The sequence below is a fragment of the Papio anubis genome, chromosome 6, assembly GCF_008728515.1.
Source record: "Papio anubis isolate 15944 chromosome 6, Panubis1.0, whole genome shotgun sequence".
NCBI lineage: Eukaryota > Metazoa > Chordata > Mammalia > Primates > Cercopithecidae > Papio > Papio anubis.
This window is the reverse complement of record NC_044981.1, coordinates 114600438-114672526: the sequence shown is the minus strand read 5'-3', so window position 1 is coordinate 114672526 and position 72089 is coordinate 114600438.

Below are 72089 nucleotides of genomic sequence, written 5' to 3'. Positions count from 1 at the left end.
GTTGCTTCTGCCCCATTTTTTCTTCTCTTTCTGGATTGCCAGTATGATATGCTTTTTACCTTCTCACTCTGTTATCTATGTTACTTGTTTTTTAGATTTCTCATCTCTTTGTCTCCATTTTATTCTGGAGAATTTCTACAGTTCTAGTTTCAAATTCATTAATTATCTCCAAGTTATGTATAAAAACTCTCATTAACTGAATTTTTAATCCCAAAGACACTTTATACAGTGTCTCGAAGTTCTATTTGTTTGTTTCTTTTTCAAATATTTGCTCTTTTTTTAAAAAAAAAAAAGTCTCTTGTTCTTTTTATTCATGTCGTCAAACTTGCTGGGAGTTTTTTTACCTATTAAACATAATTATTTTATATTCTGTTCTTGACAATTCTAATATCTGAAAACTTGCAGATCTTATTTTACCCTCTTTTCTTTCCTAATACTTGTGCTCTTGCTGCTGTTTTGTGATTGTTTTTTCATTCAGTCTCACAAGGGGAGTGTAATTGCTGGTTCACCCTACACTATGCAGGTAGACAATTCAGATGCCTCCTATTGCAAGATCTCATATGAGAGATCTTGGATGAACTCTGGCTTTCTTTGTGTTCTGCTCTGTACGTTTCATTAGTTTGTGAAAATGGATGCTAAGTTACATTCTGATGGTAAATGCCATTGAAACCAAGGTCATCTTCAGTGCTTGGCTTACCTTTCTAGATTCTTGCTTTAACTTGGTTTTGACCTTTCAGTCATAAACTATTTTTAGCATTTTATTTTGAATTTTTAGTTATTTTCAACAGGGGGGTTAGTCAAGATATCTGGCCCACCATACTGTTGGAAAGAAACTTTTACAAGTCGCCTGTATATATTTTAGTCAATCTTATATATTTATGGTTTATACATTATTTCATTTAAAAAGAATTTAAAATGTACAGCTAAAATGCCACCTTACCTAACATGTTCATGTCACGTTGAAAAAATAGTAGCAATACCAGGGCCAAGTCTCACTTCTCCCAACCCCTGCTTTAGTGTCTTCTACAACAAAGGAGTTGGCAATAAGAAGGGGTTAGGAGGGAGGTGTTAATCCAGGGCCTGCGATTTAATGCCATTGTAAGTGGAGTTTGTGAACATAATGCTCCTGGGCATGTGGCATACCTTCTGTCCCTGTGCAACTTCTACTGCCTTGAAACTCTCAGACCCAATTTTCATTCTAGGTGTTTTCTTAAGACAAACCCTCAGTCTGGGAAATTCACCAAAACTCAGTTTCACATACAGACATACACTTGATTTCCACCAATGATAATATTTGGTTAGACTCACTTTTTTGTTAAATATATATATCTCTAGCATGAGACAATGTAAATCATAATTAAATAATATTTTCTGATGATTCTGTGTGCACCATTGTCTTTAACAAACGTGTATTACCCATTGAATGGTTGTATCAGAGTTTGACCAGCATTTTGTTTTTAGTACATTCATGTTGCTTCCAACTCTTTTCTCTCACAAACTGAGGCTCTGTGAATGCCTCTATACTTCATCTTTACTTAATGTCTTTAATTATTTGCTCAGAATAAATTCTCAGAATTTAAATTGTAAGTTCATAGGGCATGCGTGCTTTTGAGGCTTGATAGTTCCTACCCACGTGGCTCCCTGAGGAGTTGTGTGAGCTTACCTTCGACGGTGGCCCACAGAAATGTAGTGATGGAGGCTGGCTTTTTAAAGGTGACATATGGGCCGGGCGCGGTGGCTCAAGCCTGTAATCCCAGCACTTTGGGAGGCCGAGACGGGCGGATCACGAGGTCAGGAGATCGAGACCATCCTGGCTAACACAATGAAACCCCGTCTCTACTAAAAAAAATACAAAAAAACTAGCCGGGCGAGGTGGCGGGCGCCTGTAGTCCCAGCTACTCGGGAGGATGAGGCAGGAGAATGGCGGGAACCCGGGAGGCGGAGCTTGCAGTGAGCTGAGATCCGGCCACTGCACTCCAGCCTGGGTGACAGAGCGAGACTCGGCCTCAAAAAAAAAAAAAACAAAAACAAAAACAAAAAAAAAAACAAAATAAATAAAGGTGACATACTCAGAGCTGATCCTTTGATTAATTTCTAATAAAAAATTTTTCATGAGATTTTTTTTTTGTCTGGCTCTTTCCTTGGTTTAAATTTATGAAAGGTATGCTATAGCACTCTCAGTATTATGCCTGCTTAAAGATCTTACAAAATATCCAGGCTTCCCTGTTCCTTCCACTTTATAAAAATTTAGTATCTGAGTTACTGCAGTTTCTCAAATTACAGACACATCTTTGCTTTGACAAAACCCTAACCATCACACGCTGACTAGCAGTCTTTGGTAGTTTCATCATTAATTTGAACTAAATAGCCGTGTCACAGTAAATAAACAGACTATTTTCCTATTGTTATCTCCTCGACTGATCGTTTGTCCACAGATCCACTGGTGGTAATTCATAGTGAGACCTCTGTCACTAATGTGCTGTAGCAAGACTATAGCTTTTCTGACACTAATTCTGCTTGGATCTGGTCACATGAGAATCCAGGGATATGATTTCTAGCAGATAACATTGAAATATTGATCTTATAAAGTAAACTGGAGGCTGGCCACACAGCATGGTTTTAAATTTGTTTCCCCTTAATAGGAGACAGGATTTTTGTTCATTAGATCTCTTGCTGTCCTAGGGTTAGACCTCACTGCCTAGCTCTTCCTGCTGTTGTGATTATGCTGTGTAAAATGACATTTCTACATAAAGAGCTTTTGGCTGGGGGGAACATACCAGCTAGTATAGATTTGAAATGGCTATTTCTTTCTCACCATGAATGGAAAGACATTTTAAGCATATGTAGCTCCTTCACAAGCTAACATCTGTCAGTTGCACCATGCACAACTTCATCAGCTGGGAATTAAAACCCATTCATAATACTCCTGTTTGCAAACTTCTGTCTTTGAGGCTATTGAGGTTGTATATTCTACTGCAAAAGAAGAAAGGGCTAGTATGCTGAAGAGAGCCTCAAATTTTGAAGTTAATAGTTGAAAATTGCATGTGGGTGGCAATTGCATGAAAGCTAGTTTTCTGAGTAGAAGTTGGGAAACTTGGATGTGCAGCCCCTTGAATCATTCCTGATCTTATCAAAGCTTATCTTTTCTTAAACATTGTATGGATTTTTCCAGTGGTTTATGTTTATTTGGTTACAATGAGGACCTTTCAAAAAGATTTTATGTTGACTTTCCTTGTGGATTTCAGCCTAACAATATCGAAAATATTAAATTTAGAGGAGATCAATCTCATAAAAACTGAGTCAGAAAAAGGAGGCCAATGATTACTCTTAATTTGGTATGAAATTGTAACCAGACTCATAAATACCTGTGTGACCTATAAAAAAGCAGCATAAAAAGGAACAAAATAATGGCATTTGCAGCAACCTGGAGTTGGAGACCATTGTTCTTTTTTTTTTTTTTTTTTTTTTCCCCCTGAGATGGAGTCTCGCTTTGTCGCCCAGGCTGGAGTGTAGTGGCATGATCTTGGCTCATTGCAACCTCTGCCTCCTGGATTCAAGTGATTCTTCTGCCTCAGCCTCCCAAGTAGCTGGGACTACAGGCAAGCACTGCCACAGCTGGCTAATTTTTGTATTTTTAGTAAAGACAGGGTTTCACCATATTGGCCAGGCTGGTCTCGAACTCCTGACCTCGTGATCCACCTGCCTCGGCCTCCCAAAGTGCTGGGATTACAGGCGTGAGCCACTGCACTAGGCCAGAGACCATTGTTCTAAGCGAAGTAACTCAGGAATGGAAACCCAAAAATCATGTTCTCACTTATAAGTGGAGCCAAGCTATAAGGACACAAAGGCATAAGAACGATATAATAAACTTTGGGGGCTTGGGAGGAAGAGTGGGAAGGGGGTGAGGGATAAAAGAGTACACATGGGGTACAGTGTACACTGGGTGACAGGTGAACCAAAATGTCAGAACTCACCACTAAAGAACTTGTCAATGCAAACAAACACCAACTGTTCCCCGAAACTCTTGAAATTTTTTAAAAGAAGAAGCAAAGAGAGAGTCTACCCACTGATAACAAGAGTTTAGATAAAGTGCTTCTGCATTTTTTTAATACTTTCAACTTTTAGTTTAGATTCAAGGAGTATGTGTGCAGGATTGTTATCTTGCCATAGTATTTGTGCAATTATATGTTTTTATTGTAGAATTGAAGTCTATACTTTTGTTGTTCTTTGGAAGAAATTGAATAGTTGTAATTTTCAGAGTAAGCTTATAGAATTGATTTAGGTAATACTCAAAAATTTGAAGGATGCAGAAGAATCACCTGTGAGATTTGTTTAAATTGCAGATTTTGGGGTGCCATCTCTCATAATTCTAATCTGATATACCATGAGTGGAGCTAAAGAATCTACCTTTCCAGCAAGCACCCCCCAAAATTCTGAGTTGGGTGGTCCCTGTAACAGAAAAACACTATAAAAATACAATCTTACAAAGATTAAAATTAAGGAAAAGAGAAGCCATTTCGTGGAATATACAAATGAAGAGTCTTGTTTTACTATATAATTTATTTTTATAATTAAGGGATGTTGTCAGAGTGTTGATTCCTTAAGCAGCAAAGCAGATAACACTGTGAAAAGTATGTATGTTCCAGGGCCAGAGTTTCTTTAAAGACCACTCCTGCCTGGGACTCAGTGGTCACTTGACTGTCATCATCCTGTCTTGTAACTCTTTGCCTTCCCCTCTAAATGGGAAAATCAAAAATAGCAAAACCTTTCTACCATCTAGAGACACTGAATATAAGGCAAAACAATCATGAAGTTGCTTTGTAAATCTAAATTGGTGTCATTAGATTCAACACTCGGAGAATGCTTAGTTCTCTCCAAATCGTCAAATTTAATACACCATAATCACAAGTGTGCAAGCTTTAAAGTCAGACCCTAAACTAGATAATTGTAGCCTCTTAGAAGTCTTGAAGGGTAATGCTAGTTCACAGTCACGTTACATGTAAAGTAACCCTGAAATATATCATCTGAAAGCCTGTTAGAAAAAGAAATGTCACAGCTTCACTTGGCAGTTGTGTGCTTTAGGGCTTGAAATCGTGCAGCAGAATTCAGCGTTCCTAATCCAAGCTGTCTAAGCCACATTCTATAGCCTATGCTTGAGAGAAAGACAAAAACTGCTCACCACAACTCACACTATCCTTGCATAGACTGAAAAGTGTTAAACTTTCTCTTGTTCTTGTTGTTGTTTTAATGCCAAATATAAAGCCAGTTCCTCTGGCCTTCTCACATAAGGCCTCAAGAAATATGCCATGTGTATGTATTTTGTTCCTTGCTTTTTTCATTCTAGGCATTAAGATGTAATTTGATGGTGACAGTGGCTGTTACTTGTGAAATATTTCTCTAAACTCTGCTTCGATTGTCAAGTAAATGTTCTTGCACACCTTTTTAAAGCCTACTAAAAATTTGTCAGGAAATTTCCTCATTAGTTTTACAGTGTAACTCTGGCAGACCAATTTCATCTCCCTGGTCCTCAGTGTCCATCAAATAAGGGACTTGAGCTAGATGCTGCTGATTTTGTTCTTTACACGCTCCTGAAATTATTTACTGTAGAAATCGGATGGGCTTAACCCAGAGTAATTCTGTGGCAATGAAGGACTCTTTTTTTTTTTTTTAAATAATCGTCATTGGTTCCTCACCCTTTTTGTTTTTTCTAACATCAGATATTCTCTTCTGATGATGAACTTTTGTCAAGGAAAGGCAAGAGGAGGAGTGGAAGGAAGGAAGAGAGCAAAGGAGAGTGGGAGGGAGGGAGAGTAGAATGGAAAGCAGTGATCCCCAACCTTTTTGGCACGAGGGATCAGTTTTGTGGAAGACAGTTTTTCCATGGACCAAGAGTGAGGGGGATGGTTTCAGGATGACTCAAGCATATTACATTTATTGTGTACTTTATTTCTGTTATTATTACATTGTAACATATAATGAAATAATTATACAACTAACCATAATGTAGGAACCCTGAGCTTGTTTTCCTGCAACTAGACAGTCCCATCTGGGGGTGATGCAAGACAGTGACATATCATCAGGCATTAGATTCTCATAAGGAGCATGCACCCTAGATCCCTCACGTGGACAGTTCACAATAGGGTTCTCACTCCTAGGAGAATCTAATCCCACAGCTGATCTGACAGGAGGCAGAGCTCAGGTAGTAATGCAAGCGATGGGGAACAGCTGTAAATACATATGAAGTTTCATTCACTTGTCCACCACTCACCTCCTGCTGTGTGGCCTGGTTCCTAACAGACCATGGACTGGTACCAGTCCATAGCTGGGGGGGTTGGTAACACCTGTTGGGAAGGAATAGAATGAGAAATAGAGAGGGGAGGAATACAAAGAAGGAAAGAAGGCCTGGCATGGTGAAACAATGCCACAAGCTCAACACTGGGAGGCCAAGACGGATGGATCCGCGAGGATCAAGGGTCAAGACATGCAAGCTAATATAAGGTGAAACCCATCTCCTAATAAAAATACAAAAGTTAAAGCAGGCGTGGTGGCACGATGCCTGTAGTCAGGAATTGCTTGGGAGAGCAGGAACTGGGAGAATCGGTGAACAGGCCGAGTTGCAGTGAAACTGGATGTGCGCCCGCAGCCGCCAGCCTGAGTGACAAAGTGAGACATGGGAGGGAGGGAGGGAAAGGAGAGGGAGGGAGGGGGAGGAGGGAAGGAAGGAAGGAAGGAAGGAAGGAAGGAAGGGAGGAGGGAGGGAGGGAGGGAAAATATAGCAAAGAAATAACAGCAAGGAGTAGATACCTCAGATGCACAGTTAAAAATTAAACTTACCTTGTTTGGGGTGCCAGGTGTACTCTTTGCCTGAGGGGCTAATAAAATATGGTGCATTGAATCCAAGTTTCCCAGGCTCCTCATGGTTTTGGGACCTCACTCAGTCTCCTAGTTTCTCCTGAAATATTTGATGGGTGTTTCTTTGGATATTCCTTTATTCAGCATTCGTTTTCATTTACAGATTCAAATTTCATAGCCTTAATTGCCTGCATTAGTAGGCTGGTAAGATGTTTTTCTTTATCACTGTTCCATCTCTCTCAGTGGAGAAACCTGGGGACTTTATTGGAGGCTATGCCTGTGGAGTTCTTGGTGTAGCCTTTGAAGAATGCATCTTGATTTAAACCTCCTTGATGTTCCCATGGATTTAAAAAGATACTCAGATTGCAATTCCCTGTTGCAGGATATAAAAAAGTAGCTTCTAATTTATGTGCTCTTCCTGACACAGTGGAAGCCCTTGTCAGGGACCGCAGGAGAGCTGAAGATTGCATGGACGGGAATGTCTGCCGATCTCAGCAATATGCCACTTCCTGCTCGGCCTGTAGAGGGTTATTCCAATGCAATGAGGATTTTAGGTTGGGGGTTATATACACACACTTAAAAAGACTGTATTATTATTTAGTCAAGGTATAAATTTTTCCCCTAGTAATCTATTTATTAGAATATTCTCGAACAGGCACAGTGGCTCATGCCTGTAATCCCAGCACTTTGAGAGGCTGAGGCGGGTGGATCACAAGGTCAGGAGACTGAGACCATCCTGGCCAACATGGTGAAACTCCATCTCTACTAAAATACAAAAAATAAGCCAGGAGTGGTGGTGCATGCCTGTAGTCCCAGTGAGCCAAGATCGTGCCACTGCACTCCAGCCTGGTAACAGAGTGAGACTCCATCTCAAAAAAAAAAAAAAAAAAATCTGCAGAATGTGCCAGAAAAGAAAGTTGAAAATTTATGAAAGCAAGAGTTATATATCACCTACAAATACAGAGCCAGCTTCCAGGATGTCACATCAAAACATTACCTCTAAATATTTCATTGTTGTTTAAGAATTTTGCCAGACAATTCCTATTTGCTTTAACAAACATAACTTCCAATTCACCACTGTGGAGAAGTCAGAGCTAGATAGTGTGAAATACTACATTTATTATATAGAATGCCAGTCAAGGCTATGATTCTTTTTCTACATACTTTATGATGTTATTTTGTCTAGTCTTTTATTTCCTTGTCCTCAGCTACATTGATTGCCAAACGGCTTTAATCAGTTATCTCCTTCATTCAAAACTCTGTGTCCAAACAAGTTTGAAAGGAAGCAGAATGTCCACTTTTTTTCTCTTTCAGAATATGGAAGGTACCATTATAGTAAAAAGAAAGTAAACTGTGCTTCTTAAATTGTGCATCATGTGTCTTGATTAAAATATATACAGAGTTCTTTGTAAGTTCCCCACCCACCACCTCAGAGCCCAGTAATGAAAATTTAGCCAGTAACAACATACAGAGCATTTTTAATTAGAGAGCCTCATATATTACAGAAGTAAATTTAGGTTTCCTATACCATTTATATTCTCCTTGTTCTTAGATAAAGCAAGACAGCTAAATATATTTTTTTAGTTCCAATATGTGAAAAGTTTGGGGATAACAATATTAGCCTTAGGGCTATACCTAGTCTTGATTTTAAAAAACTATATCTTGAATACAACTTACATCAAATAAATTCTCCAATTTGGAAAATGTATTAAGAATCTCCCTTTTTAAATTAAATGTGGTAATTACTACTAAGATTAGATCCTTCATATTTTTGTGAGTAGAGTACCTACAATTATAGAAACATTATGATTCTAATTCTAGTTATAATTTAACAGGAAGTCATCATCCAATATTACCAATTTAATGTCTTTTATGCATAATAGTTTCTGAAACAGTGTCCATCATTTTAGCAATTGTGTTATATTGGTACCACATTTCTAATTCACTAAGCAAATAACCTATATGGCTTCTTTTTTCACATTTTTAAATGAAGTACTTAGGTTAGATGCTCTCTGATGTCCATTTCAGCCCTAAAATTTTATGATCTTGTGTTCTGTGAGATAAGCCATCTTGTCTTTTGTATGATCCCACCTGCTAACTCATATGTGGTCCTCTCCCTCGTTTCCAATAGAAAACATCAAAGTTATTTTATAAATGGGATAGTTTTTTAAATCTAGTGAAATGAAGATAAGAAGGAATCAACTGAAATTTAAGCAGAAGAGAATAACATTTAAAATAAACTTGTAACTTAGAAGAAATTGGAATCATCTCTGATATTTTGCTCCTAGAATTATGTAGTTGTGGTTATTTCTAGAACACAAGTATCCATATTATATTATATCTCATGGTCTGACCCAAGCAGTCATGTGGAATATAATGATTCCAATGAAATGATGCCATGAAATATGTAAGGCAGCTGTTCTTTAACACTTTCATTGATATAAATATTATGCTCCTCCATTTGGGCATTCTTTCTAAGACACCATGAGCATTTCTAAGGGGACAGAATCAAGTTATAAGAAATAGAATACATAGTTCTTCTTCTATGGTGATATAGAAGATATAGTTTATATAGTGATGTAGAAGATATAGTGATATAGTGATATAGTTTGGCTCTGTGTCCCCACCCAAATCTCATCTCAAATTGGAATCCCCACATGTCAAGGGAGGGAACTGGGAGGAGGTGATAGGATCATGGGGGTGGTTTCCCTCATGCTGTTCTTATGATATTAAGGGAGTTCTCATGAGATCTGATGATTTAAACATGGCAGTTTCCCCTGCTCTCTCTCTCTCTCCTGCTGCCATGTATAACGTACCTTGCTTCCCTTTCACCCTCTGTCATGATTATAAGTTTCCTGAGACCTCCCCAGCCATGAAAAACTGTGAGTCAATTAAACCTCTTTCCTTTTAAAATTTCCCAGCCTCAGGTCGTTCTTTATAGCAGTGTGAAAATGGACAAGTACATAAAGATTGGTACTGGGAGGAGGGCACTGCTCTAAAGATAACCTGAAAATGTGGATGCAACTTTGGAACTGGGTAATGGGCAGAGGTTGGAACAGTTTGGTGGGCTCAGAAGAAGACAAGAAGATGTGGGAAAGTTTGGAACTTCCTAGAGCCTTTTTGAATGGTTTTGATCAAAATGCTGATAGTAATATGGACAATGAAGTCCAGGCTGAGGTTATCTCAGATGGAAATGAGGAACTTACTGGGAACTAACCTCTGTGCAGTTTTGGTACTTGGTGCCCTGTGTCCAAGCCACTACAGCTCCAGCTGTGGCTAAAAGGGGCCAAGGTACAACTTGGCCTATTGCTTCAGAGGGTGCAAGCCTCAAGCCTTGGTGGCTTCCACTTGGTGTTGGACCTGTGGGTGTGCAGAAGATAAGAGTTGAGGTTTGGAAACCTCCACCTAGATGTCAGAAGATGTATGAAAATGCCTGACTGTCCAGGCAGAAGTCTGCTGCAGGGATGGAGCCCTCATGAAGAACCTCTACTAGGACAATGCAGAGGGGAAATGTGGGGTTGGAACCCCCACACAGAGTCCCCACTGGGGCACTGTCTAGTGGAGCTGTGACAGGAGGGCCACCATCCTCCAGAACCCAGAATGGTAGATCCACCAACAGCTTGCACTGTGTGCCCGGAAAAGCTGCAGGCACTCAATACCACCCTATGAAAGTAGCCGCAGTGTCTGTACCCTGCAGAGCCACAGGGGCAGAGCTTCCCAAGGCCTTGGGAGCCCACCCTTTGCATCAGCATGCCCTGGATGTGAGACATGGAGTCAAAGGAGATTGTTTTGGAGCTTTAAGGGTTTTTTTAAATATTTATTAATTTTTCTTTTAAGTCAGAAGTGGGATTTAAAGAAGCTTTAAGATTTAATGAGTGCCCTGCCAAGTTTTGAACTTGCACAGGGCTTGTGGCTCCTTTATTTTGGCCAATTTCTCACATTTGGAATGGGAATATTTACCCAATGCCTATGGCCCCATTGTATCTTGGATGTAACTAACTTGTTTTTGATTTTACCAGGCTCATAGGCAGAAGGGATTTGCCTTGTCTTAGATGAGATTTTGGACTTGCACTTTTGAGTTAATGCTGGAATGAGTTGAGACTTCGGGGGACTGTTTGGAAGGAATGATTGGTTTTTAAATATAAAAAAGACATGATATTTGAGAGGGGCCAGGGGTGGAATGGCATGGTATGGCTCTGTGTCCCCAACCAAATCTCATCTGAAGTTGTAATCCCCATGTGTTGAGGGAGGCATCTGGTAGGAAGTGATTGGATCATGGGGGCGGTTGCCCCCACTGCTGTTCTTGTGATAGTGAGGGAAGTCTCATAAGATCTGATGGTTTAAAAGTGGCAATTTCCCCTGTACTATCTCTCTCTCTCCTGCCACCATGTAAGACATGCCTTGCCTTCCGATTCACCTTCCACCATGATTATAAGTTTCCTGAGGCCTTCCTAGCCATGTGGAACTGTGAGTCAGGTAAACCTCTTCCTTTGTAAATTACCCAGTCTCAAGTCATTCTTCATAGCAGTGTGAAAATTGACTAATACAAATAGCTAACCTAAAAATGTGCCAGGCACTACTCTGAAATTCTGATAATGGTTCTTACCTCAGTACTCATGTCATTCCCATGGAAAGGAAAGGAAAGTGGAAAAGTGTGATGCAGGTAAAAGCATCTGCACCCTCTGACATTGTGATAGGAAGATCTTTCTTTAGAGACAGATTTTTACTTAGTTCATTCATTCGTTTTATTTATAGCACTAACTGGTGGAGCTGCCCTCTGATTCCTCACTGGTCACTTCCTAACTCACCACCCCCATACTAGTCCTCCCAGGAAAATTAAGCTGCACAAAGCCAGTGCCTGGGGTTCTTACTGCATCACCTTTCCCTCTGTGCAGATTGTCTGTGACATTCTCATGTGCATTTTGCATAATTACCCTTTGCAGTTTCCTAGCCAGAGGTCCCATATGAAGTGAAAGTAGAAACTCATTTTCTCCTTGGATTTCTGTGCTCCAGGGGAACTTCACCTTGAGCCATTTTTAAATTAGACAACCTTATTCTAGGAGTTTACAAAATTCTCCTTTTTGGTGTGACTGACATTATTCAGGGCCCCCAGAGTGGACTGCAGAGCTTGACACATAGACTTCAGCAAAGATTCCCTGCTGACTCCATTGACCCATTCAAGACGTAGTGATTTCCTTGCCAGCCAGGTTCTTTCTAAGTGAACAGTCACTCGTACCCAAGAGGAGGTTTGCATGGGAAGCACTGTCCCCCAGGGATTAGTATCAGGCTATCAAAGCACAGTATTTTTTGCAACCTAGATGAGTTGAATCAAGACCAAAAGAAAAGCCTTTTTCCTAATTCTTTAGATTATTTATGACCTCCTTCCTCATCACCACCCCCAAATTCTTATCCTTTAATTCTGAAACTGACTTAAATAACAGATTCTCTGTCGTAGGCATTTCCATAAGGTTAAGATGAAGTAACCTGTTTAACAAGTATTTCATTAGAGTGAATAAAAAAGGAAGACTGAGAGATTCTAGTAAAAGTTTGTTATATAATTTTAAATGGTTTAGAATAACGTCACAATATCCTGCTTAAAAAAAGATCAGTCCTTTGTGGAAGACGTTATTAGTGAAGTCCTTGAAGCAAGTGGTGGAAAATGACTTTTTCATTACTTCAGAGGCAGTATTAAAGGCCCATGAAATTCAAAGCTCCCTTTTTTATCACAGACATTTTTATGTCAGGATTTAAACATTTCCCTACTCGACATTCCTCTAACAACTGTAGTTTTATATGAAAGAATTGTTATAATTGGCCTGGATCATAGTATGATTATTAAATGATAGGCATCAATTAAACTTATATTTAAATTGAAGATATTCACATCAGATAAGAGGAAAGTGTGATTATCATTAAATGCATAAAATGTATAATCGGCTTTGGGAGTACACTTTAAACCTATTAAGAGGATAAAATGTGATTATTTGTTGGAATATAAACTGTCACAAAAGTTCTTCTGCCTATTTTCCCCTGCTCACTGTCACTAAGCAGAAATAAGATGTTTTATACATGTTTTCCTTAATTTTAATATGATTATGGGAGTGCTTTATATAGATTATCATGTTGAGGCTATTAGCATTTAGCAATAAGAAAAAACACAAAGAGGAGGAATGCTGGAAACAGTAACACAGAATTGCTCCTGTGAACCAGAGTTGCTAACACACTTGTGTTCCCCAGAGTTAACCGTTTCATTTCCAGAATTTTGCCATGTGATATTTTTATAACATTAACATGAATGCAATAATGAAATAACAATGAGCTGATTAAGCACTTAGGAGCTCAGCAATTATGTGCATTCATTGCTTTTAAGTTTAAAGTATTATTTGTTTACCTGCTGGGATCAGAAGAACTCAAAGAAAAAAAAAAGAGATTTACAGATTTTAATACCAATACTTGCTTAAAGCAAACAAATAAAAAATTCACTAAATTCATCAAATGATTACCTCATCACATTCATACATTTTTCACTTGAAAATAGAAAAGTTCTTCATTGATGTTCCATGTCTTTACATCCACACCTGAAACATGAGCAAATGGGTTTTTTTTTTTTTTTTTCTGTTTCTCTAATATATCCTTGGTGGCCATTCCAGGCATTGATAAGTGTTTCTTGGGGTGACCCAACTTAAGCTACTGGGTAGCGAGCCTGAGTCAATGATCAAGGTAGTCTCCCACTTCTTGCCATAGTGACTGCCCAGAGGTGATTGTGTGACATAATTTTATTTAATTAGAATGAAACTCTGAATTCTTGTTCAATGTTAAAGACAGAAATGCGACCCCTACCCCTCTAATCACACCACGTGTGTTCTGGAGAGAGGTGTGTATTTCGGGTTCTAGCTTCAGCAATTTGATGATTCCAAGAGAAGGCCAGCTTGAAGATGAGGCTGATCCATAAAGGATGAAGGAGAAGAGAGAAATGTAGGGGCATGGAAGAACCAGGCCTCTAGCTGAAGTGCACCCACCTCCCCAACTTTTTAGTTTCAGTTACATGAGCCATTTAAGGTCCTTCATGACTTAGCCTGATAGCAGTGGTGTTGTATTACTTACAAACAAAAGCACCCTATCAGATACAGATTTTAGTACTAAGAGGAATGGTGTTCTGCACATAACAGATCCTAAAATGTTGAAATAAACTGCATCTAGGTCAGCAGAGCAATAGGGAAAAATTCTCTATGATCAGAATTTGGTAAATTTTTTTATGAAGTCACAAAATAACTGGCTAATTATGATTTCCTGTTGTACCTTAGAAGGAAGTTCAAGTGCCGACAAGATTGTAGCATTTGGTGATTTCATAAGAAAATAAATATAGCTTTCACTGAAGCCCTTCAACAGAAAGACAAATTTGGCCTGAAACTAAGCAAACAAAGAAAAGAAGAAAGACAATATAAGTTTTCTGAGACAGACACTCTCAACAAATGGTTTTTCTTCCTAAATGGGTAAAAGCTGGGTTTTCTGTAAACAGACAGGTTGAAAAAAAATCATATTCTCTGCCCCAAGGTGAGGTAAATTGTAGCCAAAGCAGGGAGGTAGGAGCCATCACAGGAGATAAATCTGATATCTGAGAAGAACCTAATCCTTCGTTCTCTCCCAGCAACTAAAATTCCTAAAGACTCCCCAAGCCAAAGTTTGGCTATTGTCCCTAGGGCAATCTCCAAGCTCTTAAAATCACATATGTTGACCCCCAGGGTGATGAAGACCCAGAAAAAGAGTTCTGCCCAATGTCCATCTTTGATGTAACCCTACACTACAAAGGATAAAGAAGATCCTCCCAGAGAGTAGGACTAAGGTCTACAAGTCCAGCCAGCTAAGTCATTCACTCCTGCAAAACAAGGATCACTCCATGTTCCTGACCAGCAGGATATGAAATGTGCTATGGCCCAAAGGCCACTCTGTGTTGTTTCTTATTGTTTTTTAAAATGGAAATTTGTATTGTAGCTTGTCATTCTCTCTCCACCATTGTATGTATGTTGGAGAGTGCAAATGATGGGTAATGTACCATTTATTGACTTGTTATTGGCCATAAGGAGTTATATCAGAATTTGATTTTTAAGAAAGAATTTCACTCAGAAATCCTGCACTTGAGATAACTGGAAAATGATTTGGTTGTCTCCCGTTAGACAGTGTTTCTCAACTTGGATTGCACAACTGAACCACCTGGGAAATTTAAAAAATTTCTATGGCCAGGCTGCATCCCAGGTTAATTAAATAAGAATCCCTGGGAGCTGAGCTCAGGCAGCAGGTGATCCCAGCATGCAGCCTAGTGGTGAACCACAGCTTTTATTTAGAGGTTGGGATATGGGGAGCTTGATATAGGGAGGAGGATATGGATGGAAAGTGATTAGCAAAAGATTGCAGTCATCTTTTTTCTTGTTCCCCAAATCATTTCACCTCTTTCCCTTTGGGTACACTCTTCATTGGCTCCATCCTAGCTTCTGTCAGTCATAGGAATACACATATCTTGCCACAGGTATTGATTCAGGAGAGGGTATTTGACCTAATAGATTCCAATTAAAGTAAAACTTTGAATTTTTTTAGCAGTTGGGAAAGAAAATATGAAAAAAGATATATAATGCTGATTGTCACTAGACGCAATATTGAGAGGAGACCAGACCCTGGAGGGCAGCAGAAAAAGGGCGCTAAAGTCATGAATATACCATGTCTGAAACCTACACTATCTCTGAATGGAGCCAGCCGATTCCTTTTCTTGATTAGAACAGTTTGAAGTAGGTTTTCTGTTATATGTATCTGAAAGCATTCTAACTCATAGGGCCTGCAGTGGACATGGTCAAATCTCTGCTCAGATACCTAGATTCATTTGTCTATTTTTGTTCCTCATTCCTTATACCCATTTTGCTTCCAATGGCTCTACCCATGACACTCCTCAGGGACCTGCTTGTTTGCTCAAAGAGCCAGAAGTGCCTTGGATTTACATTCTTCCCAGGGCAGGCCTTAGCTAACCACCTTCTGGTACATGAGTATGAAGCCCTGCTTCCCTGGCAAGCAAGACAAATCCTGAGCCACATTTTACACCATAGAGCTCACCTGTGAGATCTGCACCTTGGGTTGGCGTCTTTCATTCTTTATTCAATGTCAGACTTGCTTCCCAGTTTCTCCTGAGAGCACTTTCTTAACAAATGCCTTGAGTTCAAATCCTCAAACTAAGACACATGCTAATCCCCACTGGATGCTGAGTCCTATTTAAAGCACGTGGGATGGGACTAATGAATGTAACTGACTAGCTCAGCAGCCAATCACCTTTCTGAAAACTTTGATTCATGAATTGTCTCTGTATTAGCCTGTTCTCACGCTGCTAATAAAGACATACCCGAGACTGGGTAATTTATAGAGGAAAGAGGTTTAATTGACTCGCAGTTCCGCAAGGTTGGGGAGGCCTCACAATCATGGCAGAAGGCAAAGGAAGAGCAAGATCACATCTTACATGGTGACAGGCAGAAAGAGCTTGTGTAAGGGAACTCCCCTTTATAAAACCATCAGCTCTCATAAGACTTATTCGCTATCATGAGAACAGCATGGGAAAGACGTGGCTCCATGATTCAATTACCTCCCACCAGGTCCCTCCCATGACACATGGAAAGTACAGGAGCTACAATTCAAGATGAGATTTTGGTGGGGACAGAGCCAAACCATATCAGTCTCTTATCTTATATTTTCCATGCAATACCAAAACATAAGATGAATAGTAGAATCTAATTTTTTAGAGCTAACGTCCAGAAAGATTATCTGGCAAACCAGTCATGTTACATGTAAAGAAACTGAAGTCTAGTGAAACTACATAACTTACTCCAATCTCCTTGGCTGCTTAATGGCAAGGCCAGGGTTTGAAATCAGTGCTTTTTGTGTGCCTTAGGCCACCTATCTAGTGCTGTGCCCAACTGTGGATTCAAAACACCTTAGTCAAATCACACTTTCTCTATTTAGAGACAAGTTATTTGCCTTTGTTGTATACAGAAGCATGTACTAATAGCTGAATTGTTAATGCTAAATATTGTCTATATGAATGTAATAAATGTAAATTAATGTTCTGAAACATATGAACCACGGGATTAGCGAATTTCTGAACCAAAGAATAGCGTAAGACAGGAGAAGAATGTGACTCAAGAAGATAAAGGGCATAAATTGTATTCTTAATTTATTCTGGACACATAGTAGGTAGTCACTGAACGTTTGTTGAACAAAATATAGTGAGTTCCACAAGGGCATATGGAAGGCAGTTTTCTGGTGTCAACAGTAGAGAAGAGGTAAATGCACATGAATTAAACTGAAACAGAGAAAATGGGCCTTGTGTGAAAGAGATGAAAGAGCTGAGCACTTACCCTGGGGTGGGTGTGTGTGTGTGTGTGTGTGTATGTGTGTGTGATTTTATCGCCTTATGTTTTTCTATAACCCTAACAAGGCCTCTAACATGGTCTTATGTAAATGTCTGAGCTAGGTCACAAGTTATTAAGGAAAGGACTACCTAGCTATTCTGAGCTAGCATTTTGATTATAGAGCCTCACGCCATGGAAGTCAGCAGAAAGATGTCAAGTGTGATTATGGAGAGATGGTCAGGGCACTGGTGAATTGTGGAGATAACAATTGGGACCATGGTCCACAACACGCTTGGTCTTCACTACATGGAGATGGTCTCTCCACTGTCATCTCGGAGGCCTTCAATTGTATTTTGTTAATACAGTTACTGATTTTTCATACACAAATCCAGAAGGATTTTTTATTTAAAATAAATATGAACAATGACTAACAATGACTTAGATACTCCAGGAGTTTAGTATATAAATTTAGAATGTACTTTACAGCAATCTCAATGAGTTTTTCAATCTAGTTAATATCTGCATGGATACGGTTTCTGTCCTGTCTCCAGAAAAGATTATCTAAAGTGTATCTTTTAATGGAGGATAACTTGAGGGAAATTCTGTTCTAAAAAGAAAGAGAGGAAAAAAATATTTCCACACATCCTTGGAGTATTAAAGATTAAGCAGATATGAACTGTAAAGAAAATTCCAGCAACGTCAATGTTTAAATACCCTTTTAATCTCTTAAAGCTGGGATACTAAGAAGATAAAATGCCCAGCTGACAAAATTAAATTCTCCTTATAGGCCAGCCTCCATATGAAAAGAAAAAAATATCAAGAGGAATCAGGGGAGTTTGCCATTAAATTAAGCTTTATTAAATCACTTATTATGTTCCAGGTATCCTTTTACCTGCTTTCAACCTTATCTCATTTAATCTTCAAAACTGCCTCTTAAACAGTATCTGATATGTGAAGAAAACAGTTACCTAGTAAGGTAAAATAACTTTCATAAGAGAGCAACAATGGGTTTAAACCCACATTAGTCAAGTCCAAAGGAACAGGAAAAATGAATGAAGTAAGCTTAATGAATTAATAAAGATTTTGTAAACCTTTTTATAAAGTTTATCAATATTTGGAAAAAATTAAATCTAACATTTGGATTTTGTTTTATCCTTAGAAGTGAACATAGTACCTTGAAAACTAAGTGATAACACGAACATTCAAGCTGAAAGTGTCAATGGTTTGCTGTAGGATTAACCACTACGTGGTGTTAGGTGTTCCTAGGCTGATGGATACACCCAAGGATGAAAAATGGTTAAGAGCCTGGACCAAATCCTATTATTCATGGAATTTGTTCTGCAAATTGAAAAAAATATCCCTTTGAAAGTTGACTAAAGTGAAATTCTATGTATGAACTCTACTTTTCCGTCGACTCTCATGTGAAAGCAAATTATATTCAGTTAATTGATAAATGTTTGTTACCTTGTTTATTCAAGGTACAGTTTCCATGAGGTTTTCTAAAAATGAAGACTAAGGAAAAACAATGATGAAACCAATAACCTGAAGAAATGATCTGTCCCAGTTTAATGACAGAATTCGTTTTGGTTTCATTTCCAACTCTTTCGTGTTCTTCTTTCTAATACTGCACACACTCAAACCTGAACACACCATATCCACTCTCACTCTCCACCTCAAACAACTTATATTTATCTAAGTAGGGCCTGTTGACCACTATAGGACAGTATGAGAAATTCAAGATGCTAAGACTACTTGTTAACATTTAGTACTTAACCTGTGCCAGGAAATGACCTAAAGTTTTAAGATGTATCTACTCATTAAATTCTAATGAACAACGCTGGAAGTGGGTAGTTCCATTATCTCTAATCTGTCTATGAAGAAACTAAGCCACTATGGTGTTAAGGTCACACTCTCAGGAGAACAGGGATATTCTTTATAAGACAAGAGGCAATGAAGATAGGTGGGGTAAATTTAGATACAGATAAATTTTTTAGATGAAATGTGGAGCAATTGAAAGAAATTATCTTTATCCTTTCTGCAAAATAGGAGGTAATATAACTAAAACTAAGACTAACGTTACTATCCTTAGGCACTCTGATGTCAAACATTTTGCATATAACTTTTACCTACTCCTTACTACAGCCCTTCCAGAAAGATATTAAGTTGCTTAGTAAAAGTCTACAAATTCAACATTGTTTTCCATCAAATCTTGGCATCTTACTATTCAATTCTCTAGTTGGTAGGAATGATCTTGGGAAATTAAGAAGAGCAGGAAAGGTTTGGAACAGTCACCGTAGGGAATGAAACTCACAGCCAGTTAGAAGTGAGTGAAGAATTGCCTCCAAAAAGTCTAAACACCAGATCTTAGGATTTGAGGTCACAAAGTGTGATATTAACATGGAACCTCTCTGGATGATGGAAGGATTCCCCATAGAAGGCAGTGCTCAAAGCATGAAGTTTAAACTGGGAGATAAACAGAATGTTTCAAGTCACACTTTTGACATTGGTATACACAAATACCTAGAGTAGGAGGCAAAAGTTCTGTATGATACCTGCCATGAGAGAGGAACAGAGAGGATCATACTTCCTTCACTCTAATTCTAAAATCTCATATTTTAATGCCTCAAATTTGGGATGTGTCTTTAAATGGGTGGCATCTTTTTCCACCGATGGGGAGGTAGTCATCATAATGTAGTTGTGACTGGATATTCTAGAATTTGGCCTTGACTCAATCGTCCTCTCTGCATATGAGTTATGCTCACTGTGGATACCGTGAGTTATAGTGCCATTTAAAATATCTTCTAAGTACTCTACAGTTTCTCACTGAAAAAAGTTATTACATACATAAAGGAATGGAAATAGTGCTGCGAGGCATGTATGATTTGTTAATAGAGGAAATATTTATATCAATGAAGTAAATGTGATCACAAGTCCATATGTTTTTGTGAAGCAGCAACCCAAGTGCTTTGCATAACCTGTGCCAACAAGTAGATGCAGCCAGTTATGTCTGTTCCTGAGACAACTGGAAAGGATTGCCTAGCACAGATCAAACAGTGCACCTCAAGGGAGGAGAAATTGCCAAATTCCTGGAAAAAGGTGTATTCCAGTCATCTCTGGCTACACAACAAATCACTCGAAAACAATCCTAATAATTTTATCATCTCTCACATTCTCCATGGGTCAGGAACTAAGAAAGGGCTTGCCTGCAAAGTTCTGGCTTAATGTCTGTCATCCAGTTGCAGTCTGATGTGTCTGGAGATGGGACAGTGGGGAGCTGAAGCAGCTGGAAGCAGGTCAGGCATCTTTCTGTAGCCACAAAGCCTCTTCCTGTGATCTCTCTGCATGGGCAACTTTGGGCTTTGAAATAACTTGGCAGACCCAGATTAGCTGAACTGTTTACATGGAAGCCAAAGATTTCAAGAGCTAGAGCTGGTGACCCATGAGCAACGTGGAAGCCAAATCTTTTATGACCCAGCTTCCAGTGTCGCATAGTCACTTCTACATTCTGTTGGTTTCCAAGAGATTCAGAAGCCGTCCAGATTCTGGAGGAGGGGAATTAACTTCACCTCTTGATTGGAAAGTAGCAGGTTTCTAGAACATATGGTCTAGGAGATGTTGTTGCAGCTGTATTTGTAAAATACAATCTGCCACTAGATAAAGGAAATATCAAAGTGCCAGGAAGGTGGTGTTACCAGTTCATTGATTGTGCAGGATATAACATTAAAGCACTGAAATTCCACTAAACTTCCTGCTGACTGAACAAAGCCATCTAACTTCCAGCCACGTGTGATTCAGTCAGGGAAAAACAAATGAAATTACCAGGTTATGTTAATTAAACCTTGGTGCTCTTGAAATACATTGTCAATGCTAAAGGTATTGAAGAAGTCAAATTCATGATCACCAGTTACACATCTTCCATGTCTAAATAATCCTAGAGCAGCTCACTCAGTAAGTTAGAATAGGAATTCCAAGTGATTAAAAAAAAAAAATACTGTCATACTTTAACTGGCAACATTTTATCTTAAGGGTGCATAAAATAATGGTGTGTCTTACAATTTATGGCATTTCTAGCTTTGATGAAGTGCAGTAGGTGCCATGAAGGTGCGAGGTCAGGAGAAATTTCCTTTTCCTGGGATGGTCACGAAAGGACCCAGAGGAGAAATGGTTCTGGGAAGCTCTAGGCAGGTAGAAAACAGACTGCAGAGAGAAACAGGAAGTCAAGGAGTATGTTTGAAAAGCACTTTAAACGAAGCCCCACCACTTCCCTCCAGGCTTTGCCCAGCATCCGGTATGTGTATTTCCCACTCCAATCAGTCTTTCCACTTTCCCTTGTGAAATTCCCGTCAGTCCTTCATGACTCCTTGCAGGTCCTGTCCACCGCGTATTGAGAAGATTTTTCATGGCTGCCACTGGGGTGGAGGAGGGAGGCAGTGTTAACTCTCAATCCAGACCCCCAGAGAGTATTCTTGGATCTCACGCAGGAGGGCATTCAAAGTGAGTCACAAAGGGCAATGAAAGAGGCAAGTTTATTAAAAACTGCTCTATGGAGTAGAATGCCCTCAGAAAGGAAGAGGAGGAATGCCTGGTAGTGGGAAGAGACAGTTTATTGAAAACTACTGCATTACAGAGTAGGGCGTCCTGAGAAAACAAGCAGAGGAATGCACCATCTTTAAGTTTTTCTTATATAGGTGTCTTCTCTATGTAAAGACTAAACTAAGCTGTGACTATGTAAGAGTGAGAAGATGACATGACAAAATATATTATTCTACTGATTTAAAGAAAACTATCGTTGACATTTTATTTTATTTATTATTTATTCATTTATTTGAGACAGTGTCTAGCTCTGTTGTCCAGGCTGGAGTGCAGTGGTGCGATATGGGCTCACTGGAACCTCCGCCTCCTGGGTTCAAGTAATTCTCGTGCCTCAGCCTCCCGAGTAGCTGGGACTAGAGAGGCGCACCACCATGCCTGGTTGATTTTTTTGTATTTTCAGTAGAGATGGGGTTTCACCATGTTGACCAGGCTGGTCCTGAACTCCTGACGTCAGGTGATCCACCCACCTCGGCCTCCCAAAGTGCTGGGATTACAGGCGTCAGCCACCATGCCTGGTACTGGTCTATCCTTGACATTTTACTGTGGTAGTATATCAAAACACAACTGTTATTATCTTGAAAGCTTATATCTTTATGCGTATTGGGACATCTGGATTCTCCATTAATGTAAGAGCGTGTACTTGTAAGTATCTTTAGGCTGCTTCCTCAACTCTAAACATCTTAGGTCCATGGATTGTGACTGGTAAGAAATGTACCTTGCCAGTTTGAAAATGGAGTTGATTTTTAAAATGGCAGCACTCTGGTTCCCCTAGGCTCCTGCTTCCCTAACAGTGGCATGCAGCGCAGAGCTTGGTCTGCCTGTTTTACCTATCAGGATTTTTTGTAAGCTTTCTAGTGATGAATGGGGTTCACAGCTTAGAAATGAAAATAAAAATGTAAGTCACTGCAATATACCACACACTTCCATGCTCAGTCATACCACAGCCCATGAATTAACCATCCCCCATCCATTCAATTAGTGCCTATTTACTAAGCATCTTCTAGATGCCCCATTAATTAACCATCCTCCGTTCATCTGATTAATGCCTGTTTACTGAGCGTCTTCTAGGTGTCTGGTACTGTGTGATCCAATGGCTACTTCTGGTATATTTTGTTTCATGAAACTTCTGAGTTGGAGAGAAAGAAATTAAGTAAGTTTTGCAAAGACCAAATTAGAAATTGATGAAAGAGTAAGGATGTTATAAGAACGACAGGGATTCCAAGTCTTTGCTATTGTGAATAGTGCCGCAATAAACATACGTGTGCATGTGTCTTTATAGCAGCATGATTTATAATCCTTTGGGTATATACCCAGTAATGGGATGGCTGGGTCATATGGTACATCTAGTTCTAGATCCTTGAGGAATCGCTATACTGTTTTCCATAATGGTTGAACTAGTTTACAATCCCACCAACAGTGTAAAATTGTTCCTATTTCTCCATATCCTCTCCAGCACCTGTTGTTTCCTGACTTTTTAATGATTGCCATTCTAACTGGTGTGAGATGGTATCTCATTGTGGTTTTCATTTGCATTTCTCTGATGGCCAGTGATGATGAGCATTTTTTCATGTGTCTGTTGGCTGTATGAATGTCTTCTTTTGAGAAACCCAAATGTCCATCAGTGACAGACTGGATTAAGAAAATGTGGCACATATACACCATGGAATACTATGCAGCCATAAAAAAGGATGAGTTTGTGTCCTTTGTAGGAACATGGATGCAGCTGGAAACCATCATTCTCAGCAAACTATCGGAAGAACAGAAAACCAAACACCACATGTTCTCACTCATAGGTGGGAACTGAACAACGAGATCACTTGGACTCGGGAAGGGGAACATCATACACCGAGGCCTATGATGGGGAGGGGGTGGGGGGGGATTGCATTGGGAGTTATACTTGATGTAAATGACGAGTTGATGGGTGCAGCACGCCAACATGGCACAAGTATACATACACAAGTATACATATGTAACAAATCTGCAAGTTATGCACATGTACCCTAGAACTTAAAAAAAAAAAAAAAAAAAAAAAAAAAAAACGACAGGGATGAAATGATTTTTACAGGGACATTTTAACCATTTTAAATCTAAATCAAGTATGTTTGATTATACCATATTTTCTTAACCACCGTAAGCTGAATTTTATTTGATATCTTTATAACTGTAAGTTTTCCTTAGCATTGAATGTGTTTTGATTCTCTCAGCAGTTACTGAAGATAATAGTATTTAATTATTGAGAAATACTTCACATGCATTTTCTCATTAATTCTCACAACACCTTTATGAAGTAAGTACTGGTAGCATACTCCTTTTTAAAAGATACCAACTGAGATACAGAGAAAAGGAGAACATTGCCCAACCAAAGTCATACTTCAGGCAGCCAAACTTGAGCACATTTCCATTACCATATGAGCTATTTTATGACCATTATAAAGGCCCTAGGATTCACTCATACTTCCTAATTAAAGTTTGTGTATGTTTTTTAAAGTTTTGTTGTTTCCTCTTTTATGTTTTTATTCATCCTTCTTGAGCTACAATTTAACACCATCCATTGTATCCCTTTAGAGTGTGCAGTTTGATCATTTTGACTGTTGCATACATTCATGATATCACCATGCAGACAAGATATCAAACTTACCAGCATCCCCAGAAGTTTCTTCATGTGCCTTATCAGTTCGTTCCTCATCTCTCTAAGATTTTAGCAACCACTGAGGGAGAGAAAGAGACACAGAGAGAGAGAAACAGAGAGACAGAGACAGAGGGGGACAAAGAGAGAGACAGGCAGGAACAGAAAGAATGAATCTCTTCTATGCTTTTCGTACCTGGCTTCTTTCTCTCACATCATGCTTTTGAGATTCACCCATGCTGTGGCGTGTGTCAGTAATATCAATGTAATGTTTTGTTGTTGAATAGAATTGTATGTGTGTATCACAATTTATTTATCAATTTACCTGTTGGATATTTTGGGTTATTTTCAGTTTTGGGGCTATTGTGAATGAAATTGCTGTGAATATTTGTGTACATGTCTTTTTGTGGACATACATACGTATCTACACCAACACTTAGTATGACTGGCCTTTTTAAAAATTCTAGCTATTTTAAGGATGTACATTAGTATATCATTATGATTTTAATTTGTACTTCCTTGATGATTAATGATATTAAGCATATTTTTGTGTGCTTATTGGCTATGTGTATATCTTTTATTTGAAAATAAATTTTTGTTCAAATTTTTTTTAGAAGAAGTCTTGCTCTGCTGCCCAGGCTGGAGTGCAGTGGCACAATCTCAGCTCACTACAACCTCCACCTCCTGGGTTCCAGGGATTCCCCTGCCTGAGCCTCCTGAGCAGCTGGGATTACAGGCACCTGCCACCATGCCTGGCTAATTTTTTTTTTTTTTTTCTTTTAGTAGAGATGGAGTTTCATCAGGGTGATCAGGCTGGTCTTGAACTCCTGACCTCAAGTGACTCAGGAGGCCACCTACCTCAACCTCCCAAAGTGCTAGGATTACAGGCATGAGCCACCACACCCGGCCTGTTGTTGTATGTTCTTGATCATAGATTCTCCAATGTGTATGTACGTCTTTATTTGCATATTATACACACATATCATTGAAATTGCATTTATTTATAATTTTTAAAAATAGAAATTGAAAAGAATGAAATAAATCTAAATTAAACTTTTAATATTTTCCTTTTTTAATTAATGAATCATTCTATGATTTCATACTCAGAGATACAATCCAGGATTCTTAAATTTTAAATTGGATTCTGGAATTAAGCACTCATGTGTGAGTGTTACAATAATGAAATTTCATGCATTGGATTTCAGAATAATAGAGGAACTGTGTTATTAATTATTATATTTAGAAACCATATGTCATAATAAATAAAAATTTATTTTGTAACGATACAATGGATTAACAATAAAACTGTCCTTTAAAAATTTGAAACATCACGTACTCAATTTTGGCCAAACTTTATTTGTTGCTTAAAAAATAAGCATTTATACACTGCTTTACTCAAAACCGCCACAGAGTTGTGAAAAGAGTTGCTGTGCATTTCTTATGAAAATGTTTGGATGCCCCCACTACACACATCTGTACAATTCTCATATTTATAATCATTCATATTCAGTATGTGCCTTCTAAGTATGCCAGTGAAAAATAAAATGATTACTTTTCCTCAAATGTTCAGCAGACACTCTAAATTAGCCAGCTGGTCTCTTGTCATGGCTGGAAATATATAGTTTTTTTATAAAAAGTGACAGTAAATATGTCTATGGCCCAGTTACTTTATATGCAAGTGGAAATTCCATCGGTGCAATGACTTATGATTGGAGAAGAGCAAAAAAGTGTATAAAGAAAGAGAAGCAATGAGAATAGTGTTTCATGTGCCTTGCAGTGGCTCGCAAAAAAAATAACTCATTTTTAGTAAGTGAAATCACCTTGTTTTATGGCTAGGCAGTAATCTCAAGTCCACATGTTAAGTTTTTTATTATTATTATTGAAGATTCAGAAGTCATTTAAAAACATGACCTGTTAGAACAATTCAATGCACCAAGTCTATTTGGAAAAATTGTGTGGTAAATCATGATTCATTATGCAATTGTGATCGGCACACAGTGTTAGAAATTCATCTATCTTGACTATATAGTCCTTTCCATACAGTTTCTTTATACAGTCTAATAGTCCACACCCCACATTTATTTCTTTTTCTTTGCTTGTTCTATTTCATTATATTATTTTTCTATATTTTGTGTTTTGCTCTATTTTAAACTATTTACTCTGTTTAAACTATTACTCTATCTTAAACTTTTTATTGGTCTGTCTTTTGTAATCTAACTTGTGTCACCAATACCATAAAATGTATGATAGAAACAAAGTGCCATAATAAATAAAACTATCTGTACCTGCACCAAGACTCTGGGCTTTGAGTCCCTCACAGATCGTGAAGTGAAAAACAAATGCATTGCCAGATACTGGAGTTGGGGAGATCTTATACTCTAGTCCCCATGGTAAAGATGAGAAACTGAAATCCAGAGAGGCCAAGCAACCTGCTCAGATGACACCTCCAGACAGGAACAGCCCCAAACTTGCCTTTTTCCCAGATTGGTGCATTCTCCCCTCTGCCTTAGTTTTCTTTGTGATTAAAGGAACTGAGTAATTGAAGGTAGTCATCATCTCCAAGGCTGCATTATTCGTGGCAATTGTCTTTTTCCTTGAGAATTTATTCGACCATTATCCTATGACTATTGATTGAGCAACTACCATGTGCCAGGCACTGTTAAGGTTATAGCAGCAAACAAAGAAGACAGAACTCTCTGCCTTCCTGGAGCTCGCGTTGCAGTGGAGTGAAACAGACGACAAACAGCACAAATGAGGGAAACGTATAGTGTGCAAGATGGTGATAAGTGCTTTGAAGAAAAATAAGGCAGAGAAAGGAGATAGGGAATACATTTATATTTTGTGTGGGAGAGGAAGGGTGGGAAAGGATGAGTAAAATTTTAAGTAGAAAAGCCAGAAAAGATGTCACAGAAAAGGTGACATTTCAGGAAAGACCTAAGAAGGTAGAGTAGAGAGCCATGCAACCCATTTCCTTCATGACCGTGGGAGATCTTAGCTTCCTCCACAGGGAAGAAAGTCAAGATTTTTTTCAGACTTTTTTCTTCACCTTCTACAAGTATCAACTCTACTAAATGAACATTCTGATGGGAAGAGTTTTTTCTTTTACCCAAAATATTTGCAGCGATCAGAAGGGTTTCTTTTATGTTTCATATCTAGACATCACTAATTATAGCAACTGTAATCCTGCCTATGAATAATGCAAGTGGATTTAGCTGGCATTTGATTGCTGGGCAGGGAGAACCGGGTTTCCGTCAGCTGGGCCTGGGCCTGCTTTTTTGTTTACTCTCTGCTCATCAATTACACTTAGTCTGCAGGGCTCAGGTGAATCACAGCTCGAGAGGTCTCTACCACTTGGAACCACTTTACGCTGAGACCTGGAAAGCAGAGAACAGGAGAAAAGTCACTTGTGTAGTTGAAAAGGAAGCAGTTTTCTGACAATGCCCATATCTTTAAGGACTTTTGAAGAAACCACTTCTCAAAAGTGCTCAGGAGATTTAACCATTAACTAACTTTTACTGTGGGTAGAGGAGAGTTAACTTTGTGATTAATTTTCTCATGCTTTGTATGATGTTAAAAGAAGAACATTTTCTATTATTTAAAAAAATAATCAGGAATCTCTGCATGTGTGCCATAGACAGGAATAAATGTGAGACTTGTCAGCCAAAAATACTTCTATGTATGGATGCGTAAACTTTACAAATAAGTCTACATTGCCCTTAGATTCTTATAGATTTCATGTATGTGTCTTAGTTACAAAAATTATATTGTTTCAAAAGGAAGAATGTCTTTATCAAATTCCTAATTCTGCCTTCATTTATTCATCCATTCATTCACAAATATTTACTTCATGTATATTGCATGTTAGGTACCTTACTGGCAGCGTATACAATGAGTTCTAGAACTACCTTTTCTATAGTTTGTATATTTCCTTATTTCTTAAGATCAAACTCTTGGCTGGGCATGGTGGCTCACACCTGTAATCCTAGCACTTTGGGAGGCCAAGGCGGGTGGATCACCTGAGGTCAGGAGTTCAAGACCAGCCTGGCCCACGTGGCAAAACCCTGTCTCTACTAAAACTACAAAAAATAGCCAGACATGTTGGCATGCACCTGTAACCCCAGCTACTTGGGAGGCTGAGACACGGAGAATTGCTTGAACCTCAGGGGCGGAGGTTGCAGTGAGCAAAGGTTGTGCCAATTCACTCCAACCTGGGCAACAAGAGCAAAATTCCATCTTGAAAAAAAAAAAAAGAATCAAAGTTTGGTATAATTAGATGATTAGATGTTCATCAGACAAATGCTTTTTCAAATTTTGTGTTTATTAATACATTATAAACTATAATGAGTTATAAACTGTGCAGTACTATCAACTTCAGATGAGAAAATGTTCAAGTTTAAATTAAGTGTTACTTTAAAGGACGGAAAATCACTATACAATGTAAGTATACCTAACTTTAAAAGAACAAGCTATTTAGATAACCAACAGGTCAATTAAGAGGACAGTGATATTAATAAGTGATAAAACAAGTTTCAAAATTTTCAGTTTTCTAAATAGACTCTTCATTATTTTATTACAATGTCAAAGAAGATATCAAATCTATTTTCAGCCAGGGTATGCATATTCGGAATCTTTACAAACTTCATAGCTATGAGGACTTTTACTTCTCTAAAGATGGAGTAGACATACTTTTTCACATCTCTTCTGCTAAATGTAACTAAAAACTCTGGACATTATATATGAAACAAACAGAAGAAGACTCTGAAAGGTAGACAGAAGGAGGCAAACTAATTAGGGACCTTGGGACCCAAGGAATGACACAGCAGTGAGTGGCACTTTGTCTTTTCCTCACATATATCCTAAATGTACTGCTGAAGAAACCAATGTGTGCAAACATATTAATCTGGAAATACCAATGTGTGCAAACACAAACAGCCCCAACAAAAGCTTTGTCTCTCTAACCAAAGGACCAAGAAATGAACAGAGACTTCTAGATGGTAACTCTTCTGCTTTAGTCTGGGGCCCATCAGAGAATTCCTGCCTTGATAGTCTTTATGTCTCACCTAAGCCTGGATGGTGAGGTTGAGGTAGGAAAGCTGAGAAACACATGTCAAAGTCACAGCTCACTAAAAGCCCGAGATTTAATAATATTATGAAAAGCTTCTCTTTTCCCATATGTTAACACCACCCCGACAGGACTTCAGTATAATAACAGTGGATTTCAGCCAAATGATCTGCAAGACACAAAATAAATCAGAATAAAACTGTTTGAACAGAAAGGAAATACGGACAAATCTACAGTTATAGTTGGAGACTTCAACACTACTCTCCCAACAATCATTAGAACAACTAGAAAGAAAATCAGCAAGGATATAGAAGGAATCAACAACACCATTAACCAACAGGATTGAATCAATATTTATAGGACACTCCACCCAACAGCAGAATAATCATTCTTTTCACGTGCCCTCAGAACATATACCAAAATAGACTATACCATGGGCCATAAAACAAACTTCAACAAACTTAAAAGAATTGAAACTACACACGATATTTTCTCTGACGGCAATAGACTAAAACTAGAAATCAATAATGTAAAGGAAACAGGAAAGTTTTCAGACACTTGGAGCTAGAGAATACACTTCTAAATAATCTATAGGTCAAAGAATAAATGTCAAGGAAAATCACAAAAATACACTGAAATGAATTAATATTAAAATACATCAAAATTTGTGGAACACAACGCAGGGCTGAAAGACAAATTTCCAGCACTAAATAGATATATTACAAAAGAGGAAGAGTTTCAAATCTGCAAGAGGTCTTCAAAAAGTTTATGGAAAATGTGTATTATGAAAAATTATGCATGGATTTCAGAGTTTTTTGGCACCAAAATAAACTCATACTAGCATGTTAAGGCATATCTGAACAGGATCTAGTTTAAAGCACTACGAATAATAAGATATCAGTTTGAAAAGAGGCCCTATCAGAGCAACATGAATTCTGCTAAAATTGAAGCAATAAAAAACATCACACTTGTCGTGAAGCTTGGGTGGAAGACTGGTGAAATCGCTGATTATTTACAAAAAGTTTATGGGGACAATGCCCCAAAGAAACTGGCAGTTTACAAATGGATAACTCATTTTAAGAAGGTATGAGATCATGTTGAAGATGAAGTCCACAGCAACAGACCATACACATCAACTTGCAAGGAAAAAATTCATCTTGTTTGTGCCCTATCTGAAGAGGACTGACAACTAACAGCAGAAACAATAATCAACACCATAGACATCTCAAATGGTTCAGCTTACACAATTTTGATTGAAAAATTAAAGTTGATCTAGTTTTCCACTGTATAGGTGCCAAGACTGTTGCACCCAGCTCAGCTGCAGACAAGAGGAGAGCTTTCAATGGAAAATTTAAACAAATGGGATCAAGATCCCAGAGTATTTCTTAGAAGAATTGTAACAAAAGATGAAAGATAACTTTACCAATATGATCCTTAAGACAAAGCACAATCAAAGCAATGGCTACCAAGAGGTGGAAGGGGGCAAGTCAAAGCAAAATGGACTGGTCAAGAGCAAAGGTCATGGCATCAGTTTTTTGGGATGCTTGAGGCATTTTGTTTGTTAACTTTCTGCAAGGCCAAAGAACAATAACATCTGATTATTATGAGAGTATTTTGAGAAAGTTAGCTAAAGCTTTAGCAGGAAAACACCTGGGAAAGCTTTGCCGGAGAACCTTTCTCCACAACAGTGCTTCTTTTCATTCTTCTCATCAGACAAGGGTAATTTTGCAAGAGTTTCCATGGGAATCATTAGGCATCCACTTTACAGTCCTGATTTGGCTCCTCCTTACTCCTTTTCATTTCCTAATCTTAAAAAACCTTTAAAGGGCACTCATTTTTCTTCAATTAATAATGTCAAAAGACTACACTGACATGGTTAAATTCCCAGGACTCTCAGTTATTTAGGGATGAGCTTAATGTTGGTGTCATTGCTTACAAAATTGTCTTGAACTTGATGAAGCTTGTGTTGAGAAAGTTAATGTTTTTATTTTTATCTGTTAAAATTAATATATTTATTAAATCTATTCATTTCATTTTTCCACAAACTTTTTGAAGTCTCCTCATGTATATATATTCTTAGCTCCCACCTTGAGAACCTAGGAAAAGAAGAGCAAAAGAAACTCAAAGCAAGCAGAAGGAAGGAAATAAGATCACCGAAAGCGGAAAATTAGTAGAGAAATAAAATAAAGATGTAATTCTTTGAAAAGATAAAATTGATGAAGACTGACAAAGAGAAAAGACACAAATGACCCATATCAGGAGTGAAACTGTGGATATCACCAGATCCTGTATGTTAACTTCCTAGGGCTGCCATAACAAAGTACTATAGACTTTATGTCAGTAATCACAGAAATGTATTGTCTCGCAGTTCTGGAGGCTGGAAATTCAAAATCAAGGTGTTAGCAAGGTTGGTTTCTTCTGAGGGCTGTGAGGGGAGAATCTGTTCCAGGCCTTTCTCCTTGGCTTATAAATGGTCATTTTCTTACTATGTCTCTTCATATTGTCTTCCATCTATGCATCTCTCTGTATTCAAATTTCCCTCTTTTATAGACATTAGTCATACTGGAATAGGGCCTATCCTAATGACCTCACTTTGACTTGATTGCCTTTGTAAGGGCCCTGTCTCCAAATAGGGTCACATTCTGAGGCACTGGGAGTAGGACTTAAAGATGAATTTTGGGGAGTAAAATTTAACCCATAACACTTTGCGAACAACAAAAGGATAAAAAGGAAATGCTGTACAAAAAACTCTGCACACATAAATTTGTGATTTATATATCCAACTGCTTAAAAACACAATGTCCCACAATTTACTCAATATGAAATAGATTATTTGGGCTGGGTGCAGTGGGTCATGCCTGTAATCCCAGTACTTTGGGAGGCTGAGGCGGATGGATCACCTGAGGTCAGGAGTTTGAGACCAGCCTGGCCAACATGACGAAATCCCATCTCTACTAAAAATACAAAAATTAACTGGGAGTGGTGGCAGGTGCCTGTAGTCCCAGCTACTTAGGAGGCTGAGGCAGGGAGAATTGCTTGAACCTGGGAGGTGGAGGTTGCAGTGAGCCAAGATTGCGCCATTGCACTCCAGCCTGTGCAACAGAGTGAAACTCCATCTCAAGAAAGAAAGAGAGAGAGAAAGAGAGAAGGGAGGAAGGAAAGAAGGAAGGAAGGAAGGAAGGAAGGAAGGACGGAAGCAAGGAAGGAAGAAGGAGGGAGGGAAGGAAGGAAGGAAGGTAGGAAGGAAGGAAAAGAAATAGATCATTTGAATAGCCCCATAACTATTAAGAAAATTGAGTCCATTATTTTAGAGCTCCAGAAGAGAAAAGAAAAACCAACTCTGCAGTTATAGGTGGTTTTACTGGAGAATTACATCCAACATTTAAGGAATTCACATAAATTCTACACATCTTTCATAAACTGTAAGAGGAAGAAAAATGAGAAAATGTCCATTTATTCTATGAAGCTACTAGTATTACCCTTGTACCAAAACCAGACTAAGATATTACAAAAAAGAAAACTACAGACCAATATTTTTCATGAATATAGATGCAAAAATCCTTAACAAAATATTAACAAATAGAATTTAGCTATATAAAGGTAATTCTACTCTATGAACAAGTAGAGGTTATTCCAGAGATATGAGGCTGGTTCAGTATAATACGCCATATTATAATGGGCTAAAGAAGAAAAATTACATGAAAACAAAAACTACAATTGATACAGAAAAGGCATTTGACAAAATTCAATATCCATTCTTGATTTTTTAAAAAATATCTCAGGAAAACTATGAATAGAGAGGAATCTCCTCAACTTGATAGAATGCCTACAAAAAAACCTACAGCTAAAATTATACATCATGGTGAAAGACAATAGTTTCCCTCCGAAAACAGGAAAAAGGCAACAATGTCTGCTTACACTGACCAATGGATCAGAACAGAAAATCCAGAAAGAAACTTACACAAAAATGCCCAGTTGACTTTTGACAAAGGTACAAAAGCAATTCAATAGAAGTATATTCTTTCCAACAGATGGTGCTGAAGCAATTCAACATCCATAGGCAACAAAATGAACCCAGACTTAGGTCTCACACCTTACAAAAAGTTAACTCAAAATGCATCATGAACTTAAATGTAAAATGAAAAACTGTATTTTTTAAAAACAGAAGATCTTTGGCATATAGAGCTAGGCAAAGAGTCCTTAGTTTTGACAGCAATAATATAATCCAATAAAAGAAAAATTGACAAACTGGACTTCATCAAAATCAAAAACTTTTTTCTGTAACAAAAATCTGTTAAGATGAAAAGATAAAATATTTACAAACCACATATCCAACAAATAATTAGTACTTAGAATATATAACAACTCTTAAAACTATTAAAAAACTGACAATTAAATTAGAAAATAGACAAAGACATGAAAAGATATTTCACCAAAGATGAATAAGCACATAAAAAGGTTCAACATCGTTAGGGAAATGCAAACTAAACCCACGTCGAGATATCACTATATGCCCATCAGAGAAAACAGCAAATGCTGGCAAGGATGCAGAGAAACTGAATCTCTCATAAACTGCAGGTGGAAATGCACACGATGGCACAGTCACTTTGGAAAACAGTTTGGCAGTGTCTTAAATTTATACCTACAACTACCATTCCATCCAGTAATTGCCCTCCTGGGCATTTATTCTAGAGAAGTGAAAACACTCATTCACATACATTTCTACATAAATGATTATGACAACTTCATTCATAATAACCAAAAATTAAAAGCAACCCAGATGTCCATCAACAGATGAATGGTTAGACAAATTGTGGTACATCCATACCATGAAGTATTTCTTAGAAATAAAAATAAACAAGCTATTGATACAAACAACATAGAGGAATCTCCGAAGAATTATACTAAGTGAAAAAGAAATGTCAATCCTAGAAGGTTACCTACTTACGACTCTATTTCTGTAACATTATTAGAATGACAAAATTACAGAAATGGAGACTGTATTAGTGATTTCCAGAGGTTAAGGTGGGGTGGGGGTGGGAGGGAAGTAGGTGTAGCTGTAAAAGGGCCACATGAAGGATCCTTGTGGTGACAAAAAGTTCTGTATGTTGACTTTATCAATGGCAACATCTGGGTTGTGATACTGTGGTACATGTAGTATTGTAAGACGTTACCACTGGGAAGAACCGGGTAAAGGATATGCAAGATTTATCTGTATTATTTCATATATCTGTGAATCTACAATTACCTGAAAATAAAATTTTAATTTAAAAAATTCCACTAACTCCACTTGAAATACAGCCTCATCTACTTGCAGTCACCATTTAGATTGTCAGTACTATAAAGGTGAATTGTATGGAAGACTGAACATGTTTTAAAATCTGTAATTGCCTTCTTTAAAAATAAAATGGTAAATTAGCCAAAGAGGTTTGCTAATGACTGCAGGGATTTCTTTCATATTATTGATTGGCTTATTAGTAAGCCACAGAAATAGCAGAAAATCAAAATGAACAGGGTCCCAATTTGTTTTCTTTTTCTTTAATAGTTGTAGTTTTCCTTAATCAAATAAAATAGAGGTTATAGGTTATCCTGTGGTTCTTGCTGCCATAGGGAATCATCCAGTTCTCTATAAGAGAATTGTCTGGTTGAAATGGATGTCTTATAGAATGTGTTTTATAGAACACAAGCTGATGACATGTATTCAATTAAATTTGTTATTCTGTCACTCATGCCTCCACTCAAACATTTAGGGAGTACCTACTATGTGACAGGCACTGCTCTAGATGTGGGATTTCCAGAAGCAAACCAAATAAAGCCTCCAGTTCATCTAGATAAAAAGAGAGTGCAGGGGGAGTATGTTCTTCCCTTCTCTAGCCCGTGGCTGTTCACAGGCTTACCTCTCTAACTATTCTGCAAGCTCTTGTGTTGCTTCACCCTTTGAGTGGTGGCAAAGCAACAATGGGTTCTCTAAGAACAGAGGAAAGAGCTTATCATTCTACAGTTTCATCTCATTTCTTATGAAAATTAATTACTAGTATGTCCTCCTCCTTCCTTTATATACATATATACGATGTATTAGTCTGTCTTCATGCTGCGGATGAAGACATACCCAAGATGTGGTAATTTATAAAGAAAAAGAGTTTAATGGACTCTATTCCACGTGGCTGGAGAGGCTTCATAATCATGGCAGAAGGTGAAAGGCACATCTTACATGCCACCAGACAGGAGAGAAAAGAGCCAAGGGAAAGGAGTTTCCCATTATAAAACCACCAAATCTCATGAGACTTATTCACTACCACAAGAACAGTATGGGGGAGACTGCCCCCATGATTCTGTTATCTCCCACCAGGTCCCTCCCGCAACATGAGGGAATTATAGGAGCTACAATTCAAGGTGAGATTAGGGTGAGAACACAGCCAAACCATGTCATATAAAGGGACAAATATCAAGTTTTCTTATAATTCTGCTTTCTCTTTAGCATGTGTCATTGTTCATGCATAAATCCCATCCTTTTTTTAGAGTTTAGATTCCAGTTTCTCAACAGGAAAAGCATTGAGAAGTCTAAGCAGGGCTGCATCATCTCAGCTATGATTTTGTAGACTTGCGTTGTGGATTGGAATGTTATGTTGGCTGTCTTTTCTTTTTGTGAATATTTTACTTTAGTTTTACTAAATGTAAATCCCAGGGATGCTGTATTCATTAAGACTGCGTAAGTGATTTTTGCGACCTAGAATTGGATGAGATGTCTGATTATGAATAAGAATTTGCGGAGTGTTGTAAAAAGGGTAATGAGGTGCAGTTGAGTCATGAAACCCGTTGACAGGGCTAAGTAAAGGACAGTCAATAGATAAATCTGTGTGTAGCAAAGGATCTGACACTTTTCCCTAGACTCATGGTACAGCTTTGACAAAGTGCTTTTCATCAAGTGTAATAAAAGTGTATTCATTGTGTAAGCAGCTGATAACTACTTTACAACATAGAATAGAGAGTAGGGGGGTAGCCGTGTCTGTCTCCACACACCTGTTGCAGCAGGGCATATTAGGGTGACACCTGATTCATCTAAAAATAACTCATACATATTCATCCTTAAACCAGGATCCCCTTTGTCTGCACAAAGGTGCTAAACAAAACCCTCTCCTGTCGGAGGCAGAGTGGGAAGGGAGAAGCAGCCCCTCCTCTCTGTATTTTCCCCTCCAGCCAGGCATAGCTCAGTAGGTTCCATCCTTAACCCCAGTACTAATTCTCTAGGTCTTTATCTGAACTACTTTTAAATTAAATTTAAGCAACTATTTGCTCCATTAATCCATGCAACCCATTAGCACACTGTGTGCACTTACTGTACAATATTTCAAATGAAGTAAAACTTCAAAGCTGTCTGATAGGTATGGGAAAAGGGGGGCTGATATAGCCAGAAGGAAGTAATAATCTCCCAAGGATTTCAGCAAGAGAGCTAAACTTAGTGGCAGACTTCACTTTTCATTTAACTTTAAATGTATAGTGACTTGGAGAGGCTTGAGACCCTGCCTTGTCTTGCAGATAAAGCCTTAGGAGTAAGGAGGCGAATGGATCTAGCTGGTCAGAATGAATATTTCTGATCATTTTAAATTCTCTTTCCCTGTCCGAGTTACCAAGGAAACCAAGTTCTTGATGTTTCACTTGCAAATAAGTATTTTTACCTTGAAGCAGGAGTCTCACATTGGGGGAGGGGTTGGTACTATGGGGAGACTCCAAGGGCTGGCAGGAGAAGGGCATGGTCAAATGACAAAAACCACTGCCCCTGGAGTTAGTCCAGCAACTTGGGTCTGACTTCAGGGAGATTTTATGGATCCAAAGGAACAAGGCCGTTTTGTTCCCTTTCCTTGTGAGAACTGAAATACACAAAAGATGGGTGCATTTCTCCACTTTGATTTTCTCTCCCAGTTATGAAGCAGACTTGACTGAGCTGGCTCTTTCCAGGCAAGTTGGAAATCGATCAGCGTGGATCAGTCCTCTGAAGCCTACCTCTGGCATCCAGTCCCATAAAACGCATACACACGCACGCGCACATGCACACGCACACACACACACACGTGCACATGCACGCACACACACACACTTCAACAGTATAGTTTCATTTTCTCCATGCACAGCTCATATTTATCTGACTCTGAGGATTTTCAAAAACACGAATACCTACAGTATCTACAGTATGGTACAGAGTGCATACATCCAAATCCCTGTGAAAGAAAAAGTTTTGTCCCAACTCCCTCTCAGCAAATAGTCTTTCATCGAAAAACTAGAGAAACTCTCATCAATAACTTCTCTTCCCATTTTAATACAATATTAATTCCACAAGAATCTATCATACCAGAACCTCCCTAAAAAGACTAAAAGCACCCCCAAAACAATTATTCATGAAAACAAAGAAAACAGCACTAAATAACGGATAATGAAATGATAAATGGAATACACTCAGATGCAAAAAATTAAATAAAAAAAGGTTCAGCCAGTGTGTCCTGGGGGCTAGGATTCAGAGGCGTGATTAGGAAGTGATCAATCAGAGTGAGCTGCAGGTTCTCTCTTGTAAACTGAAAAAAGATGTCTGTCTTAGGGCCCTCCGGTCATTTTCAGCGCAGCCTCATTTCCCCTGGTTGACTCATCTGGTTGGTTATCCAGTTTTTAAATCTGAAATAATTCATGCCTTTTTGAGTCACAGTTGCACTGTGGACAATCACAATTAAAATGCTTAAGTGAAAAGCAAAGACTCTTTCCAGAGAGTGTCTACTGATGCGCTGAGTGAGAAGTTGCTATTGGTTACTTGTTCACTTGAACATACTTTAAGTGTGGATGTGCATTGTGTTATAATTGCTTGTGGAAATGGCCTTTCTATTTTCAGATTTTTGTGTAGCCTTCTACTGCTGCTGCTGTAATAACACTGTTTTTCTTTTCATATAAAAAGTGAGTTAGAAGCAGATAAAAAGAGAAGAATTTGATTGCCCTCAATCAGGCGCTGGCTTGCGGTTGTCATTAAATCAGAGGCTTATTTGAAATCCGTTATTGGCAGTAACCCCCTCTTAGCCAGCTTATGTGATTCTCGAGTTCGTGTGTAATTTCATGTTTTATTTGTTCTTCATGCACTGCTTCCGTGATGTGCTCATTGTTATGCACCATTTCTGGGGAGTCTCACCTTGGAGCGTGCTTAGAAAGCTGGCAGAAAACAGTATTCGGCCTGTGGGCTAGCCATGTGGAAATGACAGTGTAAAAACCAAATTGAATTCATAAGCCAAGTCCTTCATTTCTTGCTCAAGATAGTAACTGCAATTCCAAATGGCATCATTTTGACATTTTTTAGTTTCTTTACATATGAGGTAGAGAATGCTCAAAGTCAACTAAATCATTAAACCTTTTCTAATTTCTATCCAAATTCTCTTTGCACTAAAAAAGAAAAAAATGTGACTACCTCGGCTGAAAGTGAACTGAAATGTACTTGTAAAACTAGAGCTTGGAGGTGTGGATGCTCCATTTCTCTGTTGGTCATTGGTCATTTTATATGACTGTATCTTATAAATAGATACATTTGTGTCCATAAGTGTCTATGTATTTTAATATTGATTAGTATCTCCACACCTACTCTTCTTTGCCTGTTAAACTTCTCCCAAGGAGTAATATTCCTGTCAGGCATTATTGTAAGTAAATAACTGTGAATGTTAAGATCATTTCTTACCCATATGTCACCTCTAACCTTTGTGTAAAATGTCTTTTACATTAGCATAAATATTAAGAAGATGCCATTTCTACTATATATAGGGCTGCCTTCAGCTAATCAGTTTTTCATGCATTTAAATAGAAATATTAGAATGATGGTAATTACTTTAGTTTTCCATAAATGATCCATCAAGACAGTGCCTTTTACTAGATGGTATTGCTCAGGGTTAGTAGGACCAAATTCAATTGTTAGCTGGGTGATCTTCAGTGTCTTGTGACTTTTAAAAATAAAATTCATTCTCAACTCTATTGTCTTTTCTAAGAGTAAATGCACAAGTTGCTTTAAGAAGAATAATATGTAGTGCATGGAGACTGAGAGAAGTTGTAACTCGTTGTAAAATAAGACCTGTTCATTAAATGCGTGAAAGACAAAAGATTTTCAGACAGATGACAAAACCTCACACACACACACACACACACACACACAGTGAATGTGGGAAAATTCGTACTTTTTGAAAAAGTGCCTTTATCAAACAAGACTAAATTACTTTCGTGTGTAAACTCAGGCTTTATAAGGTTGAATTTAAAACAACTTGAACTTTTGTGCATTATTCACATATCCTCAAACAGTCTTTATCTGCTAGAGTTAGATGTCGCTGACGAACAATATTTTAAACAATTTCATATTAGTGCTGCCTGGTAGCTGATGGTTCTGCTTCAGTCGCGTTTTTCTCTTTGTCTGCAGAGAAGTATTTGTTTGCACCAAGAAATCGAAATAATTGCATGGTTTGCTTCATTGTTTTCTAAAAATTAGCAGAAAATTGGAGAAAATGATTGGTTTGATACTGCAAAAAGCGTAGTCTTTTAAACCTAGATAAGGAAAGAAATCTTGACACGTGCTGAAAGTTGCAAATCTTTAGATCAACAACAGAATTATTGAACTTGAGCAAGACAAATATGTATTTAACAAGAAAGAAAAGAACAAATATTGAAACATATTTTCATATTACAAAAAATCTTCCACAAAATTATATGTTTGTATATATTTATATATACATGTATAGAAATATATGTGCATTCTTATAAATGCATAGGATGGAAAATACCAGACTGATAACAGTGGTTGCCTCTGGGAATGAGAGTGGAATTTGTAAAAAGAAGGTAGAGAGACTTTTGCTTTTTACTTCAGTATTGTCTGTGGTTTTGCAATATATGTTTGTATATTATTTGGGTATATATGTTTGTATATTATTATGTTGGCCAAGTTCCCGTCTAAAAAGTGATGTTTAATTAAAGATGTTAGAATTATTTGTATAGATCAGAAAATAGAAGCTCCTTGTAACACTCCAGTCCATCTTTGGGACATTGGTCTTGCCCACATTTTCTAAGCTTCATGCACAAAAACACTGTACCTGCACATGCTAAAATTGGATCCTCCCCACACCCCCATGATGTCTACTGGACAAGCAGAGTGATTTCTTTGCTATCAGTCAGGTGATGCTACTGAGGCTCAAGAAGGTTTAGAAGGAATTTGCCCAAGTTCATATGTCATAGAACTGAACATGAACCCATGATGGGATCTTTGGTTGCAGGTCCAGTGTGCCTCACTGATGGAAAGGCCCGTGTCTTCCTGAATCTCAAAGACATTCCAGCATCCTTTCATCCCCCAAAATATTTTTACTCTACCAAGGAACAAACTGCATTAGAGTATCCATCTGCCTTTTTGTGATTATCAACCACCAACATTTGTTGTCTAGTAGTCTGAGGCATATTAGTATAGCAGGAAAAATAATGCTGGAGTGAAAAGGGAAGAACAGCATAGGTCTATTAGCCAATCTGAGAAAATGCCTTACCATACCTTTCACAAATCCTAAATGACCCTGTAAATGTAACTATTGGGCTTTTTGTTTCTAGAATCCTAGAAAGATCATGGTCTTTGGAGTCAGATAGACCTGGATTCAAATTCTACCTCTGCTACTTAAAACTCTAGAACAGTTCCTTAGCCCCAGCCTCAGTTATGTGGGAACCTGTGTTTTGGCTCGTACCTAACAGAATTGTTGTAAAAATTAAAGTAACAATGGACATCAAGGCAAGGTATGGTGGCTCAAGCCTGTAATCCCAACCCTTTGGGAGGCCAAGGTAGGCAGATTGCTTAAGCTCGGGAGTATGAGACCAGCCTGGGAAACATGATGACACCCCATCTCTACAAAAAAAAATGCGAAAATTAGCTGGGTATGCTGGCACATGCCTGTACTCCCAGCTACTTGGGAGGCTGAGGTGGGAGGATTGCCTGAGCACTGAAAGTTGGGGTGGTGGTCAGCTGAGATCGCGACACAGCACTGCAGCCTGGACGACAACTGCTAGCACAGGCTGGTTTCCACTACAATGTTAAGCCACTGTTCCTTCCCTTTCTTGCTTATCTGTATATTTTTGCCTCATTTCTTCTCCTATCTTGCTTCTATTTCTGCTCTTTTACAAAAAGTTGTTTTTGTTTTTCAGGTATGTTATGCAGAGCTTAAATCTGTAGACAAACTCTATTCTACTTTACATTACTTTAATGGTTTGGATATTAACAAAGTGCTTCCACATACACTAATGGTATTTGCTCTTCTAAAATATGTTATTAACTATCAATCCTTGGTGTTAACTTTCTCCTTGATCAGTCAGTTTCTCCTATGTCATTGAAATCTAGAATATTAACTGTTGGAGAATACAAATTTAGTGTCAACATAAAGCTCAAGAGACTGTGTTTGATGTGCTCCCATGTTTTATGCCATCAGCATATAATAGCAACACTTTGAAAAAAGTTTAAGTAGATATTGGCTTTTGTTGCCAATACCAAGATTTATTGGTTCAAGAGTTATTGATCATGGGCAAATCTTGGCCATTATTATGCCTTGAGGACAAATAAATCTTTATCCGCTGAACATGAATCAATATAATTATGCTTCACTTATGCACATCTTCTTCCTAACCATATTGGGTTTTCAGCCAAATCATGAAATATGAGAGAAACTACTTAGGGAGGCAGTTGTAAGGAATTATGCCAAGAACGTTCGTGTTTTGCAGCAGTGCCAACGCCAGCTTTTGCTGACAGAATTGAGGTAATCTAAGCAAAATGGAGAAATTAATTTTTAAAGATACTAACTCAGATATACAAAAACATCATAGAAGAGAATAAAAAACTTTTAGAATTAGAAACAATATCATATGATATGTGTCCTAGTCCATTATCGTATTGCTATAAAGAACTACCTGAGACAGGGTAATTTATGAAGAAAAGAGGCTTAATTGTCTCACAGTTCCACAGGTTATTCAGGAAGCATGACTGGGGAGGCCTCAGGAAACTTACAATCATGGGCAAAGGGGAAGCAGGCACGTCTTCCATGGCCAGAGAAGGAGGAAGAGAAAGCAAAGGAGGAGGTGCTATACACTTTTATAAATGACCAGATCTCATAAGAACATCTGCCTCCATTATCCAATCACCTCCCACAAGACCCCTCTTCCAACACTGGCGATTATAATTCAACATGAGGTTTGGGTGGGGACACAGACCCAAGCCATATCAATATGCTAGAACAGGTAGCTGAGCAAGGTCTCAGAAAGGAAAGACAGAAAAGTTGTATAAAACCCAGGAAATTTGAATTATTTTAAACCTTATTCAGTGATTCTAATTTGCAGCCTTCAGGGAATGACTTACCCCTTTGTTAGAAGCAAAAAAAAAAAAAAAAAAATTTTTCAAAATTTCCTTCTATTAGCATAGAATAATTTTATGTCACTTTTGTTTAAAGCAACCACATCACCTTTGATGAAAACCTACAGGTCTTCATTACATGACCTTTGGCCAAGATAAGTAGTAGGTCTTTGCTTATGACCTACTGTAAATCTGCTCTCAGTGCTAGATTTTTTTCCTTTTTGAGTTTCAGCTTGATTTTGGTCTGGCATTTAAGCCACTAAATCCTTTTGTGTTTTGATTCTGTCTTGCTTGTTCATTACTGCTTTGTTTCCTTTGTCATTTAATCAGCTGCCTTCTCTATCTCAATACCAAGTACTGATAGAAGTTGGAAAGTATGTGCCAGATAGTCTTAGGGTACCCCCAGACCCATACTTTTTTACATAGCCGTTTAAAACCTGATGCTTCCAGCCTGTCTCTCCGTCTTATATACATGTTCTAATTTTAGGCTTTATAAAATGCAATGCTGACATTAAAAAAAAGAATTTTGAATAGGTTCAAGGTGATTTCTAGTGAGCACCAAGCTGCCTGTCAAAACACAAGCACAATATTAATTACATGGTAGTGTGATTAACATCAGGAATACAACTCTAAATTTTTAGATACAGGAAATCTTTAGTCTTTTTTCTATTGTCCCCAAGTCAAGTTCAAACTGACATTGTTGTTAGTGCCTTTTATCTCAGGTTGACCTGACAGATAACTTTAAAATTAACCTACGTTTGTGGTGCCAGGATAAAAAAATGGAGATTGGAAGAGCTACGTGTTGTGGACGTCTGTCTTTTATAATGTTTTTGCCCATGATCTAAGCAGAGGTGCTATGCTTTGATTTCTAAACATCATAGAAAGAATATTTTCACTAAAAAAAAAATTTTAAGGAAGCATGCAGTTTATTTTTCTCTCTTGGTTTTTCTTTTCTTTTCTGAATTCCTAGAACTGGAGATTACACCTAATGAGATGATCATAACCTAACTACGATTGGCTTCAAATTATATATACATAGTATTGGTTATGATCATCTCATTAAGTGTAATCTCCAGTTCTAGGAATTCAGAAAAGAAAAGAAAAACCAAGAGAGAAAAATGAACTACATGCTTCCTTAAAAATTTTTTAGTAAAAATATTCTTTCTGTGATGTTTAGAAATCAAAGGATAGCCCCTCAAATATGGATGGTGACTGTCACAGGAACACAGCCCTTAGCAGTGGGTTGCTGTTTGATTTCCCAAAGCAAACGCAATCTCTAATGCTACAGAGAGGCACCAACCATACTTCACTGTTCCTCAAATGCTGCATCTGCCCTTTGCCACGTGGCTTCATGAACTGGTGCATTGGGTTGACTGGCAGCCATGAATGGTTCTGTAAAGAGTCCAAGGCATTTTAGGAGGATGGCTTTACTACTAGAGTGGTTGGCATCATCAGGACAAAATCCACAGCCAAGGTTTACAGCCATATATGACAATCTGTCCTTGACTCTTCTTTACTTTGTGCATTGCTTTATGATTGACAAAATGCTTTTGTACTCTAGTGATTTTACTTCTCTCAGCCACTTTTTAATGTAAGTCATCATCCCAACTTTATAGAGGTCACCAAGGCTCAGAGAGGGCTAGTAACTTGCTCCAGGAGTCCTACTTCTCATGGCAGTGCCAGGGGATGACCCTGGCCCATTGACTGAAGTTTCCAGTTATCTTGTCCCTAGAATGCAGCTCACTATTTTTCTGCATAAGATGTTCTCTATTTAGTCTCCAAATATTTCTGTATACACCAAAGCCATTAAGACATTCTGCACCCGTCTGTCTTCCTTTAGAATGATGGTGGCTAGAAACCAATACTCTCTCAGACACAAATCCTCTCTTTCTACCCACTTTTAGGCCCTTCTGGGAGACGATTTTTATTGCAAGCATAACACACACAGTGGCCATTTAATACTTCTTCATGGTGATCATATAAAATCCTTGTGGGAGGTCTTGTTGACATTTTTTAAACTTTCCCTTTAGTCATGTTGTGGTATGTTTATCTCCCTCCCAGTTTTAATAAACTCATACTAGGATATTACTATACTGGGAAATGAATGTTTGCCTAGTGGTAGGGTAAGAAGAATCCACCACACCAGAGATTAGATTTGAGGTGTAAGCCTAAATCTACTGTCAATTTGTATTTCCTTCTGTGTACCCTTTCAAGAGAGAGAGAGTCAGGAGAGGGTCAGAGGGACATCCAGGGAACTCCTGCGACTCCAAGAAGCATGGTTGCTGTTATAGAGAGAGCGATGGTATATGAGTCAGAAGACTAGTTCCAGATGTGCTTTGTTAATACTATACTAGGGGACCTCGATGAGATCATTCATTCACTCCCTAAATGTCAATTCTTTCTGCTGAAAAAGAAGGATTCAGGTTAATGACTCTATGTGAAAGCATCCCACAAAACACTATAGAAATTTAAGATAAAATTGCCAAAGTATACCAATTTTACAAAAACCATAATAATATATTTCTTTTGCAAATGCTGAATCAGTCTCTTAAAATACCCCCATAAGAACATATTTTAACACAGACTTGCATCATTCCCTTTGATTACTATTCTCATTCTCAAACAGTGAAAATAGAGAAACATGGCACCATACCTAACATTCACAGATCTTAGGTAGACATAATACCGAGAGTTTAGTATTTTTTGTTCATCTCTACCCAACTCCTCTTCTCTCTAACTTGACTATGAGCTCATGTTTCATTGGTAAGCACAGCTCATGCAAGAATGTAATTTCAGCATCAAGTTATCAGCTGTCCACTGTGCAGCCCCAGAAGTTAGTTCAAGTGTCCAGGCCTTCCTTCACTTTTGTTCATATTCAAGCAATTGAATTTACACTTCCTCTGCAAAACTCAGAGACAGTAGAATAAAAGTGATGACTTAAATAGATTTTTGAGGCAGAAAGTCGAAACATGTCTCTCTTTTAGAAGCAAGCAAGTGCTGTCAAATCACTTTAGCATAGAACAGGAGTCATCACTATGAAAAGACTGCACACATCACAGGAACACATTACCCAGATGGGGGACAGAGCAAACCAGTGATGATGGACCCTGATAAGATCATGTTGCCGCTGCTTTATAAACAAAAGCTCTTCAACAAAACCAATGTCAGCAAAAGGTTCACTTATTCTTGCTTTACTGAGCATGAAATGGGATTGAAAGATGGTATTAAATGGATTATTAAACTGAAGAAATGATGTCTTGTGATCTTTCACACCAAAGCCCCCACTTGAGACAGGCATCATCTCAGTGAAAAACTCTCCAAAGACTCAGGTCATTTATATGGAACCTGAGCCTTTTAGATATTAGACTGAAAGTTTTGCTTCCCATTTTCATGCTGGAATTGTGATACATTAGGGAAGATTATTGTTGTTCTTTGGTTATTTTATTCCTATGTTAACATGTAGAAAAGAAATGTTTGTGAGAATTAGTAAATTTAAAGAATAGAAACTCTTAGTTTTCCTTGTACCAAGAAAGAAAAAAGACTTTATTTTAAAATATACAAACCACTTTTTAAATTTGTAGCATTTTCTCTACTAATTATTTTTTTAATTTCTACAGGTTCCAGATTAAAATGTAAATAATGTGTTTAAAACATTTCTTTGTTTCGGCTTCTGAAGACAAAGTTACACAATAAATTCTCATTTATTAAAAATCCAAAAAATGAAAAGGGTAAAACAATATTATTTCTCCTTCTTATACAGTGAAACTTGGCATTCTTATATAATTAGGATCCAAGGCACAGAACAAGGTTAGGAGCAAATATATTCTTCACTGTACTGTTTCTGAAAGTTGTAATATTTTAATATGACAACTCAGCTGAATAAAATCATTAATCCCAATATGATTTTTCTAGTCTTCAAAAGGACTCCAAGTTTTGTTTTTGAATATATGATAGATTATCATAGACTATACACTTTGAATAGATCCTCCCTCTAAAAAGAACTGAAAATTATGGACTTCCTAACAACTTTAAATGCTTATATGAGATGGTAAAAATGTTAAAAATTCAGAGACCAAAAATATCTGGAAGTAGGAACCAGAGGTGTGGGATGACTACTGAAACTAACATTTAACCTGAGGGCATTTGCTCAAGTTGATATTGAGCTTTCTGGTCTCAAGGAGACCTCAATAGGAGTCACAAATGGAGGGATCTCTCCCAGGATGGTGAGCCTCATAGGAATACCTACTAGCATAAAGTTAAACTGGAAATAACCCAAATCTTCAACATTCATCTTTATCCTAAGGTAAGCAAAGAAAATCACCTATCAAGTTCAGATGGAAAATTGGCACTGACAGAAAAATATTTCCCCTTAAATTCTGTAATGATGTCAGACATCAAACCAAATTCACACTCAAAAGTTTCAAGTTGAGAATGCCCTTTCTGTAGTCCCAGGTTAAAGATTTTATCAGTAAATTAACAGAGGCAAATGCAAATCCTCTGCAGAAACTCACCTGCTGTCCAGGCCTCAAAGAAATGTCATGGATACAGTGTAATGATATACACTGAAATAATGAGCTTCTAGTGGAAAACACAGAACACATAAGCAAACAAAGCTCTATATGCAAGATTTTGATACCGGGATCATCAGAAACAATGTAAAACAAGTATGTTTATTATGTTTTGAGAAATAAAAATATGAAATTAAAAATATGTCAGAAAAAAGAGACTTTTTTAAATGATCAAGGAGATTTGAAAGCAAGAAAACTGAACTTCTAGATACAAAAAATATAATAAATAAAACCTAAATTAACAAGAATTAGATACAGCTGAAGAGGGAACTGAAAAGCTGAAAAATAGATTAAATGAAAATTTTCAGATTACAGAGAGGTGAGAATATAGAAAATACAAAGAAAAAGTTGAGAGACATGTAGGATAGTATAAGAAGGACTAACATTCATATAATCAGAGTGCAAGGGAGAGAAAATGTAAAGAATGGAGAAGATATTAATCCTCAGAATCAATAAATTCTGCAAATCCACATTCAAATAAATACAAAGGAATCCACACTAAGAAAGGTCACAGTGAAGCTGAAAAACACCAAAGACAAAGAGATTAACAGACAGGGAGAAAAACAACTATTATGACAAAGGAATGGCAGTTATACTGATAGCTGTTCTCTGGATAGAAACAAGAGAATCCAGACACAGCAGAATAATATCTTCCATGTGCTGAAAGAGAATAAGCCACTCAACAGTTGCCTACTCCATGAAAATACTTCCAGCTAGAAGTGAAAATGAAGATATTTTTGGACAAACAAGAGCTGAGAGAGATTTTTACCTATGTACTATCACTAAAGAAATTAGAAGGATGCACTTCAGACAGAGGAAGTTGATTCCAAATGGAAGACCTGGGATGCAAGAAGGAATAATGAACAAGGAAGGTGATAAACCTTTTTAAAATGACTATGTAAAAGAAACAATCATCTCTTATGTGGTAAGGGTAGACTAAAGATAGGCTAAAATACACAATCATGACATATAAATTGAAAACAGTATCACCAGAGAAAGTGGAAGGTCTTGTATTAATTGAGGGATAGAAGATATATTATATTTGAATAATCAGTTAAATGTGCATGTAAAAAATGCCTAGAATAAACAGTGGCAAAGAAAATAGTCACATGTCCAAGTTTGCACAACTGCCAAACTAATTGAAGGAAAAAAAATAGAATGAGAAAAATAATCTTTAGAAAAGAGCAAGAAACGAAAGCAGTAAACAAATAGAAAAGGAAAGGAAAATAGACAAAACTAAGATGATAGAAATAAATAGAAATATATCGATTAATTTTAAAAACTGCAAATCAATTAAATTTTCAGTTATAAGACGAAGGTTGTCAGACTGTATATCAATACTGTTTAGAAGAGATAACTAAAGCATAAGGAATCAAATAGTTACAAGTCAATAGATGGGAAAAATGAAGCAGAAATATACTAACCAAAATAAAATCAATGTAGCTATATTAATATGAGATTAATCTATCTTTAAGACAAAATACATTTCTAGAGATTAAAATATTCACTAGAGTATGGTGGAAGATTTAGTTGACACACTCCTATTTATAACTGATAGATCCAACAGACAAAAAAAATCAAGCTATAGATTTAGAAACAATACGTTGATCTAATAAGTTATATAGAATATTCTAGAATTAATACTATTAGCAAACTTATGACCTATTGATTAAGAAAAACGACAAATGAACCATTATAAAATTGAGAATGAAAAGGAAATTATATCAAACTATGTAAAATTTTAAAAATAATAATGAATATATTAAGACTTTTGCATCAATAAATTAGAAAAGTAAGCAAAGCAGACAATATACCACACCCCTCCAGCAAATAATTTACCAAATTTGAATCAAGAAGATAGAAAAACTGATCATTTCTATAATTAGTAAAGAATGGAAATAATTAAAAGTCTCCAAGAAAGAAAATTCTAACTCAAATGATTTCAAGAGGAAATTCTACCATTCTAGAAATAATTTCAATCATAAACAAACAATATATAAAAAGAAATGTATTCCCCAGTCATTTTATGAAGCTTTGATAACCTTGCTATCAAAATCCTGACAAAAGTGGCTGTGAGAAGGGAATAGTTATAAACTCATCTCTTTCACATTATAGACACAAAAACCCAAACAAAATATTAACAATCTTAATCCAGCAATGCATAAAAAAAAATGATAAGACTGTTTTGTCCTAGTCAAACATGGTTTGTTTCACACTAGAAAATCTATTAATACAATTCACTACACTAATGATTTTAAATGATAATACAATTAAAAATTATATGATCAGTTCAATGGATGTAGAAAAAGCCAGGTACAGTTTCTAGGAATCTAAGCCAAACATAAAATTTTCTTTAAGACAAAATTGTAAATCCCACTATTACCTGTTAAACTTAAACTATTACCTGTTTAACTTTTTAAACCTCCTTCCTACTTAAGAATGAGATATAAAGCATCTTAGATGAAAAACTTAGAAATGCAGTGGAACCATTAGGACTTAGAGGCTCTGCATACACCTGGTAGACCCAATCTCAGGTACTTTTGGTGACTGCTAAGAATCTTATGATTTCATTTGTTTGTAGAAGGGAGTTGAGAATTTAAGGAAATGAAAATATGCTTTTCTAGAATTAAAAAATATTTTTCTTCCCATATTTATTTAGCTTGAAATAGTTATAAAATGTATTTAAAAGCCAATTATTTTAAAATTAGCAAGACTGGTAAAATGTGCTGTGTTACTTTTATAAATAAATTCAAGAGGATCACACACTTCATCAATAGTGTCTTTACAAAATGGCAGGCAGGTCCTAGGAAACATTTTTCAGTACTGTGATGGTTAACATTAGGTATCAATTTGATTGGATTGAAGGATGCTTTGATGGCTGGTGAAGTATTGTTTCTAGGTATGTCTGTGAGGGTGTTGCTGGAAGAGATTGACATTTGAGTTGGTGGACTGGGAGAGGAAGACCCACCCTCAGTGTGAGTGGGCACCATACCTTGGGTTGCCAGCCAGGCTAGAACAAAGCCTGCGGAAGAAGGTGGGATAACTTTGCTTGATGAATCTTCTGGCTTCCTTCTTTTTCCCATGCTAGATGCTTCCTCCCACTCCTCTGGCCCTTGGACATCGGACTACAGGTTCTTCAGCCTTTGGACTCTTGGACTTACACCAATGATTTCCCAGGGTCTCTGGAGCCTTCCACCAGAGACTGAAGGCTGCACTGTCAGCCTCCCTGGTTTTGAGGCTCAGACTCCGACTGAGCTACTACCAGCTTCTCTCTTCCCCAGCTTGCAGATGGCCTATCATGGGACTTTGCCTTGTGATCATGTGAACCAATTCTCCCTAATAAACTCCCTTTCATGTATGCGTATATCCTATTAGTTCTGTCCTCCCGGAGAACCCTGACCAATGATACAAGTACCATTAAGGAGGGCATCTGATTTAAATAGTATTCTACATTGGGAAATCCATGAAACAGACCAACAAAGGGGAGGAGAGTACCTATGAGTAGGCAGTTAGCTGTTTCGAGATTAAGAAAGATGCCCACAGTTTCATTTCAGTCAATTTTTTTTTTTTTTTTTTTTTTTTTTTTTGTACACAAATGGGGAGTTTAAAGTAGAGCCAGGTTTTAAAATTTCCCTACAGAAAGCAAGTAATGCAAGTCAAACTACAACTGGAAATCACTTTCTCAAAAAGCAAAAACACAGATATATGACAATGTGTTTCTCTCGAGTCTCAAATTTACATGCAGTGATTGAGAAGAGAGAAGATAATGCGAAGTGGATGGCATTATCATCAGTTCGTTTTGCGTTTGTACCTTTGTGGTAACTATGACTGGTCCATTAAGTATTTCTGAAGCAGACTAGCAGTTTGCCTGAAAGAAGATCGGGGATGAAAGTGATGATGTCCTCTTTTAAAGAAAGATAGAGGCCGGGTGCGGTGGTTCAAGCCTGTAATCCCAGCACTTTGGGAGCCCAAGACGGGCGGATCACGAGGTCAGGAGATCGAGACCATCCTGGCTAACCTGGTGAAACCCCGTGTCCACTAAAACATACAAAAAACTAGCCGGGCGAGGTGGTGGGTGCCTGTAGTCCCAGTTACTCGGGAGACTGAGGCAGGAGAATGGCCTGAACCTGGGAGGCGGAGCTTGCAGTGAGCCGAGATCCGGCCACTGCACTCCACCCTGGGCAATGGAGCGAGACTCCATGTCAAGAAAAGAAAGAAAGAAAAGAAAGAAAAGAAAGGAAAGAAAGAAAGAAAGAGAGAGAGAGAGAGGGAGGAGGAGAGAGAGGGAGGAAGGAAGAAGAAGAGACTTTTCTTGAAAAAAACCCTTTTCCTTTAAATCATGAAGATTCCTGTCCTGGATGTCCAATTAATCTATCAAGTACAGGATCTTTCAGATCCGTCAGTTGGAGAGAAACTTGAGTTGCCTAAGTCTGGATTTTTATTCTTTATTTCTTTATTTTAAGAGACAAAGTCTCTCCTGTCTTCTAGGCTAGAGTGCAGTGGCACCATCATAGCTCACAGGGGCCTTGAATTCCTGGGCTCAAGGGACTCTCCCACCTCACCCTCCTGAGTAGCTGGAACTACAGGCACGTGCCATGCACCCAGCGGTTTCTGAATTTTGATGAACTACTTCTTAAACTGCAATCATAAAAGTAACTAATAAAAGACTTCTTAGGGAGAATTTAGTCTTAAGAGGAAGAATAACTTTTACCCTTTAAGATAAACTGTACTCTTCATGAATAAAATGAATTTTATATCATTGGAAAAAGGGATTATGTAAAATAATGCTCAGCTTTCAAGAAATACTGAGCTGGGAAGCTGAGTGAGGTCACCAGATGGCCAGATGAGGATAGACAGGAAAGAGGTACAGGGGTGTGAATTTGAAGTGACCCCAATGAACCCAGCCAGTGTTTTTCTCCATCCACACACAGTTGAGGAATAGGAGGACAGCAGAATGTAAAAGGGTTCAGGCTTTGTCATGCTGGTAAATCAAAATGAAAGACGAGAACGTTGAAGATATGTGCAAGGGGGTTATTCTAATGGTTGCCTATGATATTTTAGCTGAATAGAGAAGGAAGTAAGGACATGGGGACAAGTGAGGTCTTGAGGAAAGAGGGAGAGAGGATGAGAAGATTGATGAACTTTAGAGCTGATGGGACTGAGAATTGGAAGAGGGATCTTAGAATTTGTATGAAATTTGAGGTGTTGGTCATAGAGCCAGATGCTGAAAGTCAAAGTTGTGTATTGGTTATTGGTTCTGAGAAGGTCTAGGTCTGATGACCATGGGAATAAGTGGCTGAGGTAGGTGGAGGACAAGACACTTTGAAGAGAGGGGGTCAAGAAACTGAGAGGCCAAGAAATTGGATTAATTTCTTACAAGGATATAAAAATCACTAACAATTTTAACAGGAGTAATTTTGCAGAGTGAGCCAGGAGCTAAAATCTTCAAGTAGAGCGAATGTCCTGGGGCTTGGTAGATAACTGCAACAAGATGTTACAGCTTGAAGACTTGAAACTCAACAGTGTTTATTGTTAAGGAAGAAGAGAGAAAGAATGATCCGGAAGGAGGAATGAGGGACAAGGAAAACTCATACCTCACCTCTGAGCCCAATGAGGGGAGGATTATGGGAGAAAAATGGTTACTACTTGAAAGGGCATCAGAGGAAACAGTTTTCTTAGTGGGAGCCAAGGACAAGATGTAAAGGAAACATTCAGAAAAGAGGTCAGGGTGTGGGGATTTTTGCCAATGACTGTGATTTCCAGAAGACACAGCAGGTTTCCCACAACCTTATGGGAATTACTGTGCAGGAGAGGAAGGGAGCCCAGGGTTTCATATGGTGGCTGACATTCTCAGGGGTAACAGTCATAATGACATTAGTCCTGAGTGCTTCTAGGCAGAAAATGGTAAGAATTCTTTGAATAATGTTAGGCAGATCAGGCAGTGGTCTTGCCAGAAGTCGGCAAAAATTCTGAGGATTTCTTTGGCCCCTGATAATGCAGTATCATGCTAGAAATCTCTGCATCTGTTATTATGCACAGCTGAATTGTTACCTACTTGTGTGTGCCTTGATTTTCCAGAAAGACTGTGAGGTATCCTATCACTGTATCATTGTGTTTTTTGCATTGTACTTTCTTGCTCTATGTGACTGTCATACTTGTTATGGGTTGAACTGTCTCCACTCCCCAAATTCATATGCCTTAATCCTCAGTACCTCACAATGTGACCTTATTTGAAGATAGGGTTTTCACCTTACTTGGAGAGAGGATAATCAAGTTAAAGTGAGGTCATGTGGGTGGGCCCTAATCCAACATAACTGGTATCCTTACTTTAAGAAAAGAAACTATGGACACAAAGAGACACATACAGGGAGAATGCTGCGTGGACATCAAGTTGGCCACCTACAAGCCAAGCAGAGAGGCCTGAAACAGATCCTTCTCTCACAGCCTCCGAGGAAACCAACACCGTCAACAGCTTGATTTGGGATGTCCAGCCTCTGGAACAATGAGACAATAAATTCCTGTTGTTTAAGCCATCCAGTTTGTGGTACAGTGTTACAGCAGGCCTAGGAAGTTATTAATATTACATATGATTCTATATGAGAGAAACAATAATTCTTCTTGAGAGGAGGAACTAAATTTTATCTGCATTTCCAAGGCCTCACAGCACCATGCATACCTTACTCTCACTCAGATTTAACTGCTATTTATCTCTTGTGTGGGTATATTTTTTTATTTGAGTTTTACTTGTTAATTGTAAAGCCATTAAAGAAGGAACCAGTGGCAACATTTAAGGAGTTAGTTTGCAGTGTTAAATGATCAGAGGAATCTTGAAAGTTATTTTCAGGAATTGGATTATGGCTATGCCACTGCCTTTAAAAGCTAGACCCAGTACCATAGACCAAAGTTCAACTACCTGCCTTTAGCATTATGCTGACATCAAAACATCCTACTTGCTATTTCTCTCTCATTTGCTCAACTGTTTAGGTTTGAGCCCAATTTACACCAACATAGATCTTTCCTTTGGATCCAATCCACGGGACTTGTATTGACCCCATAGCTGACTGCCTGCTTCTTCATACCCAATAAATTGGAGGCATTTTTTAAAAACCTACTTCTACTGAAAGGTGGTCGAGGGATACCTTGGTCGAGTACACCTTTGATGTATTACTAATTATATTCTTATAATTTATTGAAAGGAAGGAGAATAACTTGGGGAGCTTTGGCAACCTGGATGAATAGAATTGATGATGGAGGGAAAACCTTATTATAAATAGCCTTGGAAGTGGAATATATTTGAATGGGATTAAAGATATTTATCAAAGGCAAGGATGACAGTTCACAGAGTGATTTGCTTGGCTATACAGCTACTGAATCTGATGAGATCCTTAGCTCACTTGGGTAAATCTCAAAATTCATAGTTTCAGTGTCCACAAGCAGTAAGATTATCATTAAAAACCAACTTCAGCAAAAAAACAGAAACTAGAATGTCAGCAGAAATGCAAAGTTCTAAATTAAATTTGAGAAATTATTATGCAAGATTTGGGACTGTCTGAAGTGTACTTTCAGATGTTCTCTCTCTCTCTTTCTTTATACATATATATTGTACATAAAACTTTCATTAGAGGGGGAGAAACCTAAACAATTTAACAACCTTTTTAAGGCTTTATGCATCACTGGCCTTTTATCATATGTGCTATATGTATATAAGGTTACTTATGTAACTTTAAAACATATCAAAACAATAAAAGTGAATAGGGTACAGAATGTGAGAGAACTAGTTGCTCCACTTCTCTATTGTTGTATAGCAAATCATCCCAAAACTAAGTGACTATAAACAGGCAATATTAACTCTTATGGATCTGGGGTTGATTGGGCTCAGCTGGGTGGTTTTCACCTGTGGTCTGTCATGCAGCTGCAGTCAGACAATGGCTAAGTCTGGAGTCCATTCAAAAGATTTCCCTCTCACATGTCTGACAATTAACATCAACTGGAATCTTAGCTGGGGCTTTCTGTAGAACACCTGTAAATGGCCTCTGCTTCCTCATCACATATCACCTGGGTTCTGAGAACAAACATCTCAAAAGAAACCAGATTGAAGCTCTGTCTTCTTGTATGACCATGCCTGGGAAGTTGCATCACTTCTTTTGCAGTCACATGCCTGCCCAAATTCAAAGGGAACATAATGCCACCTCTCACGATGTAGTGGCTACATTCCTCCTTTGAAAGACCTTCTTATGGCCAGGATGAAAGACCTTCTTGTGGTCATCTTGGAAGATAGAATCTGCTACAGCTCTCTCTCTGGCCAAGATAATTCACTTCCTCCACATATAAAGCATATTCATTCCCTTCCCTCAAGCTCCCAAGACTCAAACCATTATGGCACCAGGTGTAGGAATCATCATCTAAATCACATCTGCATGCTAATTAGGATCCTTGGGTGTGCCTCTTTGTGTACGGCCCCTTAAGTACCATTCCTTCCTGTCTGAAAACCTGTGAACTAGAGAGTCAAGCTGTCTTCCCTCCTCCCTCCTAGTTCACCCAACATACAATAATGAGGCAAACTAAGATCACCTCCTTGTTTACTTTCGTTCAAAAAAGTGAAGAACTGGAGGCAAACAGCAAGTCACTGCCACATAGCAATTCTGAAATCCTGCTGAGCACATATTGCCAGTTCCATGAGTCAGGCTCAGTCCTACTGTCTTGTTCTTCACTGTGACTCTTGTCTCTTAGTTCTGCTTTCTAAGTCATACTTTCTTTCCCGAAAGAAAACTGAATTTGTAATTGAGTAGCTTTCTCATCCTGCTTTCTGTCCATAAAAGATTTGGGCCCAAAAGCTTCTTTTCATTTTGTAAAGTCTCTGTCCCTTTTAATGCAAGTTGGTGATGCTTCTGGCAAAAGAATTTCCCCCAAAACTTTGTATTTCGTGTATACATTTATGATCCACTCTATTAGAAAGGGTCATATCTACAAATCTCTTGGAGATAAATCCTTCTCCATCTAGAGATCCTGGAGAGACTCCTGTAGGACAATGTCCTTAATATGCTGGAGGGGAGAGGGGTTTTTCTGTTCAAAAAGCACAGCCTTAGATCTTCCTTAAGATCATAACAAAGCATGCTACAGTCACACCTATGGCTTCATCTTTAGACGGCATTTTCCTGACACTTTTATCACTTTCACCCTGGATTTGATCTGTGTGTGTGTGTGTGTGTTTGTGTGTGCCACCCAAATCTCATGTTGAATTGTAATCCCTGTAATCCCCACGTGTTGAAGGATGCGCAGGGTAGGAGGTGGTTGGATCATGGGTGGTTTCTCATGGCTTAACACCATCCCCCTAGTGATGTCTCATGAGTGAGTTCTTGCCAGATCTGGTTGTTTGAAAGTGTTTCAGCACTTTCCCCTTCATTCCCTCTCTCTCCTACCACCATGTAAGACACGCATCCTTTCCCCTTCCACCATGATTGTAAGTTTCCTGAGGACCCTCCAGTCATGTGGAACTGTGATTCAATTAAACCTCTTTTCCTTACAAATTACCTAGTCTCAGGTAGTTCCTTTTTTTTTTTAAATTTAGTGAAGTTTTCTGATAGCAGGATTTGATTGGTTTTTTTCATTGACGTTTAAGTTTCGGGGTACAGGTGGAGGATGTGTAAGTTTGTTACATAGGTAAATGTGTGCTATGGTGGTTTGCTGCACAGATCAACCCATCACCTAAGTATTAAGCCCAGCATCCATTAGCTATTCTTCCTGATGTTCTCCCTCCCCAACCCCCGCAACAGGCCCCAGTGTGTGTTGCTCCCCCCAATGTGTCCATGTGTTCTCATTGTTCAATTCCAACGTAAAAGTGAGAACATGCAGTGTTTGGTTTTCTGTTCCTGTGTTAGTTTGCTGAGGATAATGGCTTCCAACTCCATCTATGTCCCTGAAAAGGACATGATCTCATTATTTTTTATGGCTGCATAATATTTCATGGTGTATAGGTACCACATTTTCTTTATCAAGTCTGTCATGGATGGGCATTTGGGCTTATTTTATGTCTTTCATATTGTGAATACTGCTACAATGAACATACACATACACATACCTTGTAGATTCTGGATATTAGACCTTTGTCAGATGGGTAGAATGCAGAAATTTTTCCCCATTCTGTAGGTTGTCTGTTCACTCTGATGATAGTTTCTTTTGCTGTGCAGAAGCCCTTTAGTTTAATTAGATCCCATTTATCAATATTTTATTTTGTTGCAATTGCTTTTGGTGTTTTCCTCATGAAATCTTTGCCTGTGCCTGTGTCCTGAATGATATTGCCTAGATTTTATTTAGCATTTTTATTGTTTTGGGTTTTACATTTAAGTCTTTAATCCATCTTGAGTTAGTTTTTGTATAAGGTGTAAGGAAGGGGTCCAGTTTCGATTTTCTCCCATTTCTTCCAGCACCATTTATTAAATAGGGAATCCATTCCCCATTGCTTGTTTTTGTCAGGTTTGTCAAAGATCACATGGTTGTAGGTATGTAGACTTATTTCTGAGTTATCTGTTCTGTTTCATCGGTCTGTGTGTCTGTTTTTGCACCAGTACCACGCTGTTTGGTTATTATAGCCTTGTAGTATAGTTTGAAGTTAGGTAGCATGATGCCTTCAGCTTTGTGCTTTTTGCTTAGGATTGTTTTTGCTATTCAGGCTCTTTTTTGATTCCATATGAATTTTATAATAGTTTTTTCTCATTCTGCGAGGAATGTCATTGGTATAGAATAGCACTGAATCCATAAATTACTTTGGGCAGTATGGCCATTTTCACGATATTGAATCTGCCTATCCATGAGCATGGAATATTTTTTCATTTGTTTGTGTCCTCTCTGATTTTCTTGAGCAGTGGTTTATAGTTTTCTTTGAATAGATCCTTCACTTCTTTTGTTAACTGTATTCCTAGGTATTTTATGCTCTTTGTAGCAGTTGTGAATGGGAGTTCATTCATGATTTGGCTCTCTGCATGCCTATTGTTTGTGTGTAGGAATACTAACAATTTTAGCACATTTATTTTGTATTCTGAGACTTTGCTGAAGTTGCTTATCAGCTTAAGCTTTTGGGCTGAGATGATGGGGTTCTAGATACAGGAACATATCATCTGAAAACAGAGACAATTTGATTTTCTCTCTTCCTATTTGAATACCCTTTATTTCTATCTCTTGTCTGATTGTACTGGCCAGAGGTTCCAATACCATATTGAACAGGAGTGGTGAGAGAGGACATCCTTGTCTTGTGTGGATTTTCAAGGGAAATCCTTCCAGCTTTTGCCATTCAGTGTGATATTGGCTATGAGTTTGTCATATATGGCTCTTATTAATTTGAAATATGTTCCTTCAATATTTAGTTTATTGAGAATTTAGCATGAAGTGATGTTGAATTTTATCAAAGCCTTTTTCTGCATGTATTGCGATAATCATGTGTTTTTTGTCTTTAGTTCTGTTTATGTGATGAATTACATTTATTGATTCATGTATGTTGAACCAACCTTGAATCCCAGGTATGAAGCCAACTTGATCATGGTGGATAACTTTTTTAATGTGCTGGTGGATTCGGTTTGCCAGTATTTTATTGAGGATTTTTTGCATTGATGTTCATCAGGAATACTGGATGAAGTTTTTTATTGTTGTATCTCTGCCAGGTTTTGGTATCAGCATGATGCTGGCCTCAAAAAACGAGTTGGGGAGAAGTCCCTCCTTTACAATTGTTTGAAATAGTTTCAGTAGAAATGGTACCAACCTCTTTTTGACCTTGGGTAGAATTCAGCTGTAAATCCATCAGATCCTGGGCTTTTGTTTTGTTTTGTTTTTTTGGGTAGGTGTATTAGTTCGTTCTCATGCTACTATGAAGAAATACCTGAGACTGGGTAATTTATAAAGGAAAGAGGTTTAATTGACTCACTGTTCTGCATGGCTGGGGAGGCCTCAGAAAACTTATAACTGTGGCAAAAGGCAACTCTTCACAGGGTGGCGGGGGAGAGAATGAGAGCTGAGTGAAAGGGGAAGCCCCTTATAAAGCTGTAAGATCTCATGAGAACTTACTTACTCTCACAAGAATAGCATGGACTAAACCACCTCAAGGATTCAATTACCTCTCACTGGGGATTATGGGAACTACAATTCAAGATGAGATTTGGGTGGGGACACACACAGAACCATATCATTCTGCCCCTAGCCCCTCCCAAATCTCATGTCCTCACATTGCAAAACACAATCATGCCCTTCCAAGAGTCCCTTAAAGTCTTAACTCATTGCAGCATTAACTCAAAAGTCCAAGTCCAAAGTCACATCTGTGACAAGGCAAGTCCCTTCTGCCCATGAGCCCATAAAATCAAAAGCAAGTTAGTTACTTCCTAAATAAAATGGGGGTGCAGGCATTGAGTAAATATACCTGTTCCAAGTGAGAGAAATTGGCCAAAACTTGCATGTGGCCTGCTACATGCCACATGCAAGTCCAAAATCCAATAGAGCAGTCATTAAACCTTAAAGTTCCAAAATGACCTCCTTTGACTCCATGTCTCATATCTAGCTCATGTTGATGCAAGAGGTGGGCTTCCATGGCCTTGGGCAATCTACCCCTGTGGCTTTGCAGCCCCCCTCCTGGCTGCTTTCACAGGCTGGTGTTGAGTGTCTGTGGCTTTTCCAGGTGCACGGTGCGAGCTGTTGGTGGATCTACCATTCTGGGGTCTGGAGAACTGTGACCTTCTTCTCATAGCTCCATTAGGTAGTGCCCCAGTGTGGACTCTGTGTAGGGGCTCCAACCCCACATATCCCTTTCACACTGCCCTCAAAGAGGTTCTCCATGAGGGCTACACCCCTACAGCAAACTTCCACCTGGACATCTAGGAGTTTCCATACATCTTTTGAAATCTAAGCAGAGGTTCCCAAACCTCAATTCTTGACTTCTGTGCACCTTCAGGCCCAACACCACATGGAAGCTACCAAGGCTTGGGGCTTTCATACTCTGAAACAACAGCCTGAGCTGTATGTTAGCCACTTTTAGCCATGGCTGGAGTGGCTGCAATGCAGGGCACCAAGTCCTAAGGCTGCACACAGCAGGTGTGGCCCTGGACCTGGTCCAAGAAACCATTTTTCCCTCTTAGGCCTTCAGGCCTGTGATGAGAGGGGCTGCCATGAAGGTCTCTGACATGCCATGGAGACATTTTCACCATTGTCTTGGTGATTAACATTTGGCTCCTTGTTTCTTATGCAAATGTCTGCATCCAGCTTGAATTTCTCCCCAAAAAGTGGAGTTTTCTTTTCTGTTGTATCATCAGGCTGCAAAGTTTCAAAATTTTTATGCTCTGCTTCTTCTTGGACACTTTACTGCTTAGAAATGTCTTCTGCCATATACCCTAAATCATTTCTCTCAAGATTAAAGTTCCACAGATCTCTGGGGCAGGGGTAAAATGCCACCAGTCTCTTTGCATAGCAAGAGTAACCTTTACTTCAGTTCCCAACAAGTTCCACACCTCCATTTGAGACCACCACAGCCTGGACTCACTGTCCATATCACTATCAGCATTTTGGTCAAAGCCATTCAACAAGTCTCTAGGAAATTCCAAACTTCCCCACATCTTCCTGTCTTCTGAGCCCTCCAAGTCTTTAGGGAGTTCCAAACAGTCCTACATGTTTCTGTCTTCTTCTGAGCCCTCCACACTGTTCCAACCTCTGCCTGTTACCCAGTTCCAAAGTTGCTGCCACATTTTGGGGTATCTTTATAGCAGCACCCCACTGTCTGCAGTACGAATTTACTGTATTCATTGTTCTCATGCTTCTATGAGGAAATACTGGAGACTGGGCAATTTATAAAGAAAAGATGTTTAATTAACTCACAGTTTCACATGGCTGGGGAGATCTCAGGAAACTTATAATCATGGCAGAAGGCACCTCTTCACAGGGTAGCAAGAGAGAGAATGAGAGCCAAGTGAAGGGGAAAGCCCCTTATAAACCATCAGATCTTGTGAGAACTTACTATCACAAGAATAGCATGGGGGAAACCGCTCCCATGATTCAATTACCTCCCACTGAGTCCCTCCCACTACATGTGGGGATTATGGGAACTGTAAGTCAAGATGAGATTTGGGTGGGGACACAGCCCAACCATATCAGTAGGCTATTTGTTACTGCCTCACTTTCAGAACTCATTATTGGTCTATTTAGGGACTCAATTTCTTCCTGGTTTAGTCTTGGGAGGATGTATGCATCCAGGAATTTATCCATTTCTTCTAGATTTTCTAGTTTATGTGCATAGAAGTGTTTATAATATTCTCAGATGGTTGTTTGTATTTCTGTGGGATCAGTGGTTATATCCCCCTCATCATTTCTGATCATACCTACTTGATTCTTCTCTCTTTTCTTTTTTATTAGTCTAGCTAGAAGTCTATCTATTTTATTAATTTTTTCAAAAAAACAGTTCCTGGATTTAATGAGTTTTTGAAGGATGTTTTGTGTCTCTATCTCCTTCAGTTCTACTCTGATCTTGGTTATTTCATATCTTCTCATAGCTTTGGGGTTTGTTTGCTCTTGCTTCTCTAGTTCTTTTAGTTGTGATGTTAGGTTGTCAATTTGAGATCTTTCTATCTTTTTCATATGGACATTTAGTGCTATAAATGTTCTTTTTTTTGAGACAGAGCTTTGCTCTTGTTGCCCAGGTTGGAGTGTAGAGTGGCACCATCTCGGCTCACTGCAACTTCCACCTTCCGGTTTCAAGTGATTCTCTTGCCTCAGCTTCCTGAGTAGCTGGGATTACAGGTGCCTGCCACCATGCCTGGCTAATTTTTGTATTTTTTTAGTACAGACAGGGTTTCACCATGTTGATCAGGCTGATCTCCAACTCCTGACCTCATGATCTGCCGGCCTCGGCCTCCCAAAGTGCTGGAATTACAGGCATGAGCCACTGCACCTGGCCAAATGTCTCTCTTAAAACTGCTTTAGCTGTGTTCCAGGGATTCTGGTATGTTGTCTCTTTATTTTCATGATTTTCAAAGAACTTCTTGATTTCTGCCTTAATTTCATTATTTACCCAAGAGTCATTCAGGAGCAGGTTGCTCAATTTCCATGTAGTTGTGTGGTTTTGAGTAAGTTTCTCAATCTTGAGTTCTAATTTGATTGCACTGTGATCTGAGAGACTGTTTGTTATTCTTTCAGTTCTTTTACATTTGCTGAGGAGTGTTTTACTTCCAATTATGTTATCAATTTTAGAGTAAGTGCCATTTAGTGATGAGAAGAATGTATATTCTGCTGTTCAGGGGTGGAGAGTTCTGTAGATATCTATCAGGTCTACTTGATCCAGAGCTGCATATAGGTCCTGAATATCCTTGTTAATGTTCTGTCTCAATGATCCATTTAATATTGTCAGTGGGGTGTTAAAGTCCCCCACTATTATTGTGTGGGAGTCTAAGTCTCTTTGTAGGTCTGTAAGAACTTGCTTTATGAATCTGGGTTCTCCTGTGTTGGGTATGTGTATATATGTAGGATAGTTAGCTCCTCTGGGTGAATTGAACCCTTTACCATTATGTAATGCCCTTCTTTGTCTTTTATCTTTGTTGATTTAAGGTCTGTGTTGTCAGAAACTAAGATTCCAACCCCTGCTTTTTTCTGTTTTTTTATTGGCTTGGTACATTTTCCTCCATCCCTTTATTTTGAAGGCATGTGTGTCTTTGCACATGAGATGTGTCTCTTGAAGACAGCACACCAGTGGAACTTGACTCTTTATCCACTTGCCAGTCTGTGTCTTTTAATTGGGACATTTAGCCCATTTACATTTAAGATTAATATTGTTATGTGTGAATTTGATCCTGTCATCATGATTTAGCTTGTTATTTTGCAGACTTGTTTATGTACTTGCTTCAAGGTGTCACTGGTACGTGTACTTCAGTGTTATTTTTTAGTGGCTGGTAACGGGTTTTTGGTTTTTTTTTTTTTTTTCCATATTTGGTGCTTCCTTCAGGAGCTCTTGCAAGGCAGGCCTGGTTGTAAAGAATTCCTTCAGCATTTGCTTGTCTGAAAAGGATCTTATTTCTCCTTTGCTTATGAAGCGTAGTTTGGCAGGATATTAAATTCTTGGTTGGAAATTCTTTTCTTTAAGAATGTTGAATATTGGCTGCCAATGTCTTCCGGCTTGTAGGGTTTCCAATGAGAGGTCTGCTGTTTGTCTGATGGGCTTCCCTTTGTAGATGACCTGGCTCTTCTCTCTGGCCTTAATAGTTTTTCTTTCATTTCAACCTTGGAGAATCTGATGATTGTATAGCTTGGCGTTGATCTTCTCATGGAGTTATCTGCATTTCCTGAATTTGAATGTTTTCTTGTCTCACTAGGTTGGGAAAGTTCTCCTGGATGATATCTTGAAGTATGTTTTCCAACAGGTTCCATTCTCCTCATCTCTTTCAGGCACCCTGATCAGTCGTAGGTTTGGTTTATTCATAAAATCTCATATTTCTCAGAGGTTTTTTTCATTCCTTTTCATTTTTTTCATCTATTCTTGTCTTCCTGTATTATTTCAAAAATATAGCCTTCAAGCTCTGAGACTTGTTCCTCTGTTTGGTCTTTTGGCTATTGATACTTGTAAGTGCATTGTAAAGTTCTCATGTTCTGTTTTTCAGATCCATCAGGTCATTTATGTTCCTCTATAAAATGGCTATTCTGGTTATCAGCTCCTGTAATATTTAACTTCTGTAATATTTTATCATGATTCTTAGCTTACTTGCATTGGGCTAGAACATACTCCTTTAGCTCAGTGAATTTTGTTATTACCCACCTTCTGAAGCTACTTCTGTCAATTTATCCATCTCAGCCTCAGCCCAGTTCTCTGCCTTTGCTGGAGATATGTTACGATCGTTTGGAGGAGAAGAGGCTCTCTGGCTTTTTGAGTTTTCAGCCATTTTTTCATTGATTCTTTCTCGTCTCTGTGGGCTTATCTACCTTTGATCTTTGAGGTTGCTGACCTTTGAATGGGATTTTTGCGAGGTCTTTTTTGATGTTGTTGTTGTTGTTTTCTGTTTGTTTATTTTTCTTTTAACAGTCAGGCCTCCCTTCCCCAGAGATGCTGCAGTTTGCTGGGGATTTACTCCAGACCCTAGTCACTTCAGATCCTCCCACACCTGGAGGTATCACCAGTGAAGGCTACAAAACAGCCTGCTCCTTCCTCTGGGAGCTCCAACCCAAATGCTCCTATAGGAAGTGTCTGGAGACTTCTTTTGGGTGGTCTCACCCAGTCAGGAGGAACAGGATCAGGGACTCGCTTAAAGAAGCAATCTGGCTGCCCCTTGGCAGAGTGGGTGTGCTGCACTGGGGGAAACCCCCCTCATCCAGACCGCCTAGACTTTTTGGAGCCAGCAGGCTAAACTGCAGATACAGTGGCTGCCCCTCCCACAATGGCTCCATCCCAGGGAGAGATCAGAATTCTGTCCATAAAACCCTGGCTGGAGTTGCTGAAATTGCCATAGGGAGGCCCTGCCAGATGAGGAGGGATAGATCAGGGTCCCATGTAAAGAAGCAGTCTGACCATGATCTGCCTTAGCAACTATGCTGCGCTGTGGGGAATTTCCCCCAGTCCAGACCACCCAGACTCCCACGAGCTGGCAGCCAAAATGGCAGACTCCAGCCACAGAGATGGTGGCTGCCCCTCCCTCCAGGAACTTAGTCATCTCAGGCAGTCTCCAGTCAGCTGCCGCTGGCTGGCTGGAATTCCAAGTCAGTAGATGTTATCTTGTGAGCTGCCATGAGTGCAGCCTGCAGAACACCTCTTGGCTCCCTGGCTTCAGTCCCCTTCCTACGGGAATGCACAGATGATCTCCTGTCTCACCGGAATTCCTGGGGCCAGAGTACACAAAAAACTCCTGGGTCTCTATGCATGCCTGAGTGGCTGCCAAGAGTCCACAAAGCTCTGTGCTTTGGACCCAAGGCGCTGGTGGTGTGGGCTTACGAGGGGATCTCCTGATCCATGGTTTGCAAAGATCCATGGGAAAAGCGTGGTTTCCTGGGTGGGGTCCCACAATCACTCACAGCCTCCCCCCCTGTTTCCACACTACTCAGGGGTGGGCCGTCACCCCACCCTGCCTTTGCTCGCTCTCCATGGGTGGTGCAACTGCCCAGTCAGTCCCCACCAATTAGAACTCTTAAAAGACATTTCTTAATGTTAGAATCATTTGCCTTCTATAAAGGCCATGAGAAAGGGTATTATTTCAAACCCACCAAATTTCTCCCCTTTAAATTTAATAATTCTTTCTTTGGCTTATCTCTTTCCTTTCACTTTAATCACAGGCCACAAGAAAGAGTCAGATGGCAATTTTAATATTTTACCTGAATCTTCTTCCTCAGGTATCTGACATTTAATGCTGATTGTCTACTGGAACCTTAGAGGAAGCTGTTGGCCAGTACACCTACATGTGGTGTCTCCACGTGGCCTGGGCTTCCTCACAACATGACAGCTGGGTTCTAAGAGCAAGTGTCCCCAGAGAGAGACCAGGTGCAAGATGCATCACCTTTTAAAATCTGTCTTAGAAATCACCTGACATTTCTTCCCCTGTAGTCACAAGCCCACCCAGAATCAATGAGCAGGAACACAGAAGTTACTTCTTATTGAGAAAAGTGGCAATTCAACATTGTGAGAAAAGCATGCAGGATGGGTGATCTTGTTGCAGCCAACTTGAAAAATCCAGTCTGCCAAACTGCTAGTATCCACAAACCTGGCCATAATAATTCTTGAGCTGAAATTACCAAATCACTCTGAGAAGTTGGTGTTTATCTATAATCATATTACAGTTTGTCAGTGGAATCCAAAATAAAATTCACATTTTTCCTGTTCTCAATCTATAATACCAAGGTCTAGACTGAAGAGGTTATGCCCAAATATCAAAATTAACAAAGAGATGTATGAAATGGAAGAAATTTATTTTTCTTATTGTGGTTTAAGGTTTGAAAGACACATCACAGTGGATAAATCCAGTGAAACCTTACCATGTAGTTAACTTGATAAGACAGGCGGGATAGAAGCTTCCTTAATACAATTGTATTCTCAATACCTTCCCCAAGTCACCCGTGATGAACTCAACCTGCATCAGAGAAAGCACTCCAATCTCTTGCATTTAAATACTGATGCAAGTCCTTGAAGTGGAAATGCGGATCACAATATCACAGTCAATATGTGTGCTTTAAGTGTTCATAATTTTCAAGTATGAAAATTTTATTTATTTGAAGCCTAGTCCAGAAGAACCAGTTATAAGAGAGAAAACCACTGTTACAGGTACCTGTTCTGTGAATTACCAGACACTCAGACACATCTACAGTCCCACAGAGCTCCATGGGCACCAGGCTGGGGGAGGCTTGAAGTCTCCAGTGTCTTCAGGTTCAATTCTTACTAAGCCGCTGGCATCATTACTGAAATAACTTCTCCCACTTCCAAGCAAGCAAAGCTTAGTATTTCAAAAAGGTTTCATTCATTTTGAAGCCTCCCTGGGGCACATGTGCTGATGAAAACCCCTTGGAATCTTACACTTGTAGCCTGAACCAAGAAAAGAGTCTAGTTGGGCAGAGAAGGGAATATTCAGTACTCTACATTAATTCTCCCAAATAGTGAGACTACAACCATCATTCTTTTTCTAATTGAACTAGTTCTTTCATGTTCAATATCATTCCATTTCTATCAATACCTCTTAAAAAAGACAACTTGTTTGAACTAAGTTCCAATGTTAAAACTATCTTTATTAAATTCCACCAACATTTCTTCAATCTTGATTGTGCTCCAGGCACTTAAATCTGCCTTCCACCCCCTAACCCCACCCAAGCTGCAGTGGGCACAAATGACAGATAGACCTTGCCCCAAGAGAATTTATAATCTAAAAAGGGAAGTAGGTGCAAGGAGGAACGGGGAAGATGTAAGACGCATACATGACCATTAAGAGAGCGTTGGACACAAAGTCAGAAGAACCCTGTTTTAGCCCCTGTTTAGGTCTGCCATTAAGTAGTATATAACTTAAGGCAAGGCCCTACGTCCCCTGTACCCTCAGTTGCTTCATAATTAATAAATACTAATTATTAACACAGTTATAACACCTTGCTCATAGATTTTTTTGTTAAAAATACCTGAATTGACTCATGTAAAATGCTTAGCACAGTTCCTGATACACAAAATGTACTCAGTAATTGTTAATTTCATCATGGTGTAGTAGTAGTGGTGATGATAGGAGTACTTGAAAATACTTTGTAAACTGTGAAGTCGTATCAACATAAATATTTCCATTTTAAAAAGGCAGAATATGTAACATCTTATTGAAACCTATCATTCTCTGCTCACCTTCCAGCTCTCCCAAATACTACCTTGTCATTACTGACATTTCAGACTGGATGATTTGGATAGTCCTTTCTGGCAGCAGGCCATCCTGCACATTGTAGGATGTGTAGCAGCATCCATGGTCTCTGCCTACTAGATACAAGTAGCATCACGCTCTCAGTCATGACAATCCAAAATGTCTCCAGATATTGCCAAATGTCCCCTGGGGGAAAAGTCCCCTCACCTCCCAGTTTCCCCATTCCCATCTGGAAATCACTGAACTAAACTAAATAGTACGTGGACTGAACTTCATTATTATTATGGATTGAATGTTTGCATCCTTGCCCCACCCATGCCCCCCCAAAATTTATATGTTCAAATTCTAATCCCCCTAATGATGGTATTAGGGACCTTCTGGAAACAACTAGGTCATGAGGGTGGTGCCCTTATGAACAGCACAAATCCTCTTCATAAAGGCATCAGCCTCATGACCTAGTTATTTCCAGAAGGTCCCTCTCTCTCTCTTTGCTCTCCACCATGTGGGGATACAACCAGCTGTGTGCAAGCCAGGAAGCATAAGTGAGCCCTCATCCAACACAGATCTGTTGGCACTTTGATCTTGGACTTCCAGCCTCCAGAACCATGAGAAATAAATGCCTGTTGTTTAAGCCATCCAGTCTATGATAATTTGTTATAGCAGCCTGAGCTAAGACAATTACTTTACAGAATCCAGTTTTGAATCAAAGAAATGTTTACCTAATGAAGTTAGAAAGTAATATGTCAATTGTGAAAGACTCTTTTTCTCCCTGGGTGAGTCCTCTGTCCCTTAAGCTCACCCTCACTGGAATACAACCATCTAAGGCCTTGTCTTAGGACTGGGATAGATGATCATTGAAACGTAAGAGCAGGAAATGTAATATTACGGTTGTGTTACACGAGTGTCCCTGAAATACAGAGCTACATGTTTATCAAGATGTATTCCCCTGTCACCATGGCCACCTCATGTTGCTTTGGACTGCAAAGAAAAGACAAGGAATGATTGAATGGGATTTTTTTCTGTTCATGTATTGTACCTGAGTTCTGTCTTAGTCTGCTTCCTAAATAGAATAATCAATGCCATTATCTCTTCCTCCCTCATCTAAATCACATCAGGACTCTACAGTAGATCGATAGTTACAACAAAGAAGGCCAGAGCTTTCATTCCAGGGGGACTCATTACTCTGCCGCCCAGTATCTGGGTATGGATTCCACATAAGGTTATCTACTCTTCCATAGGAGTTAACAACAGCTGTCAGTTATTAATCCTGTGCCGTGACCCTGCCTTCCATGGCTGTGTGTGTGCAGAGAACACATCCAGAACAAAATAAGCCTGCTTCCTTCTTTCCCTCTTCTTTTGGCTTCATTTTTACCCTTCATATTATTTAAAAATTGTCTTGTCTAGCAATCTAAAAGGTTTGGGACTTCATTGAGATTCTTAGCAAGTACAGGTTGCATTTAAGCAGACTCACATCTGCTGCAATATTACAAAGACTCATTAAAATAAATTTAGATCTTAAATTAGTCCTTTCAGTAACATTTATTGCCTAAGCTGCTGGGGTGATAAAGTATATAATTCAGTTAAGTTGAAGAGAAAGGTGATATTTGGATTATGTTTCCTGACCAGCCCCCAAAAGAAGGGTAAGATAAGAGAATAATTATAATCTCAGTTGCTAGTTTTCCCAGTGGCAATTATTTCCCCCTAATGATTCTTCTTAGCCAGGGAGCCCTCTTATTTGGCTGCCAGGAAGAACTAGCATATCTGCACTGTGAGCTGAACAATGCTGTGGTCAGATCAGAGGGCAAACCTCTCAGTGGACAGGCTGGTCACTACTGTCTCCAAATCTCTCACCACCCCAAGATTCTGCAATGGCCACTGCTCAGGCCAGAGCCCTCACAGAGGGATATGTTGTTAGAAAAGGCCTGTAGCCGGGCACATGGCTCACACCTGTAATCCCAGGACTTTGGGAGGCTGAGGAGGGTAGATCACAAAGCCAAGAGATCTAGACCATCCTGGCCAACATGGTGAAACCCCATCTCAACTAAAAATGCAAAAATCAACTGGGTGTGGGGGCGTGTGCCTGTAGTCCCAGCTATTCGGGAGGCTGAGGCAGGAGAATCACTTGAACCCAGGAGATGGAGGTTGCAGTGAGCTGAGATCGTGCCACTGGACTCCAGCCTGGCAGCAGAATGAGACTCCATCTCAAAAAAAAAAAAAAAAAAAAAAAAAGTAAAAGAAAAAAAGAAAAGGCCTATAAATCAGAGAGAACTAAAATTATGTTTACTTGTCCCCAGGTCTTCAAACCCTTCATATGGATTTTTTTAACCAATTGCCAATGTGATATTTTAGTAATTTAACTCGGCAACTGGAATTCAGTACTGCTGTGACCGGCTCTGTGTATTCCATTGCATGAAAGTGACTTTCCCATAGACTTCAAAGAACTAATCTTTGCTTTATCAAGTAAGATTCATTTTTTAGTTCAAGCAACCGTTACTGGGAGTTTGCAGAGTGCTCAAATTCTGGCCTATGTATATTTATTCCTCTTTGGGGGGATGGTTTTAAAGAAAAGTATAGCAAAGAACAGAAGTGCCATGATGTTTTTATAACTCCATACAACCATCCACTTAGTTTCTTTTTAATACTTACCAGCCAACTGTCCTTGACATGCTCTGAAATATCCTGGAAAAGGCGGTCAGAAAGCAGGTCTATTAGATCTAAGTTGGGCTGTGTCGCTGTTACTGTTGCCACTGGAGCCCAGGGCCTATCATGATAACCCCCTCTCTGGCACCTCGAGAAGACATGGAGCAGGGAAGCTTGAGCCAGGTGCGGTTCCCAAATGTACAGTGATCAGAGCAGTTGGTAGATCTACCCTCATAAGCATGCCTTGGAAATGGGACCAGAAAGCTCTAGATCTCTGGAACTTTAAACTGTTTGAGTTCCTTGAATAGACAGACACCTTTGTCTCCAGGGCTCTGCCTGATAACTGGGCAAACTTGGCTAACTGGAATTCAGGCCATTCAGGAATGTGTTCGGTTGTGAGATTTCCTCTGAAAATGTTGCCTCTTATGAATTCTATATTTGTTTAAATTACCTCCATTCCCTCTTACAGTATTGTTGAAATTAATTTTTTTCTGTTTTCCTTTTTTGTTTTAATTTTACTTTAAGTTCTGGGATACATGTGCAGAACTTGCAGGTTTGTTACATAGGTATACGTGTGCCATGGTGGTTTGTTGTACCTATCAACCCATCATCTAGGTTTTAAGCCCCACATGCATTAGCTATTTGTCCTGATGCTCTCCCTCCCCTCATCCCCACATCCCCTGACAGGCTCTGGTGTGTGATGTTCCCCTCCCTGTGTCCATGTGTTCTTGTTTTTCAGCTCCCACTTATGAGTGAGAACATGTGGTGTTTGGTTTTCTGTTCCTGTGTTAGTTTGCTGAGGATGAAGGCTTCCAGCTGCATCCATGTCCCTGCAAAGGACATGATCTCATTCCTTTTTATGGCTGCATAGTATTCCATGGTGTATATGTACCACATTTTCTTTATCCAGGCTATCATTGATGGGCATTTTGGTTGGTTCCATGTCTTTGCTGTTGTAAATAGTGATGCAATAAACATATGTGTGCATGTGTCTTTATAATAGAATGATTTATATTCCTTTGGATATATACCCAGTAATAGGATTGCTAGGTCAAATGGTATTTATGGTTCCAGATCCTTAAGAATAACCACACTGTCCTCCACACTAGTTGAACTAATTTACATTCCCACGAACAGTGTAAAAGTGTTCCTATTTCTCCAGAGCCTCACCAGTGTATGTTGTTTCTTGAGTTTTTAATAATCACCATTCTGACTGATGTGAAATGGTATCTCATGGTGGTTTTGATTTGCATTTCTGTAATGATAAGTGATGTTGAAGTTTTTTTCATGTTTTTTGGCCACATAAATGTCTTCTTTTGAGAAGTGTCTGTTTATATCCTTTTCCCACTTTTTGATGGGGTTGTTGGCTTTTTTCTTGTAAATTTGTTTAAGTTCCTTCTAGACTCTGCATATTAGCCCTTTGTCAGATTAATAGATTGCAGAAATTTTCTCCCATTCTGTAGGTTGCCTGTTCACTCTGATGATAGTCCCTTTTGCTGTGCAGAAGCTCTTTAATGTAATTAGATCCCATTTGTCAATTTTTGCTTTTGTTGCAATTTCTTTTGGTGTTTTAGTCATGAAGTCTTTGTCCATGCCTATGTCCTGAATGGTATTGTTTAGGTTTTCTCCTAGGGTTTTTATGGTTTGGGGTTTTACATTTAAGT